The sequence below is a fragment of the Macrobrachium rosenbergii genome, unplaced genomic scaffold (genome assembly GCF_040412425.1).
Source record: "Macrobrachium rosenbergii isolate ZJJX-2024 unplaced genomic scaffold, ASM4041242v1 13865, whole genome shotgun sequence".
Classification (NCBI taxonomy): Eukaryota; Metazoa; Arthropoda; class Malacostraca; order Decapoda; family Palaemonidae; genus Macrobrachium; species Macrobrachium rosenbergii.
Genome location: NW_027100716.1, coordinates 926,957 through 999,045, shown reverse-complemented (window position 1 = coordinate 999,045; position 72,089 = coordinate 926,957).

The following is a 72,089-nucleotide window of genomic DNA, read 5'->3' as shown; positions in this document are numbered from 1 at the left end:
AAGAAATACTTAAGCATTGTTTTCCTCAAATTAGTTTCCGGTTTGTTTTCAATAATCCTTTTACTGTAAGATCATTTTTGAAGGAGAAACCTACTCTGCCTGTGGACCTTAATTCCTGTGTCGTTTAGTTGTTCACTTGTTCGCAGTGTGGTCTGCGATACGTGGGATCCAGTTCCCGCTGGCTCAGACACAGAATTTTGGAACTCGGAGGTCTTTCTATTAGAACTAGGATTCCTCTTTCCAAAACAACCTTTTCTGCCATTAGGGAACACAGTCTAGCACAGGACCATCCTACCACTGACCTGGATTTTCGGGTACTGTCTTTTTGTTCAAACAGACTGGACCTTTTGATTTCAGAGTCGCTGTTTATTAAAAAGATGAAACCCGAATTGAACAACAGCTCGTCTGGTATTCAACTAGCTATCGTGTAATTTCATAATAGGTACATAATTTGGTCGTTAAATATTTTAGTTTGTGATTGGTAGTTTGTTTACATTTCACCTTATATTTTTTTATATTTTTATGTTTGTGTTCGTTTTTAATTTTTTTTTTTTTTTGCGTCTCATCCTTTTTAGTTGGTAATTACTGTTCGTTTTATATATTTGGTTAGTATTTTTGCTGAAGATTTATTATGACAATTTATTTTATTGTAATTTCATTGATTCTAATTTTGTCGGTTTTTCAGCCTGATGATGAGGTTTTATACCTCGAAAGCTTGTGTAATAAAGAATGTTCTTCCTGGTCTTGGCAATATTATTCATCATTTTAATATATATATATATATATATATATATATATATATATATATATATATATATATATATATATATATATATATATATATATATATATATATATATATATATATATATATATATATATATATATATATATATTTTTTATTTACATCTATTGTTTAGTTTCATTTTATTTTTATTAATATTTATATTTTTGTTTTTATTTACATCTATTTTATTATTTCTATTTTTCTTTATATCTATATTTTATTGTCATTTCTATATATAACTATATACTGTATATATATATGCATATATGTGTATATATATATATATACGTATATAATATAAACAGAAATAGAAATATACTTATAAGTAAAAACAATTAAATACAGATATAAAGAAAAATTAAAATAATAAAATAAGATTAAAAATAATAAATAAAAATAAATAAATAAAGATGAAAGTGAATGAAAAATATATATACACAAACACATATATATGTACATATATATATATATATATATATATATATATATATATATATATATATATACATATATATACATATATATATATATATATATATATATATATACATATATATATATATATATATATATATATATATATATATATATATATATATATATATATATATATATATACATATATATATATATATATATAATATATATATGGTCATTTACTAACAAACTGGATGGTCATTTTTCCCAACAGTGTTTATAACTGCCGACGTCTGACTATAATGCTTTGTGTTCTGCAAGTGTTGTTTTTTTTTCTCTTTACCCTTGCAGAAAATAAGGCATTATAATCAGACGTCGGCAGCTGCCAAACACGGTACATAAAATAGACTGGGAAAATATGAGTGTTCTGTATAGGAACACCAACAAAACGGCTGGTTGTAGAGAACGCCTTCCTAACATGCGGTAACAACACAATGGCAAGGAACACCGGAAACGGCTTTGAAGTCAGGATATCATGAAAAATTCCTACACTCAACAGTACCAAGGAAACGAAGGAAAACGCAAGAGAACGCACGGGAAACGAACACCTACATGAAGATGCGCGTAGAAAAAGGTCAAGGTCACGAGGGGTGGGGGTCACACAAGAGGAGTAAGGCAACTATAGGATTAAAGTACTCAGCACGCAGATATAAATACAGCTGAACTACACGTCTGGTCATTGTACTTGATAATGAGGACTGTTTGTCCAAGAAAGCTTGTAACTTTTTATGAGTAAATACTCCATTAGATACCATCCTGTTTGAATGCGGTCCTGTTAGTAATTCTACTAATGCACAGAACAATTGTGAATGGGACAAAGTTAATATATATAATATATATATATATATATATATATATATATATATATATATATATATATATATATATATATATATATATATATATATATATATATATATATATATATATATATATATATTTTATTTATATATTTATTTATGACAGGCAGAAGTTCAGTAGTACCAAGCACTTTCACGTTTATTGACGCATCGTCATTTACGAATGAGACAAAAATATGAAGAAAGGTTACAAAGTAAACAAAAAAGAACAAGAATACCAGATGGTCAGATGTCAAAGGGTAATAAACAGAAAGTTAATCCAGGATAACCCCGGATCGAATTTCACAAACTGAACCTAAGACCACACAAAAAGAAATACTAAATTTTAGGCTTACAAAATCCAAATACATGTATAACCTTGAATACCAGATGGTTAATTGCCAGGGTTAAACAGAAAAAGGTTAATCCACGGTAAAAAACAGGATCACGCGGTCAAAAACTAATCCAAATATATACTTAACCATAAGGCAAATTTTTTTATTTACACATTCAAATTGCAGAAACATGTATATTAATTTTGCTTATATTTATCAACAACTTTTTAATTATTAAACCATCAAATTTAAATAAAGCAAGACTGAAATTTAGAACACTTTCATTATTTGACTTAATAAAACAAGATTCGATGATATTCCTTGTTTTATTAAGTCAAATAATGAAAGTGTTCTAAATTTCAGTCTTGGATTATTTAAATTTGATGGTTTAATAATTAAAAAAGTTGTTGATAAATATAAGCAAAATTAATGTACATGTTTCTGCAATTTGAATGTGTAAGAAGCCGTTTGCCTTATGGTTAAGTATATATTTGGATTAGTTTTTGACCGCGTGATCCCGTTTTTACCGTGGATTAACCTTTTCTGTTAAACCCCTGGCAATTAACCGTCTGGTATGCAAGGTTATACATGTTTTTGGATATTGTAAGTCTAAACTTTAGTATTTCTTTTTGTGTGGTCCTAGGTTCAGTTTGTGAGAGCTCGATCCGGGATTATCCTGGATTAACTTTCTGTTTATTACCCTTTGACATCTGACCATCTGGTATTCTTGTTCTTTTTTGTTTACTTTGTAACCTTCTTCATATTTTTGTCTCATTCGTACCTCGACGATGCGTCAATAAACGTGAAAGCGCTTGGTACTACTGAACTTCTGCCTGTCTTTTTCCCGTGGATTCGCTTATACACTGAAGTCACGTGCATCTACTGTGATTTTTTAATATATATATATATATATATATATATATATATATATATATATATATATATATATATATATATATATATATATATATATATATATACACATATTTTTTTATTTATTACTAGTTTTATTTTTATTGATATATATATTTTTATTTTTATTTTCATATTTATTATTATCTATATTTTTCTTTATATCTATATTATTATTTATATTTATATTATTTTTTTATTATATCTATATTTTTATTTTTATTTATATCTTTATTTTATATATATCTATATTTTTATTTATATCTATATTTTTAAATTTTTATTTATATCTATGCTTTTGTTTTCATATTTATTTATTTCTATGTTTTTATTTTTTTTATTTGTGTCTTTTTATTTTTTATTTTATTTTTATATTATTTTTCATTTTTATATTTTGTTTTATTTTTATTCTTATTCTTATTCTCATATCCATTTTTTTTTTATTTGTTTTATTTTGATTTTTATTTATATATATTTTTTAAATCCTTACTTTTACTTACATTTTTATTTTTATCTTTATTTTTATCTACATTATTATTTACATCTATATTTTATTTCTATTTTTATCTTGATTTATATCTATATTTTTATTCTTATCTTTATTTTTATTTATAATTATATTTTTATTTATATCTATATTATTTTCTTATTTTTATTTTCATTTATATCTATATTATTTTCTTATATTTATTTTCATTTATATCTATACTTTTAATTTTTTATTTATATCTATGTTTTTATTTTTAAAATTTTTATTTATATTTTTATTTTTATCTTTATTTTTAGTTATATATATTCTTTTTATTTATATCTACTGTATATATTTATTTTTATGTTTATTCTATCTACATTTTTATTCATTTTTATATTTTTATTTTTTATATCTTTATTTTTTATTTTTATTTTATTTTTATTTATATCTATATTTTTTTATTTCTATATTTTTTATTTATATCTATAATTTTTATCTTTATTTATATTTTTAGTTATCTATATATTTTTTTATTTATACCTATTTTTTATATCTACTGTGTATTTTTATTTTTATTTTTATTCATGTCTACATTTTTATTTATATCTATATTTTTTTTATTTTTTATATCTTTATTTTTATTTTTATTTTATTTTTATTTATATCTATATTTTTATTTATACTTTTATTTATTTCTATATTTTTAAATTTATATCTATAATTTTTATCTTTATTTATATTATAATTATCTATATTTTTATTTTATTTTTGTTTTATTTATACCTATTTTTTATTTTTATTACTCTATTAATTCAAATCAGTATTTTTATTTTTACTTATATCATTATTCTTATTATTTTTTATTTATATCTATATTCATATTTATATTTTTGTTTACATCTACATTATTATTTTTATTCATACCTGTATTTTTATTTCTATGTACTTCTATATTTCATTTTTATTTTTATTTTAAATAATATCTATATTTTAAATTTTATTTTCATTTATATCTATATTTTTTATTTGTCCTTCATGCTTCTGACCACTTGATTCCCTTTATCAGTTGGAACATTATTTGTTCATCCTTAGTATCTACCTGAAAACTACAACTACTGGCCTCTACCTTTAACCTGCAAACATAGTCTTCAACTGATTCTGACTCACCTTGAGACAACAATGCCAGTTCTAACCTCATCACCCATTTATTCTGTGTGCCTACCAGATGATCAGCAAACTTCCTAAAAATAACATCTGGGTCTTTCTTTTGAGTATCAGTCAACTGCCAAGAATCGCACAACTGCTTTCCTTGTGACCCAGGGGAAGGCTTTATATAGTGCATTGATTTTCTGCTTCAACTTTATTGGTAAATAAGTAACTTTCAAGGAAATCCTTCCATTCATTAAAAGCACAGACTTGGTCCACCTGCGACCAGTCTAATTTAGGTATTTCCACACTGGTAGTCATAATTGCTTAGGCACCCTTATTCACAAGTATTGTAAAGACAGAAAAATTTGCTTTTATCTAAGGTACTTTTCCCTGAAAAATATTATAGAAAATTATCATAATCTCGAAATTATACCCTATTCTCCAGAAGGACTTAGTTCATTATTCTGCAACTCCTCACCCTGAGCAGAGATACATAATACTGTATAACAAAAAAAAACATGATATTTCTATCATACATACATTGATATTGACACAATAAAAAAAATATTTTGTTGTAGGCATCAACACAATCAAGAAAATAAATGTTCAAAGAATACCAGCAATAAGGGCAATACCAGCTTACATGCTTTATCTTCAAGATCAAAAAGCAGACTGAATAGCAGCAGAATCTCCAAACTTGTTAGGCTATACTGTAATGCTATTCAGTATCATTCAAAGAATCCTAAAAAAACATCAATCACATTATACCTCTCTAATTATTACATATCAGCATAAATTATCAATCAATAAATACAGTAACTGTCAGAGAGTACAGGTGGCTATCTATTAATTGCAAGGGCTACACAAAAAAACCTCATCCTGGCAGTATCAGCAATGCTATCATACATCCGTAGTCATCGTACTTCTGCTACTCATCATTCGTCGTGGGTAATCATCGTGCATCGGCAACTCAAAACACTGGCGGAGTCTTTGATACTCTGGCGGCTGCTTAGGATACTTGTAATACCTATAATCGCTGCACAAAAGTTGCCAACTGGACCTGGATCAAGGTTATATCCTCTTGATAATCAAAATGCTTCACACTCATATGTTGAAAGTGTTGATCATCAGAAGGTCTCGACCAGTCAAAACAACTTGGAGACTCGATGCATAGAGTCAGGCTCAATACAACAATCTTAGCCACTTATCTTCAAAATTTGGTGCCTATTCTTTCTGTATACATTCTTGAAAACATCCCACCGCTGCCACCGTGTTGTGTTCCTTAATGATACACCCTATACAATAACATTCCTTTTTTGGTTAACACACTTGCTGAGGCAAACACGAGTCAGCCTTTGATGTATACAACACGTGAATCGAAATAATGGATTTGTACGTCTAAATAAAAGTCACCATATTGAAACACATTTTAGATGGGTTCTGAAATTATGAATGAAGTAATAAGAAAAAATGTTAAAATCACATACCTGTCGTGTGCTGAAATATTCATAGGAATTATAGTTGACGCATTTTAAGAGTATCGCTCAGCCACTCCCACACCCTCCCTACCCCATCCCACCACCCCTGCCTAACCCCTCCCCTCTTTCACGATATTACTCATATGGCTGGCAGCGCCGTCCTTATCGTGAGCCGACTTGGAAGATCATGCAAGATTCAGAGACGCTCATCCATTGAAAGGGAGAGGATTGCACCCAGTACTACCCCTACCCCCGAGAGAATTACTATTTGTCATGAAAAGGAAACTTTCAGAACTATGTTGATAGAACAGTTGTACAAAAATAAGTACCAATTTACAGGTTCTAGTGCCTCCATTAGTTATTGAATGAACGGCCTTTCAATGTTATCAGTGTCATAGCCAAGCAGTAACTGATATCGTCCTAGAGTGCAGTACGATAATGTCATGCATCACCTACCTACAGTGCCAGGGGAAGGGGGCGTGGCCAAGTGAGATTCTTCGGCAGCCCATTCACTATCAAATATGTATGCCCATCATGATTGATCATACACTGCCACACACTGCAATTGATTAATATCAAACATCAGCATGCATCAGAGAACCATTCAGTCGATATGAGCTAAAGAGATGCTTGCATTGCCATTCTTCTCGCAGTTGGGAGTGAAAAAACAAAGAAAAGGAAAAAGATGTGGACGAAGGAATGGTTTAAGTAATGTCAAAATTTTCTGACGATTCTCTATTGAATGAGCTTGTAGTGCCATCTCCTGAAGACTGCAACAGTTTCCTTCAAATGGATCATGATACATTTGCTACACTGTTGATGATGGTAAAGCCCCTCATAGAGTAAGAGAGCACTAAACTTAGAGATGCCATACCTGCAAGTCAAAGATTCTCAAGCACACTTTGGTTTCTGGCAACAGGGGCCTCTTTTGAAGATTTAAAGTTTACAACTACTATTTCTCCACAGAGGCTTGGTCACATAACAATGGAGACATATGATGCAATAGTGACAGTGTTGAGAAACTTTATTAAGGTAAGTGGAATTTTTATTAACGTAACTTTATACTTATAATTCAAGTATAGGCCTATCCATTATGTAAAAGTCATTGCATAAAAATATATGTAATATATCTTATAGATTATACTTATAATGCAAGTGCAGGCCTATCAGTTGAGTAGGCTAAACGTCATGTCAAGAATTTTGTCGACAGCAACTCCGTGAATCTGGCTCTTGCCCGATGCTCTGGGCCTGATACAAAGTCTAACAAGGACACCGACATTGAACCAGCACAAACAGTTGGTGGCTATATTAAACACAAGGGCAATTTCAAGATTTATTACAAAAATAAACTATGGCAATACAAAAATATACCCGAGCTATTCACATTTACGTTAATTACCAAAGATATAATCAATTTGATTGAACATTAATTTAACACCGGCTAAAGCTGCGCTAACAAACACCGATGGCCAGGTGGTCATCGAGAGAAAAACGAAGCAAAGTCACAGAAAAAGGAATTGCACCGAGGTATTCAGCACTTTATTCTAAATCTAACAATGTAGGCTCCGCTACCAATAACAATTTTTTAAAGTCATTCCAAACACAAAGAATGAATCCTGGACTGCATGTGGATCGCTTGCTAAGACACTAAAAATTGTCTAAAATCTAACAAACTTACTTGTATTAGGGCTTAAACAAGTGAGCACATACAGCTCTATCACTGGACACGATAGGCTACATGTCCACGCAAAATACAGTAGAGGATGGCTTCGATTAGGACTTATGAAAATGACGGTGCAGAACTTACAGTAGATGTTGTATTGAGAGTTCCTCGTTGGGAGAGTGGGTTCCGCTCTCAGCTAGCACTCCGCTGGCCGCGAGTTTGAATCTCCGACCGGCCAATGAAGAACAAGAAGAATCTATTTCTGGTGACAGAAATTCATTTCTCGCTATAATGTTGTTCGGATTCCACAAGAAGCTGTAGGTCCCATTGTTAGGTAACCAATTGGTTCTTAGCCACGTAAAATAAGTCTAATCCTTCGGGCCAGCCCTAGGAGAGCAAACTAAGATATACTTAACTTTATTGGGCCATCAACCGACTTTCTGGTTCAAAGCCCATCTGAGGAGCCTCTGGCTTGCTTAGTCGCTAGGATTTACAAGGACCTTTCCACAACTAAGTTCTCAGGTGCAAACTCCTGTTAATTGAAAGTGCAACCTATTGTACACTTTCTAGAAATAAAGAACACGTTATAGACGAAACCACTGTAGCACTTTATAACTCAAAACCATCACGTAATTCCACGTCAGTCCGACTTGACAAGTAGTCAGCACGTACGGTTGCAATTTCAACTGATATATCAAAATGACTAAATAAGAGTTTTATGTTGGCAAATCCCTGCAAAAGATTTTGTCGACATGTCATTGTATAAAAATATATGTGATACACCCTAGAGAGAGAGAGAGAGAGAGAGAGAGAGAGAGAGAGAGAGAGAGAGAGAGAGAGAGAGAGAGAGAGAAGAATTTAGTGGATTTAAATAGACATTTCGAACTATTAGTCCTTTCCAGAAAAAATAAAAATTTCACTTTGAAAAAAAAATCAATATCCAAACATAGGTCTTATAATTATGTAAGAAAATAAACAATACAATATATACAGGAAATTATGCCTGGAAGCAGATGCAAATGATATTCTTCTCCTCCGTGGGGATTCGAGCCTGAGTTATACTCCAGTAACTCAGGTTCAATTTTCCAAGGATGACTAGGAAGTTATTAGCAAAATAAGCTATATCTTAAAGAATAAATTCTAAAAATCATGAAGGAAATAATCTAGGCCTATATTGTGATAAATGAAATATATATATATATATATATATATATATATATATATATATATATATATATATATATATATATATATATATATATATATATATATATATATATATATATATATATATATATATATATATATATATATATATATATAATATATATATTATAATATATATAAATATATATATATATATAAATATATATAAAATATATAAATATATATATATATATAAAATATATATATATATATATATATATATATATATATATATATATATATATATATATATATATATGTTGACACTATATGTAATGATTCTGTCAAGCATCAAATTGTTCTAAAAAAAGCGAGAAAAAATTATTAAGAGAACTCGGGGTCATTAAAAAGTTCTGCAATAGTCCTATGTTCCCTTGTTACAGGGATGTTGCAAACAGTGAAAGTATTGTTTGGTTGGTTTCAAAGGTTTAACCAGAGCCTATATATGTGAGACGCATCACTTCCAGGCTTCCCATAGGATTCTAAGAGGACGCCATGTTTGTTTACATTTAAGGCAAGGTGCACAGCGCTCCTTTAAACGACCATGGGGCATAACTATTAGCTTAGAGCAAAGCCAATATATACAGGCTCTGCTTAGAGCACTGTGGACAGCAGATTCAAATTGATATACATACTTTCGCTGTTATGTTGGGTGTAAAGGGCAGACAGACAGACAGACAGACATTACTTGACTGTGCTTTAGTGTGGAACAGACAATATTTGAATGCATGAAAGGGCCAGTCTGACAGCCTCAGCCTCACCATCACTCATACTGCATTTTCCTGGCCTAAAGAGCATTCACAGTCAAAATACTCTTGCTCTTTCAATACACACTGCAATATTAACGAAAATATGCACGTGTTATAGAGGGATGAATGAATTTGTTTTTTAATTAGCATTTCCCAACGTTCTGTGTGTGTGTGTGAGAGAGAGAGAGAGAGAGAGAGAGAGAGAGAGAGAGAGAGAGAGAGAGAGAGAGAGAGCGAGTGTAATTGTCGTTAGTGAGTGCTTCGGTTGTTGGAAGAGGGATGAGGTCGTTAGTTTGTTTACGGCGCTGTCTGTCTGTGGAATATGTGAAGGATTTTTCGGTTTTTGAGTGAGTCTTGAGTCAGAGCTAGTGCCGGTCAGTCGTTTGGTCTTGGACAGTTTTTTGTGTGCTTTTTGAGAGTTGTTGGTTTTTCTTGTTAGTGTGCTGTTCTTGTTGTGTATATAGTTCTATCTTCTTTTTTTATGTTTCCTTGTTTTGTTTGTGTGGTTTTGTGTGCTGTGTTGGCGACCGTGGACGCCTTACTCCAGCTTCCAGCAACCGAGGATCAGGGTGAGTGTTGTGTACTGTTTTTTGTGGTTTTGAATTCCGCCACAGTGTGCAACATCAGTGCCATTTATTTAAACAGCTACGTAGGCCGTTCATATGACATCATGTTATGGCAGTCAGCCTCCTCAGCTGGCGGCTAACGCCTGTCAAAATTATGGCTACAGATGGGTCAAACCTTCAACCCTTACATATCATTACTTTCTGAGATAAATTCAGCATTCTTGGCTTTTTTAACTATTATTAAAAAACTGCAATATTTCATTAAAATCATTTATAATATATATACAATAATGTAGAACACTGTACACTTATTTACACCACATCCAACATTGTTAAATGTAATTATGTACGATAGTTATTCTTTCGCCATTTTTTTTACAATCACAGTCATATACAATTATATAGAAAATAATACAATAACTGCCCCAGTAGATATAAATATTTTAACAATAAAGCTCTACTGCAAGGCGGATGCACTGTGGCATTTTTTATCTACTATAACACAGACATTGATGACGACATGTACTTAATATAATAATATGTAGGACATACTATGAATCATAGGCTATATATTAGATTGGCCTGTTGAAATATACACCTGAATGCTACCTGGAGATTGTTCTAACACGATGTAAAAAGATCCGACTCTGTAGAGTACTGACTGGGCCAATAAATTTATTATTTAGGCTATGTATACATCCACTGTTGACTGAAATTATGATCATACATAAATAACAGTGGTAACCGAAAAAAATACATTATGTACAATATAAACAATCACAAGTACTGTACATGGGCACACTATAAATGCTGAAGTATCTGCTTTTCTGTTCTTTCTGTTGCTTTGAGTCAGCATTTTTCTGGTCTCGAATTTGAAATAGTAGTAGAGCCTGCAGCGAAGATAGAGCCGGATGATGGAATTCAGGAGACTTCCGTCTTGATGAGCTGGGCAGAACACAACCCGTCAGGAAGGTATCTGCTTCTCAACCTTGCCCAGCCGTTGAGACACGATGTTGCTGCTGACAAGCAGACTGGGGATCTGCTTTTGAAACACCTTGTTGTTATAGCCATAGGCTGAGCTATTCAAGAAGCTGGCAATTGCCAAGCAAGTTGCATTAATTTGGGAAAATGAAGCTGTGTCAAAGCCTACCATCACCAAAAAGTATTTATAGGCTTTGTCATCACCCACCAAGCTCATAGTTACGCCCCAAGGCCGTTTGGAGCGCTCTGCACATTGTTACCCTAAATATAAACAAACGTGGCGTCCTGGAAGTGACGTGGCTTATATATATATATATTGGCTTTGGCTTGACGGGGGTACGCAAAGCCAATATATACAGTAGGCTCTGGGGTGCGTTAGCATCAGGGATAGGTGTTGATGTTCTGCTCGAAGGCCCAGATTCTGGTTCGTTTATTTTATTTTCACTGAATTCCTATGAAGAGTTCCGAGGCGACCTTCCAAATTAATGTCATTTATTGCTTTCTTTGCAAAAATGTGCTGGTTCTCACTTAATTTCCTGAATTCTTCTGCCCACGCTTTCTCCAATGCATCATGGGCATCTTCACTTTTTTTGAGGTGATCGCATGCTAATTGTAGTAGCTCATTTCTTTGGGCTTCCAGACTAAATTTCGCTTTTTTCTTGGTTACTAGTAACTCTTCTTCAAATTTACTTGGCACGTGAATAGGAGAGAAAACAATTTGTAAAATGTCATACTAAAAAAACAGCGGATTTTGTTTAAGTTTTTGTAGCAAATCTCTATTGGTCTTGGCTTAATCATATATATATATATATATATATATATATATATATATATATATATATATATATATATATATATATATATATATATATATATATATATATATATATATATATATATATATATATATATATATATATATATATATATATATGTGTGTGTGTGTGTGTGTGTGTGTGTGTGTGTGTTAAATAAACAGGTGATAATGGTTATAATATACGAACGATTTCTATGTTCAGCGATCCTGCAAGCGTCTCTAATGATTATTCAGCGCCTTGAGTTCAGTCACTGTTGGGATTCAGCATTCGTTCGTCCAGTTGGAAACTATCTCGATTCTACCCTTATGAGACCGGAAATCAACTCAGCGTTTGGGTGGCCAATGACTCAAACATGTTTCATTCATAGGGCGCCTAGATGCAGGATCACACGGCAATGATGGAAAAGTCCATGGAATCTTTTAGTCTGGTTATAATCAGATATTATGGCGTGAAACGGAAATGTACGTGCATACGTTTGTTACAGAATCACTAAGGTGTGAGAGTTCTGGTGGAAAGTTTTTGATTCCTTGGTGAAAATTGCTATCGCTTGGATGTGTGTGGAAACATGTGGGGAATTAGAATTCCCTCTGCGGAATGTAAGTGTTGAACTTGAAACTTACTAACTTTTACAAGTGTTACCATTATTATTTCGTGATTGCTGGTTTTGACATTATTTAACATTTTTTTCTCATGTGTCCTAATGTGTCTATAAGCTAGAGCCTAATAGGGATGGTTCTGCTCTTTCCCAGGAATGTTTCAAATGGACTCATGATTGGGGGGAGATATGCTCCCGCGTAATGAGCCTTTAAAATGGCGAATGTGGGAAGTGGTCATGTAAACAGAACATAAGACCGAAATGACTGATAATTATGTGTAAGAAACAGACTTTGGAGAAAGAAATGAGGGTCGGATTGAGACTCGATGGGGGACAGAATTTAATTCCTTCATGCCATGTTTGCTATTCAATTAATTACTTATTTCGGGGTAAGGCTTAATGAAACTCAGTATCTATTTTCCATAATATCATTTAGCATGGTTTGTTATCAAGTTTATTTAATAAATATTATTTTTGTAGTTAGGATTTGATTTACATACCTTTAGACAGATTAGGTAATAGAGAGAGAGAAAGAACTTCGCAATTGCTGATCTATGGGATGCCAACCGGACTTCAGGTAAGACCCCATACCACCCTGGAAGGGTTAACATACACACATATATGTAGTATATATATATATATATATATATATATATATATATATATATATATATATATATATATATATATATATATATATATATATATATATATATATATGTGTGTGTGTGTGTGTGTGTGTGTGTGTGTGTGTGTGTGTGTGTGTGTAATTGCTCGCGAAGGTGACCTTTGAAAAGTTGGGTCAGCTATTCGCAGGGTCCATTTTGACTATACACAGCAGATTGGAAAATGCTGAACCATTCGCATACCACAGGAAGTCGAAAAGGCTCCTTGGTGACAAGACACGGGCGCACAAAATGCGGTTTCAGCTTGAAAACGTCCATCAGCTGAACCGGTTATAAAATCCGGTTTTGAAGGAAGCATTCAGTAATGTGTGTGTGTGTGTACGTGTACTTCGTGACGCCTTGAAGTAGAGGGGCGTGTCTTGCCGAACTTTGACCTCGAATGATGTCACGAAGGAGTATGTTCATGTGTGCATTGCCTAAGGAATAAAATGGGGGGCGTGAACAATGTAGGATTGGGCATTTGTGATCCGTTAATTGTATAACTGAAACATGTGATTTGTGTAGTTCACATGAAGACTGTCCCAGAGGATTTTGTGAAGTGAGTACAACTCATGAACATTTTAGACTTTACTTTCAGAACTATGAACACAGACGTTACCCCTGTGGCAGTGAAATTTTGTTTCTGCAGTTTTTACATTTTCTGGTTTTTATTATAACGTTTGTTCTTTCACAGGTATTCCATTCCATTCCATTCCTCCCTCCTTCAAAGAAGGGAGTGGTATGACATTTTGAGATGACCTGATTTTAATAATTGACCTGTTTATGATTTGACAGATGAGTTATTTTCTGTGTTTCCCTTAAGTAATTGGGTGTTTATGGTTTTGGACTTTATTTCCTTAGAAGAACTTTTTGATAGTTATGATGAATCATTGGAATTCATTCTTCGTAATTTTTAAGAAGTTATTTTCGTTGTTTTTTGTCAATAAAGGTTTAGTTTTGTACTTAGTATCTCATTCCAGTAGTCCTTAGAATTTAGTTAGGGAAAGGTATAACTTTTGATGTCGGCTCACGCTACACGCTATCAGGCAAATATCTTGGGATAAGCGAGATACAAACCTCTGTTCATAAAACAGAGACTTAAATAAAGTATAGGCTTCAGAATAGGCCTTTACATATATATATATATATATATATATATATATATATATATATATATATATATATATATATATATATATATATATATATATATATATATATATATAAGGGCCAGAGCTCAGGCTCAAAGTACGCATCATGAGGTGAGGGAGGAAGTAATAGGGAAAGGCATCCATCCTCATCCTTTAACAGTTTAGTTTCAATGCCGACGTTTCGCGATGAATTCCAGGTCTCATTTTCAAGGTTATAAAATATAATTTGTGAACATTAATAACTCAAATTAATTTATGGTGATATGCAAACAGTAGCTCTTTATGAAGTAAAAACAATTAAAACTAAACAACACACTCAAAGATAAACCCACTATAAGTAAAAGGAGTTCACTAAAATCTTCAAACAGCCTACCAAGGGATTCAGAGCCGATGAAACACGGCTTTTCGGCAACACCTTTTTATCAAATCATCGGATAAAGGTGAAAGTTGGCAAATGTGTATTTTATAACCCTACCTAATTTTTGCAAGTATTATTTAGTACCAAAGTTCGATAGTTTTGATATTTATAGACTAAAATGAAGTCGCCGATGCCAGAACTGAGAAAATCACAGATAAGGATCCTAAGACCATTCGTGATGTAGTAAACATAATATGACATCATAAGGTTCCCCCCATCCAACAGGTAGGCAGTAAGTCATTAACGCTTACACAGTCTAGGCTTCAACATATTCGATAATGGCCAGCAGGATATGAAATTGGTTGCAAGGCTGCATTTGTGCTACGGCTTGCCACTTTGTATACAAGCGAGAAGACCCGTGGCAAGATTTACTATAGCGTGAATAGGTAGCTATTTCTATAGTGGGTAATAGTTACTTTGCCACCCCAGAAGTGTTGTAGGTGGGAGCTGTTAGACCAGTGGTTCTTGACCCTTTTATTACAACGCCCCCTCTAAGAGCTGGGCCTTCCCTCCACGTCCCCCCGCCCCCGCCCTTGTATCTATGAGTAAGATTCACTCCCAGATTTAAAGGCAAATGAAAAAAAAAAAATGGGGCTTTATTCTTTAGGGAATGAATTAGTGAGATACTTGACACTGCTTCATAGCGACTCTTGTTAAGAGAATAACGAATATGATTAGAGAATTTCTAATTTTTCCCTAGGGCTTGTGCCCTCCCTGGAAATTGATGACTTCGCCCTAGGGGGGCGCGACCCCCAGATTGAAACCACTGTGTTAGACAATCCCGACCTCTTCCTTGAGAGTGACGATGAAAACATTTTTTAAATAAATTTTGCATAGTATTAGACGCTTTATTTGTACATCTAACACATGTTTATTAAAACACAATGATTATAACAATATGTTCTTCATTCAAGCTGATTTCAATATATTTTCCTTTCCATGCATATCAGTATAAATCATGTTACATTTGATTGATATTAAGTAGATAAATAATGGATTACATTAACTGAAATAAACAATGGCGTTGACCTTTACACCTCTAACAGTTGAGGGGAATGAGGTATCATTGCTTTTCATTTGAATTCTGCGTCTAGTGACCGCTCCCAACTTGCTGCAAATAGAAGGCTATATATAGTGTAGTGTCGAAACCTGAGGTAAAACAAAACGGACTGTCTCTGTGTAATCAGGCCCTGAACAGATGTAGATCCAACAAATGAGCTATAGACTGGTTCATTATATGGATGAATTACATACACTGAATTATTTGTACAGTAGAAACAATAACAATATCAAGAAAATGGAAGAATTCCAAGCTAACAACTTAGTCCCAACAACTGCTGTGGAAGTTGTGATGAAATCTCCACAAAATAATAATAATAATAATAATAATAATAATAATAATAATAATAATAATAATAATAATGATAATAATAATAATAAAATTATTGAGAATGATAATGCAATCAAGAGGACGATGACGAATCCTGCTTGCCATCATTGATATCGCTGAAGCCTAAGATGGGTACTAATGTCCAACTACAAGAGAAAGAAAAGTTCTGCTCACTACTCCCCAAATCCCCCATGCAGGCGGAGCTTTGTCTACCTCCTTATTGCATCAGCAGGTGAATTGCCATAATAAATGAGTACCTCTAAGATACAGCATCGCCTACTTGGTTACCACCAGATGGAAGGCGACTCCACCCAACTGGGTAGACCTTGTCTCTCTTAGCCTTGGGTACTTATATCAGTTAGTGAATGTGTCATCAGCAAGCGGCCAAAGCTACAGTGAAGAGACGTTTTTCCCATGTGCAAACTCTCTTCACTGTGGGTGGAGCCTCATAACGTCATAGGTTAACGTCATCATTGTATTCAAAACCCTTACCTGCGATTTTGATGGCTCTGGCAAAGGAAACGCACTTTTACTTTCATTGGTACCAGAACTATTGAACTAAATAATACTTGCAAAAATTAGGTAGGGTTATAAAATATACACTTCCCAACTTTCATCTCTATCCGATGCTTTGCTAAAAAGGTGTTGCCGAAAAACATGTTTCATCGGCTATGAATCACTTAGTACCTGTATGAAAGAAAGATCAAGACTAACATAAATACATAAAAACAGAGTGAGGAAAACCAGTTGCCCAAGCTAGGCTATAAACAATTTTACAGAAGACAACTGAGTATTTAACAACGGTACAGTCTTTTTGATAATTATGGATTCTGGCCAGTCGCATATTATTATTTTACATCTTATTGATGAATGAGGTCGGTTCACGTACACTTCAAACTTTTTCAATGCTGTAATTAATGCTAATGTTTCTTTTTCGATTGTTGAGTAAGTTTTCTGGTGCTTTTTCAACTTTGAAGATATGAAACATACTGGATGGAAGATTCTGTTGTCATCTTCTTGAAGTAGAACAGCTCCAATTCCACAGTCAGATGCATCAACTTTTATCACAAACTTTTTACTGAAGTCTTGAGCTTGAAGCACTGGTCTTGAAGTTAATATGGCTTTAACCTTCTCAAATGATTCTTGACATTCTGGAGTCCAAACAAACTTTCTTTTAGGACTGGTTAAGTCAGTTAAGGGAGCTACTACGGCTGAGAAATTTGGACAGAATTGGCGATAAAATCCAGCCATGCCCAAAAATTTTTGTAGCTATTTCCTTGTAGCAGGAGGGGTAGCCTTACAGATATCTTCTACATTAGCGTCAATAGGAGCGAGAAGGCCTTTTCCAACTTCAAATCCTAGATACTGTTCAGTTGCCTTTCCAAACTCAGTTTTTTGTAAGTTGATTGTTAGTCCTGCTTCCCGTAGTTTCTTAAACACTTTCCTTAATATCTTCATATGTTCTTCCCATGTATTAGAATAAATCACAATGTCATCAAGGTAGGCCTATACACCCACTCCTTCTATTGACCCTAGTAGTTGATCTATCACTCGCTGGAATGTTGCAGGTGCATTCATCAGACCAAACGGCAAAACAGTGTATTGATACAGTCCAAAAGGAGTAATGAAACCTGACAGCAACTTAGCATTCTCATCTAAGGGAATTTGATAATATCCTTTCAACAAGTCTATCTTGGAAACAAATTTGGCTTGCCCAATATTATCAAGTAATTGATCAATAAGAGGCAAGGGATAATTGTCAGCCACACTGATGGAATTCAGTTTCCTATAATCAGTACACATCCTAAACGAGCCATCTGGTTTCTTCACTAACACACAAGGAGAACTATAATGACTTGAACTGGGTTCTGCTAATCCATGCTGCAACAAATATTCAACTTCTTTCTTCAAAACATCTCGATGAAAAGGTGATAAGCGATAAGCTCTCAGTTTAAAAGGTTTTCCATCTTCTCTGATCTTTATCTCATGCTTTGTCAGATTGGTACGCCTAGGTACATCTGCAAAAATTTCAGGGAAACTTTGAATCACTTCACTTAATTCACTACTTTGCTCAACACTCAGATGTTTTAGTTTATCTTCCAAATTTTCTAATATTGAAGAATTGTTCATCTTGTTTTCAGCTCCCAATTCGTAGCCATCATCGTCCTCTGTAGACGAAGCTGTCTGTGTTATTGACACTGTTTCAGTTTTAGTCTCTGAGAAGTAAGGTTTCAAAAGATTCACATGTATCTTCCTCTGTCATTTCCTTCTTCCTGGTGTTTAAATCACATAAGTTCGATCACTTAACTTCTCTATTATCCTATAAGGACCTTGAAATTTATTGGTAAGGGGAAATTTCTTCACTGGTAAGAACACTAGAACTTGCTGTCCAATACTAAAATTTCTTAGCTTAGTTTTAGCATCATATTTTCTTTTCATTTTTTCTTCACTTATTTTCAAATTTTCTAAAGAGAATTTTCTAATTTCTCTTAATCTTTTCCTCAAGTTCTTCACATATTCTCCTTGGATTTCCTCTTGATTTTCTTCCCAATTCTCTGCAAGAATCTTCAATGGACCTCTAATGTCTCGACCAAAATTCATTTCATTTGGTGAACATCCCATACTTTCTTGATAAGCATTCCTAACTTCAAATAACATTAAAGGTAAACCAGCATCCCATTCTCTTCCTGATTCATTACAATACTTAGTTAACATACTTTTCAATGTCTGGTGGAACCTTTCCAAGGCTCCTTGAGTCTCTGGATGATAAGCAGTTGATAACTGTTGTTTTACTCCTAACAAGTTCATCACACCCTGGAATAATTTTGAAGTAAAGTTCGTTCCTCTATCACTTTGCACAATTTCTGGTATTCCAAACTTGGAGAAAAACTCCACCAACTTCTCAGCAATTACCTTTGCACTTATACTTCTTACAAGAATCGCCTCAGGATACCTAGTCACTGGACACATTAATGTTAACAGATATTCATTTCCTGTCTTTGTTTTCGGAAGTGGCCCAACCACATCTATAATTAACTTGCTAAAGGGCTCTCCTCTAACTTCTATGGGTTGTAGGGGGGCTTTCTGAATGGTTTCATTCGGTCTTCCAGCTATCTGGCATGTGTGACACACTCTGCAAAATCTGCTAACATCCTTGTGAAGTCCAGGCCAGAAAAAAAATACTTCATAATCTTCTCAACAGTCTTCCTGATTCCCATATGTCCAGACTCATGCGCTACTGCTACAACTTGTTTCCTCAATGGATATGGAATCAAAATTTGATGATATTCACCCCATTCAGCATTTCCTGGTATATCTGCAGGTCGATGCTTCCTCATTAGCAATCCTTCCTTTAGATAATAACAAGTGGAGGTTTGTTGCATCTCTTCTTGATCAACAACTCTGAAGAACAGATCAGCCAACGTTGTATCCCTCTTCTGCAGTTTCATTAGCTTCTCTCTAGTCACTTGACCAACTTCAAGGGCTGAACTCTCCATATCTGCTTACTCTGCTTCTGTAGTTTCATTACTATCTTCAGGAACACTTTGACTACTTGGAGTCTCTTCAGTAACAACAGGATCCTCTTCTTCTTGGGAAATCTCTTCATTACTAACACTAGGGGAAACTTCACTTTCCTGGAACAGCTCTTTTTAGCTTAGAGATCCTTCACTTGATTCTTCTGGTGCAGGTAAATCCTCAGTATCTTCACTTACAAACATAGTTCTCTTCATACTCCTGGTACTTACACAACTTGGAAACAGGTGGGGGTTTTTCTTCTCTAAATCTGCTGTAGGACTAACCCTTGATGGTTTGTCTGTCACTATAGGACAAGGAACAAATGGTACACCACCAACTTCATTACCAAGTAAAACATGTACACCTTCAACAGCTAGTGAGTCCTTTACAGCAAAATCAACATTTCCTGCCACCAATTCACAGGACAAGTGCAAGCGGCAAATAGCAGTTACCTCTTCTCCTCCTATACCCTTCAAAATAACTGAATCTCCGGTGAGATTCTTCTCCAACTGTGGGTGAGCACTACGAACTACCACAATATGGTTACTCCCCGTATCACGTAATACTTTGACTGCTACCTGCACACTTCCTCGAGTTGTCAACGTACCTTCATAGTTATATGGCTTAAAAGCCTCCAAGCTGCTCAGCCACTCACTGCTTGAAGTTACATTTCCACTGGTTGCTAAACACTCTGCTTGTTTAGTCTCAGTCTTCCCCACAGTGATCTTCGTAGTTTGCTTCACCTGGTTACCTTTAACCATTTGACCAACTGGTTTGGTCTGCTGTTGTGTCTGATAACAATCTCGACTGTAGTGTCCTACTCTTCCTCACTTGTAGCAGACAACATTAGTCTTCTGTATCTGTCTTGAGAACAGACTGGATGATGAGGATTTAACATTCAAATGCTGAGGGGTGTTACCTGGCTTAGTATTGGCATAGCCACTAGAAGGATTTCCAGTTGTAATGTTCCCGAAATTTGGATGAGACCTGAAACCTGTGCGTTGTTGGTTCTGGTACTTGACATTATAATTTCTTTTGCTACTAATTATTTTAAAGTCTTCACTCAATGTAGCAGCTTTGTCAAGTTTCTTAACCTCTCTCTCTCTTAAATAGGCTCTTATGTGTTCAGGAATTCCTCTAAGATATTGTTCTAGGACTACTAACTCCTCAAGTTCGTCCATAGATTTAACTTTAGCAGCCTCCAACCATCGTTTAAAACATCTTCTTACTTTGTAAGCATAATTCAAGAAAGTTATCTAGTCATCCTTTCTCAAAGATCTGAATCTTTCATTATAATATTCAGGGGTCATCTGCTAAACTTGTAGCACATTGTGTTTGAGTACCTTGTACTCTTTACACTGATCAGCTGATAAGGCTAAATAGGCACTTCCTTTACCAATGAGAACACTCTGTAACAAGACCGACCATTTATCCTCTGGCCATCCCATACCTGAAGCCACTTTTTCAAAGTGATCAAAAAATTCATCTGGAGCCTCTTCTGTAAACTTTGGAATTAACTTCTGCACTCTAACTACATCAAATACAGGGTCTGAATTACCTTGAGTACCGTTAGACAGTGTTACAGGTAATGTGGATCGAGCTTTTATTAACTCCATCTCCCTTTCATGTCTTGCTCTTTCTCTTTCCTCTTTTGCTCTTTCTCTTTCTTCTTCTGCTGCTTTTTCTTCTTCTCTTTCTTTTCTTTCTCTTTTCTCTCTGTCTTCTCTTTCTCTTTCTGCCTGCATTTTCTCTCTTTCAGCCTGTATCTTCAGCTTAATCAAATTTTCTTCTGCTTCCATACGTCTAAGTTCTGCTTCTGCATCACTTTTCTCTTTCTTTTGCTCATGTTTATCTGTAAATTCTGCCCCGGCTGCATTCAACAACTCTTGCACTTCTCCTAACTCTTCATCTATTTTACCAGAGTCCATCAATGCTTGGATTGCAATATATTTGATTTGTGCCTTAATCATACCACTAGACACATTACCCCAACATGCCACTGCGAAAGCAATCCACTGTGCCTTAGTCAGGTTGGATTCATATAACTCTTGGATGGAAGGAGTTGCTAAAAACTTCTGAACATTGAACAGAGCCATTTTCTCTAAGTTACTCAACTAAATAATTCATAATACAAAGCAAAAAATAACTGTGGTCACTCTCCTATCAAAATATATCCCTAACACCACCAGTATAAACCATAAACCAGAGTGATATTTTGTTTTGTTCCCAGGTCTCTGGGCACCAAATAATATATATATATATATATATATATATATATATATATATATATATATATATATATATATATATATATATATATATATATATATATATATATATATATATATATATATATATATATATATATATATATATATATATATATATATATATATATATATATATATATATATATATATATATATATATATATTTATATATATATATATATATATATATATATATATATATATATATATATATATATATATATATATGTTACAATGAACAGATCAACACTTTTTTGGAAGTGTACGTAACGTGATCTTAGCGATCTAACTTCAGGAAAAAAACGTAAAAAGGTTCAACCCTAATCTCACTCGCATTTTCCCCCTCTCTCTCTCTCTCAGCCCAAATCCCTCTCTCATTCTCTCAAAGCAATTAAATGGACTATTTAAAGAAACACAATCGTTCCTACAAAAATAGGTTTATTATTCAAATAACCCAACAAGAAAAGAATAAAACAAAGCAAAGATTAAAATGCATAATAAATGAATTATCGAGTCAGATAACTAAACTCTAAACTGCAAAGCACTTCTGACTAAAGAAGTCTCATTGTGGCTAATAGCCTGGAAATACCCAAAATCTCACATACTCACAAATCAATAACTAAAAGTCATGTCAAAAAACAGTCTACCACATAAAGAGATTGACATTGCAAATGACTTGCATGTGTCCCCCATATTATTGCAACGAGTCCACAGACATCTGTCGAAAGAATTAAACATGATAGAAAACTCCCAAAAATATATGAAATACAAAACACAATAATGGAAAGTGTAAAATGCATAACCAAGATATGGCAAACGTAACATAACAAAATAATAATATAAAAGAGGTATGAATATTCATATTAAATTTCCCACACCAGTTCATAAGTTCATAATGATTAGAAAGTCATGGTAAAAATCACAAGTTCAAACAGAGATTTGAGACTCTACCTTATCTGCCGATTTTCAAAGCCTGGAACCACTCCAAAGTTATGACGGGACAACTGCAGTTCTATCACGTTAATGAACGATCAAACTCACTTTTAGGGCAGTCTTAAGAGAGCGAGTTTCATAGGTGGGTCGTGATTACGTGTGTAATACGGGGAATCTTTTTTTTTTTTTTCCATCTCTATTCGAGTATTGGGAGTGGGGAGCATTCAATTTACTTACGTTCTTCCTTCTACGTTTTCTACCATACTCTATCAAAACAAATTGGTTGATTCTCATGCAACAACCAGAATATTTGAACCTCTTTGTTGTGTCCTCAAATATACGTAAAAATTTACTGAGATCTTCCCTTCTCGGCTGTAAAACTTGGGCAAAGGGGGCAACAGACAATCAACAAACTCCTAGCTGCATCAACACTACTTGGCTCATCATTTTCTCCAACAAAGCAATACATTCATGAATATTGTCAAAATATTTATCAGCAGTCTCTATCTCATTTAACAAGTCTTAGTTTCAACGTCTTGAAGTTGAATTGATTTATTCAAACTTTGTAATTCGGTAAAAAGGAACTGCAGTTTATTCTTCATTACAGACTTTTCAACCGACGTTAGGCAAAAGAAATTATCCTTGTCATTATAAATCTTAGTCACCTGACCACGCCTTTGGCTCGTAGCTAACCAACTGCGTCATTTGACATCATGAAATTTCAAAGTTTTAGCTTAGGGAAATTTTCCAAGGCAGATTTAATAATCTCAAAAAGTCTATGCAAACCAGTAACATTCAAATGTACCCCATCTGCCTTATACAAACTTTTATCACTTAAACGGTTAGGTCTAATATACAAATTAGACTATCAATCAATTTGCACTTCTTCAAAAACTTATTAAAATAACCAGAAACTTTCTTAAATGTCTCAATATCCAGACTATCAAACCTACTTTATTGATCTATAAAACCGCAGTTCAATGACTGGTTGCAAAAATTCTTGCCCGAAGGCAATTTCTCCTATAGTAATTTGTAAAAAAGTTTGCAATTATCACAAATATCTGAAAGAGGCACACTAGAAGAGAAATCATTTCCCCTAAAATAATAACTATGTAGTTTTGGCCTATAGGCGATTAAATTTAACAACAGATAAGGGTTATCTAAAAATGTGGAAAATCGGGCCCCAGAAAAACCAAAGTGGGAAACCTCTAATTGTAACCCTGAATCAAATTTCAATTTCTGAAACGTTTAGGGTTGAAAGATCCTTAACATACGAATGGCCAAAAACGCCAATTTATTATAACTCAAGAAAATAATTCTAAACATACAAAAATATGCCTTCGGAACCACGCACAAATACGACACCCAGAGCAGCAGCCAGCATAACAAATTCCTCGCATCCCGCTGAGGATGCCATGTGTTGAAATTTATAGGGAAGACTTAAAATTTTAAATAACCATTAGAGATTAAATAAAAATCAGAGTTTATCTGATAAACTATTTACAATAAAACTTGCCCCACCATTAAAATTTAAGAGTAAAGAGAATAGCACTTATGAATTACACAAATGGCAATTTATGATGGCTGCTGTCGATAGATTCTGACGACTTGCAAACGAGCAACTTCCAGAGACCTATTGGCCTATCAGGAAGTAGGATGTAATCCCATTTGCTAATCTTCCCAATTTAACACCTCAATGCGCCTATAATCAAAAGGTAAACAGTTGTTAACGACTTAACTATGAGGTTAGAAAAAATAGAAGTAGGCTCTTACTCTTACTCAAAAGAAAAACAAAAAAGAGAACCATTGAACAACATAGTTTTGTCATTAAGAATAATAAAATGAAATTATTTCTAGACAATGCAAAGGATTTATTATTTTAACGGGTAGCGAGAAGACCTATTTTCGTGAAGGAAAATAATGGGAAGCTACATGGGCGTGAGACGTTACACCAACAAAACCGACCCACCTGGTAACTTTTCCCATCTGGCATAGACGAAATGCTGTCTTGGTGAAAGATGACAAATTCACGATCCTGCTACTCCAAGATGGTAGAGAGGCATGATTCCATCCGGCAAACCTTTTAAAGGTTCATTTCTTGAGGAGTCTTCATCTATCCAACAATAAAGTAATCCGTTTGGCAAGAATTGCCAAAGTTCCGCTGAAATACACTTTGTTCACGTTGAAAATTTTGAGAATACTGCTCCTCTGTCGAGAGCTCAGTGAAGAAGACTGGCTCTCTGTTGAGCTTGAAGACTCTCACGGTTGAGTATTGGAAGAAGACTCGAAGAATACTACTTTTAGTAAGAACGTTGATGAACAGTTCAACTTCTGAAACGAGTGTTCAAGGAGTATTCACTTGTTCTGGGAGGAAGTCGAAACTTGGGAATATGGAAACAATTTTAGGTCATTTTGCTTTTGTAAGTATATAAGGAAAACAAATAAAGGTTTAAAATCTGAAATGTTTCTAATTTACACAGACATTTTATTGATCTTAATAACAAAACCATAAAAACAAATTTTACCACATAAAAAGGTCCATATAAGCAAATTACGACTTAAAAATGTACAATACATGTTATGTACTTATTACATAAAATGGAAAAAGATTTCCCAAAGGAAATATTTTTCCATATAAGAGAAAAAAACCAATTCCTTTCCACAGGTTAATGGTGATTAATAAATTTATTAATGAATCTTGGTTAGCAAACATTTCATTAGTATTTAATTTTGCAGTTGATCGGATTTGGATAACAGTGAGACCATTTTGCCTTCGATGAAAAAAATGCTCTAGACAGTCTACATTTAATGTCTGAGTTAAATCAATATAGTCTTTACTGAACACTGAAAAGATCTGTCGCTAACGTAGACGAAATTATGACTCCTCTCTGAAATTGATAGACTCCTGGTCTTTGGAGAATTAAATTCAGATGGGGAATTTATGTGTTAATTTATTCCAATTTCAAACCAGCACATGTATTATGTAACCATTCTTATGGTCGGAGATTATTACATCCCATAAGGGACAGGGGATGGGGAACATGAAATCTGATTCGATTTCTGTTTACTCTTTAACTTCATCAGTATAAGAATTTAAAAGTGACTGCAGTGAAATGTAAATTTATATTTTTTTTTTTACTGCTCGCTGACACATAAATTGATTTAATTGATTTCATATGAATATCAATATTTTGATTTACTGGTGTTGATCACTTCCCGAAGACCTGAATCAGAATTGTGGTATTTATTTATATATAGAACAATCTAGATCCAAGTAGGGTATTTGTTGGGTATTTGTTATTTCACCTGTGATGGTGAGTCTGACCAAGTTTAGCACATCCTGAAAGAAAAAGGATGCGTACATACCAAGGTACATACAGTAAACATGAAAAAAAACATTACACACATTATACTTATATACTTGCATATCTGTACAGATAACTATGCAGTAAAAATTATGTACATATAAAATATTGATATAAAAATAGAAAAGGACATATTATCTTAAATGAAATATATATAGGTGAATATACGTTATGATAATATAAAAATAATAAGTTATATGCAGGTAGTGTCAATGCACGAAATATCAAAATATAGTAAAATACATTGCGATTTAAAGATATAATAATAATAAATTTTGTTCATTAACTAGAATATTTATAAATTTATATATATTATACGCACACTCACAAACAGTATATATATATATTTCAGAAAATATGGCCGCCTTAACATTAAAAGGTACAGAGTGTGATGGAAGAATTTTTGGTTGCGAGATGGTACTGTTGAAGCCGTCAGTTGCGGAATCGTCGTATTCAGCAAATAGTTGATCATCTCAGCAGTTAATGTGATGAACACGCGATATTGGCCGAATCATATGACCAAGTTGCTATGCGCGTACAAGAGTTCGTGTGTTATAGAATCTCGATTTTGTGTCTAATTCTGCCCAAAAATTAGTTCGGTCGTTCATTAGCAGACCTAGAACGAGATCGTGAAGACATTATCTTTGAGTGTGGCGAGCTCTTAGAATTGGCAGAATAAGGTACAGTCCAGACTCTTCGTTTTTCTATGTGAATTGTGGATTTATGGTCTTTTACCATATTTCAAGACATTTTTGAATTTATGTTTTTTTTTACCATATTTCAAGACATTTTTGATCTTGTGTGGGAAGTGGATGTAGCATTTTACCATTTCAATATTCTATTTTATTGTGTTCTATATTTTACCAGTATGCTATTTACTCATGCATTTTAGACTTTTCATTATTATGTTTTTGCACTTATATATTTTTGGGAGTATTATTTTGTGTTTAATTTTTTCGACAGATGTCATGGTTGTGGTTGTGGTGATGACTTTGTGGGCAATAACATGATGTTATCATGTTGGTGTGATCATAGAGAAAGACAGACGCAAACCTTTGCAATGTCTAGTATTTTATGTGGGAGACTTGAGACTAGACTTTACAAAGTCTATAATGGAATATGTGAGAATTTTTGAATTTGCAGGCTATTAGCCATAATCAGATTTTTAGTTGGACTGAGACTAAATCTTGAGTTAGATGTTTTCTTAATTGACAATTTCATTTATGATGCATTTTAATCTTTGCTTTGTTTATTCATTGCTTGTTGGGTTGCTTTAAATAATAAATCTATTTTTGGTAGGAAAGATTGAGTTTTCCTTATATGACCCATTTCATTTCTTTAATGTGGAATGAGAGAGAGAGAAATCCATGTGAGAAGAAAGAGATCTTTGTGACATTAGCGAGAGAGAGAGAGAGAGAGAGAAGAGAAAAGACTCGAGAAAGAGAGAGAGGAAAAAGGCTGAACCCCACCGCCTCCTGAAGATAGACCAATCGGTATGTTACGTAATGTTCCTACCCGGAATATTCTTATCTGTTTCCAAACAGTTGTAACAGATAGAATTGGTGGCTAGCGGTTAAGTAGAAATACTGTCAGTGTGTAAGTGGAAATAATAGCAGCGTGAGAGTTTTAGTCGATTTTTTTAAAATAGACTAATTGGTAACGTTGATGCCCAAGGCACAGGACAGCCTGGGGCGACTGACTCGGACTGAGCGTGATGAATGATCACCAGTTTTGAAAGAGCGAGTGTCATAAGTGGGTCGTGATTACGTGTTTAATACGGGGAATCTTTTTTTTTCTGTTTCTATTCGAGTATTGGGAGTGGGGAATTGTGAAATAGATCTGGGTGATCTCTAGAGCAATTTTGGGGTTAAGGAAATACCCAAATAAGTGTGATTAGTGGCGATTGTGAGTTAATTAAAGGGATGGTGATTCAACAAAAATCACTCCTATTTTTTTTTCTGCTTCGTCTTCGAGATGGTGACGTCACAGGTTGCACAGAGCTCCGTTTTCTGTTGGCAGACTGAGTGTTGAGTAACCCCATTTTCAGTTTTTCTTTTTAGAGAGGGCTTAACTTTTGTTGTTCTCCCGTTTTCTTTCTTTCTTTTTTTTTTTGTTTTTTATGTTGTTACGTTCGGGTCGCCGAATTTTGCGAAAAATGGAAGACTCAGACGCAAGGCCGTCCCAGTCGGTCGTGACCCATAAGTTAACAAATTTTAATGCAGGCATTACAAATTTTAAGGGACTAGTTGATGGGAAATTAACACAGAATGTAGAAACATTTATTGAATCAGTTGATAATTATTTGAATTCTAGGAAGATTACGGGTGGCGCTGATGCTTTGAGAGAAGCAAAGGCTTTTTTAGATCTAGACAAAGGAGACATTGGAGAACGAGCACGAGGTTTCGGGTTCAGAAAGTGTAAAACTTGGAAAGAACTTCAGGAATTCTTACGCAGGTCGTATGGCGGAGTTGACCGCGAGTGCATTGTTCGGAACTTACGTGCCCTTATTAGAACTAGGAAGGGTAATGATTCATTAATAGCGTACAGTGCTCGCTTATTTGATGCAGTAGGTGAGATAAAGAAATCTATGATAAACTCTACATGGGTAAATGGAAATAATATTTCTTTAGATAATTTTGAAAAACTGCTACACTTTGCTTGCCTTTTAACGTCAGTCCCAGATATAATTACAGATAGTTTTGATAAAAGAATTGATCAGGACACAGATGAATCCTTTTTGTTTGCACAGGTTAACAAAAATCTATCAAAATGCCCGACGCTAGACAGTAGTTTTGTGAAGGGAGGTGCTAAGATTTCAGCTACAGTGTCAAAACCGCAGAATAATGCGAACTCCTCAAATCTAGGAAATGATGCAGGAGCGAAATCATGTGCACGGGTGGAATTGAGGAAAACCTCAGAGAGATCAGTAACAACAATTCGTTGTTTTAATTGTGATAAAATAGGACATAGTAAATCAAATTGCAGAGTGAGATATTGTTCAGTTTGCAAATCTTCAGACCATGGATGGAGATTTTGCCCAGCCACAAAGAATAGAGAATATTCAAGGAAAACACGGGGTAGTTTTAATAGATATGACAGGAGAATTCCACATGATGCAAGTTCTAGGTACACAAACGAACATCAGAATTTTCACAAGATAAGTTCGAAGACGGACACAGGATAATGAGCAATCAGGTCTTAGAATCACCAGAACCTAGGCCGATTGTACGTGGATTTTCTAATGGCAGTGAAATTTCTATTTTCATTGATTCTGGTAGCTCAGTTAACTTAGTAAATGCTGACCTTTTTCACTCGAAGTTTCCAGAGTGTAAATTAGTCCCTACTAGTGAGACAGTGTGTGACGTACAAGCGAGGAAACTGAATATTTTAGGTTCGTCATTTCTTACGCTTTGTATCGGCGGAAAGACAATAGTAGAATCATTTTTGGTCATAGAAGGATTAGCCTTAGGTGAAATGGTTTTGCTAGGACACCCTTCTTGCATGCGACATAACATCAACATTCTTACGGGAATTCAGGGGATTACAATAGGTGAGCCAGGTTGTTTTGTTCCATATATACACAGGAAAAAAAACTTGTGAGAAACCTAAGACGCAGTCTGAGACATGTGTAACACAGTCATTAGAGAGTGAAGATATTCCGCAAAAGTCTTTCAAAGGATTTTTGTTGGAAGATATTGAATTGCAACCGCGAGTTCCTACATTGGTTAAAGTGTCGATGAAAGAGAAAAAGTTTCCTTCTCAAGTATGCGTTGTTGAGGGAACCGAGAAATTCAAAGACGTTGTGAGTACGGTGTCAGTAAATGAAGTTTCAGTCGCAGGCGTAACTACAGTAGAATTAGTTAGCTATCAAGACTCAGTGAAAAAATATCACAAGGGTACTTATGTAATTGATTTTGAAGAGTTTAAGGAAGAACATAAGATAGTGAGTTTTTGTGGAGACAGTAACACGTTTCCCAGGAGGAGCAACAGTTCCGAAGTCAAGTTCTTCACGAACATTTGGCTAAAGCTGATTATCCCGAGTATTCAGATAAAGTAGAGAAAGTGTTGAAAGAATATTTAGATATCATTGCTTTGAAGGGAGATAAATTAGGAGTTACAGATGTTTTAGAACATTCAATTCGCCTAGAGAAAGGTACAAATCCCATATATATTCCAGCATATCGAATTCCCTTTAAGATCAGAGAAGAAGTAGAAAAGGAAGTTCAGAGATGGGAGTCGGAGGGAATTATTAGGCAAAGCTCTTCACCCTATAACTTTCCTTTATTAGCGGTTCCAAAGAAAGACGGTAGTATCAGAGTTTGTGTAGATTTTCGTAAATTGAATGAAAAAACATGCCCAGATAGATATCCTGTAGCTTGTTTGCCTGATTTGTTTGTTGAGATCGGTGGCAAGAATATATATTCATCTATAGATCTTATGCAAGGGTTTTTACAGGTTCCGCTTTGTGAGAGTAGCCGTAAATATACAGCATTTTCGGTACCAAAGGGACATTACGAGTTTAATAGGATGCCTTTTGGATTACAAGGGTCCCCAATAACATTTACTAGACTGGTTAACACAGTACTTCATGGTTTGTTAGGAAAGTCGGTGTTTGTGTACATGGATGACATTCTCATATGCACAGATACAATTGAAGAACATCTAAAGGTGTTAAAGAAGTCCTCAAGCGATTACGGTTCGCTGGATTAAAGGTCAAATTGGCCAAATGTGAGTTTCTGAAGAGAAAAATTGTCTATTTAGGTCATGTTATCTCTAAAGAGGAGTCAGAGTGAATGATGAGAAAGTTAAAGCCATTGTGAGTTTTCCAGTTCCCAAAACCAGGAAACAGATTCGTTCGTTCCTAGGTATGTCGGGTTTCTTTCGCCGTTTTGTGCGGAATTTTTCTACAATAGCGTCTCCATTGACAGATTTGTTACAAGAAGACGTTAAGTTTGTTTGGGGTGATAGTCAGCAATTAGCTTTTGAGAAGCTTAAGAACGCTTTGGTGAACCCACCTGTTTTGAAGTTTCCAGATTTTAGTCAACCGTTCACCTTAGTGACTGACGCGAGTCAGGAAGGTATAGGTGCGTGTTTGATGCAGAAATTTGAGGGGAAATTACACCCAATTGCTTTTATAGCAGAAAGTTCAAAAACGCGGTAGTAACGAAAGGCTGATGTCAGTTGTGGACAAGGAGGCTTTCGCAGTCGTCTCTAGCCTTGTTCATTTTAAGATGTTGTTGTTGGGAAATAAAGTTGAGATTTTTACAGATCATCAACCGTTGTTAGAGCTTTTTAATAAGCCAAATTTGTCGCCCAAGAGAGCGCGTTGGTTTTTGACATTGAGAGATTTTGATGCAAACCTCAAATACATTGAAGGTAAGCATAATGTGGTTGCAGATGCATTGAGCAGATATTTTCCAGTCGAGGATGAGGGAGTGCATTCCGAATCCTGTGTGAGAGAAGAGAGTAAACATTTGGTGTCTAATGTCTCTGATACTAGTAGTTCTGAGATATCGCATGTAGAGGACATACACGTTTCTACAGTGCATACTTCGGGGAGAAATAGTGAGTCGGCAGTCTCGGGAGAGATTGTTGTTTGTGATATTGAGGGTAACGCTGTGTGTTATATTACGGGTGAAAATGTCACTTGGGACATAGGCTTGCTCGAACAAAAGCAAGATGAAGATAAATTGTTGTCAGATGCTAAGGCATTTCTTAGGGGAGTTTCACCGAAGAAAGGGTATAAGTTGCCTTTTTCTGGTCTAGAGTTGGAGAATAATTTATTGGTGAGGAAAGTTAAGTATAACTTGCGAAGTACTCGAAGCATGGGTGAAATTACACAAATCATCGTGCCAGAGAGTCTAGTACCACAAGTTCTAGACATTGTACATTGTAAATTTGGTTCTCCTCATTTAGGTGTGGACAAGACGTATGAAAACGTCAGGTCAAAGTTCTTTTGGAAAAATATGTTTTCCGCAGTGGAGGCCTTTGTAAAGAGTTGCGCTGTTTGCAATGCGAATAAGCCGGCGACGACGGTGTCGTGTCGTTTGGGTTCATATCCCGTACCACATAGGCCGTTTCAGAGAGTGCATATGGATATTCTGGGTAACTTCTCAGAGTCCGCTTATGGTTATAGACATTTATTAGTAGTTGTTGACGAGTTAACTCGTTTTGTCGAGATTTTTCCACTGAAGTACAAATCAGCTGAGGAAGTTGCTATAGCGTTCTTTAAGGGGATAATTTGTAGATATGGTGTTCCTGAATGTCTGATCACAGACAATGGTAGGGAGTTTATTAATAAGACTTTAGAGGGTCTTGCCAATTTGTTGGGGATAAAGAAAGTATCTATAATCCCGTATAGACCTGAAGCGAATGGGTTATGTGAGAGGGCGAATCGGAAAGTAATCGAAGCTTTACGCATGACAGTGGGTGGTTCCGATACACATTGGGACAGATCTTTGGATGAAGTGCGATATAGTATCAATACTATGACGAATGACACAATTAAGATATCTCCAGCAGAAGCTTTGTATGGGTACAAGTTGAAAGGACCTTTTGATTTGTTACCAGAGCGAGTTCAGGGTGATGTTACGGTCACTTCGTTGATAAATACAGCGAGAGAAAGATTTGCACGTATCAGTAAAGAACTTGAACTTAGTTCGCGCGCAATGGTAGAGAAAAGTAACGCGAAATCGAGGGAGTAGCTTTTTCGATGGGTGATAGAGTGTTTGTTAAAGTGAATGTTCGGAATGATCTGAATTATAAATTAAGTCCGAAGTTCCACGGACCTTTTGAGATTGTAGAGATCAAAAGAGGGAATAGATTTGTAGTAAAAGATGTAAATACCGGTGTGACGAAATTAACTCATATTTCAAAGTTAAAGAAAGTTGGGATGTAATGGAACATTTGTATATAGTTAGAGGGATAAATGGGTTGATATTTGTATATATTGTATATATGATATTTATTTTTTTTTGTTTTTTTGTTCTAGATGCTGAAGTTTTTTTAGTGAAGCTCGTTTAGACCAGGTGTAGTTTTTAGACCAAGTGAATTTAGAATTTGACAAGATAGGGTCAGCCAGATTGTAATTCCAAGAATATTTGCAACAAATGAGAATTAGATGCAGCAGAGAATTTTTTTTACCAGTTCTTTAACTAGATTATTTGTAAGTTAGATGTTTAAAGGGATAGATAAAACATTAGAATGACGTTAGAGAATAGGAGAAGTAAAGAGCAGCACCTTTAGTTCTTGTAGGTGTTGGCGTGATTGCTGCGATTGGAGCGATGTCCATTGGGAGTTTAGTCAAAGTAGCAGAAGTTCAAGAAGACTTAATAGCTCAAGGGAAACAGTTAAATCAGTTGCAAGAAAGTAATAAGAAATTGAGTAATAGTTTTGAAACAATGAGACGTTCTTTGAATGATTTGTCAGTTTCAGTAGAAGGTTTGAAAGAAGATCTTGATGTGACAATTACTGTACATTCCTTACGATCCAACATACCGTTCTTAATGTTGAGAAAGAAACTGATTCTCTAAGGACAGAAGTGCAAATGCAAGTTAAAGCAATTATTGCTGCAGCAGATGGTCGTGTGTATGGTGACATGTTACCTTTGGGATACTTAGAAAATGTTCTAAGGAATTCCGCTTATCTACATGGAGCGAAAGTATTGTTCATGGGAGGAGATTTGTATTTATATTATAATGTTTTGAGGGTGAGATTGTCTGATCGGGGATTGATAGTATACGTTCCTGTCAGTACGATGAAGCCTTTTGTTAGTTTTGTTATTAGACCTTTTCCGAGTGCTTTTGGAGACTTAGTAGTGATATGGAAGGGATTAGAGATCATGTTCATTTTGGGAGATCAATATCAGGGTTTGGGAGTTGATTATAAGACAGGTTGTACCTTGGTTAGGGAGAAGTATGTGTGTGACAGTAATGTTTTCCAGTTGCAAGTTGTATCTGTGGGTGGTTGTGAATTGTCTTTAGTTCATAGACAGACTCCGACTGAATGTGACTTTATACAGTTTCCACGTGAATACCACATGATCACCACCAGAACTCTAACTGCCTTGTATTGCAAAGAGTGCCCCATCACGACGATGTGCCAGAATAACCAGACGACGACGTTCGTGCTTCGAGGGTCCAAGCTGTTCGACTCATCCTGCAGAATCCTGTCTACGGACTTTCTCGTACTTAGCCGTGCTGTGTTCAACAGTTCCGAGAAGATAATCATGCGTCATATGCATAACAATCACGATATAGTTCCAGTGCCTTCGACAGAGATACCGATGACTGTCCCGCCGATGGAAGAGATCGAGGATACGTTCATGGTCGAGTACCGTGAATATTTGTTGCCAGCTGTCTTAATGATTTTAGTGGTTATTTTTCTGATAGTTCTTATTATGGGAGTAGTAAAGCTCATTTGTGCTTGTAAGACTTCACGCAAGTGCTCTAAGACAATACCCCCAGTAGATGTGCAAGTACGTCATGAGGGCTGTAGTTCAGTAGACATTGCTAATTGAGCACAAGCCCTATCTGTTATGTTTTATACATATGCTTTTGTTTTAGTTTGCCGTTAAGGAGAGCGAGACGCTCTTATGGGGTGGCCGAGCACTATTTCAGAAAATATGGCCGCCTTAACATTAAAAGGTACAGAGTGTGATGGAAGAATTTTTGGTTGCGAGATGGTACTGTTGAAGCCGTCAGTTGCGGAATCATCGTATTCAGCAAATAGCTGATCATCTCAGCAGTTAATGTGATGTACACGCGATATTGGCCGAATCATATGACCAAGTTGCTATGCGCGTACAAGAGTTCGTGTGTTATAGAATCTCGATTTTGTGTCTAATTCTGCCCAAAAATTAGTTCGGTCGTTCATTAGCAGACCTAGAACGAGATCGTGAAGACATTATCTTTGAGTGTGGCGAGCTCTTAGAATTGGCAGAATAAGGTACAGTCCAGACTCTTCGTTTTTCTTTGTGAATTGTGGATTTATGGTCTTTTACCATATTTCAAGACATTTTTGAATTTATGTTTTTTTACCATATTTCAAGACATTTTTGATCTTGTGTGGGAAGTGGATGTAGCATTTTACCATTTCAATATTCTATTTTATTGTGTTCTATATTTTACCAGTATGCTATTTACTCATGCATTTTAGACTTTTCATTATTATGTTTTTGCACTTATATATTTTTGGGAGTATTATTTTGTGCTTAATTTTTTCCGACAGATGTCATGGTTGTGGTTGTGGTGATGACTTTGTGGGCAATAACATGATGTTATCATGTTGGTGTGATCATAGAGAAAGACAGACGCAAACCTTTGCAATGTCTAGTATTTTATGTGGGAGACTTGAGACTAGACTTTACAAAGTCTATAATGGAATATGTGAGAATTTTTGAATTTGCAGGCTATTAGCCATAATCAGATTTTTAGTTGGACTGAGACTAAATCTTGAGTTAGATGTTTTCTTAGTTGACAATTTCATTTATGATGCATTTTAATCTTTGCTTTGTTTATTCATTACTTGTTGGGTTGCTTTAAATAATAAATCTATTTTTGGTAGGAAAGATTGAGTTTTCCTTATACGACCCATTTCATTTCTTTAATGAATGAGAATGAGAGAGAGAGAAATCCATGCGAGAACGAAAGAGATCTTTGTGACATTAGCGAGAGAGAAAGAGAGAGAAAGAGAGAGAAGAGAGACTCGCTGAGAGAGAGAGAAAAAAAGGCTGAACCCCCCACCGCCTCTGAAGATAGACCAATCGGTATGTTACGTAATGTTCCTACCCGGAATATTCTTATCTGTTTCCAACAGTTGTAACATATATATATATATATATATTTATATATATATGTAGAATCTACTGGTCACTTTTACCAGACACATATGTAATTCTAATAGCCACAATGCCCTCTTAACTTCTCGAATTCTTCGCTTTTTGGATAATGCTTGTAACTACGAAGCCGTGACATCCAAACACAAGAAACTGAAGAGACTTGTGATTTGCCGGTCATGGGAGACGAACCAGGTCACCTTAACACAAGGAGGTCACGTTGCCGACCTGGCCACGAGAAATATATATATATATATATATATATATATATATATATATATATATATATATATATATATATATATATATATATATACTACTGAATATAACTTGGATATATTTGCACTCGTTCAAAATAAATAAAGAATAAATACTGCACAAAGGTTTTCATATAGAGTCAGGGGTGTTACCATAAGCCGGTGTTGTTAGGGTGAAAGGAGGTGTGGCAGGAAAAGATGCTCGCGTCCTATTGGTGTGCCCAAGGGCCTCCCTGAGTCATAGCGCGTTTAGCCAATCAGAGCACTCTGTGAGATTCTCTCACCCGTCTGCCAAAGCATGAACCCTGCACTCAAAAAATATATTCAACATGCAAATTTATCTAGTATTATTGCTTAAAATTTACTCATTCATCGTGCAGTGGCATTCTTGAATAGGATGCTTTTCGAGAAAGGAATCTATTTCCTTTACCGAAGCATCTTTGTAAAGATGAGCGAAAGAAAAGTGTGAAATGAGATTTGGCAGAACCCGACTGACCATTGGTCTGGGGAATAAGGACATTTCAATTTGACCCCACCTATCCCTGTGCCCTGCTGGTATAAATAGACCCAATATGGGTTAAGATACTCAGTTACAACTTTCCAGGAATTGCTGTAAGACGTGACTTTTTCGGTGCAAGAGCCAAGAGTCCTTTTATATCGAAGACCTTACTTTCCGTTGCTGTCAACGAGACACAGACAAGATTTACTTCAGTTGAAATTCTATCTACTATACAATACGCCGAGATGTATAGGATGAAGGATTCTTTTGTGTGTGTCACAAAGGTAAGCAAAGTTACACTATTTGTATTCCTATTCGTATTTGTGAAGCTAAATATGTTGTGAAGAACAAGTTAGACTCATAGATCTGTTGTTACAAGTCATTTGTGAAGCTAAATATGTTGCGAAGAAGTATTTAGACTCAGATCTGTTGTTACAAGTCATTTGTGAAGTTATATATGTTGCGAAGAACTATTTAGACTCATAGGTGTGTTGTTATAAGTTATTAGTGAAGCTACATATGTTGGGATTCTGCAGGGCAAATAAGGACTAGGATATGAACAAGATTTTTAGTGTTAATTTACAGCAAGGATATTTTCACAATTTTTTTTTTACATCTTCAGTGCAATCATGGCTAAAGTTACAAATAATGATACGGATTTTCAGTTAAATAAAAAAAAAATATGTACTTTCTATGGGCTACTTAGTTGATGCTGTTTATTAATTCATCTTACCTAGGTTTGTGTTTATCGTAGGCCTGTGGTTATTTCATTCCCTACAAAGCTTACTATTTTCATGCTTCAATTAGTTGTGAATATGGAAACTAGAAAATGCACCATTGCCTGAATGCACCAGACCGAATGCACCACTAGCCTGATCTAAATGCACCAACCACTTAGTCTGAATGAACCATTTTGTAAATAGTCTGAATGTACCACACTGCATAAAAATGCGCTTGTTGTCTGGTTGGTTCCGGTATCATCAAATTTTTGTCATTCTCACTAGAAACTGGTTAAATCTCAAAGTTTTTAGCTTGTTAAAGGTAGTTATTAAGTAATTTAAAGAATAGAGTCTTATTTCTTTACTGAAGCTAAATTTTATATCATTCATCCTTTTCTCATATTTGATATCAATATTTATTTTGTTTTATATACTCCAGCTTAGTCCATAAGATATGAATTTTTCTGGCAGAAGTCTTCAAGGCTCTCGTTGGTTTTGTAATATTCCATTTTTATTCAGAAACAGTCAGGCTTGTAGTTTAAATTAAGAGGTAACTACCTAGCTACAGTAGGTAATGAAGTTTTAAACTTCTCCTTCATAGCATAACGTGTTTGTTGGTTTTGTAATATTCTATTTTTATTCAGACCTTTTAAAATGATTTACTTTATCAAAGAAAATAATCCTGCAAAGTGAATATATATAATTATCTATATAGTCACCCAAAGAACAGGTATTAAGTGAATTAAGTCGGTGCACTGAGACCATAAGGAATAATGCATTTTAATTGGTTAGTTTTAATCTTCTTCTCATATCACAATGTATTTGTTGGTTTTTAATATTCTTACTGTATTTAGACTTTGTAAATGATTCACTATATCAAGGAAAATAATCCTAAAGAGTGAATATAGACACCTATATAGTTCCCCAAAGAGCAAGTGTTATGTGAATTAAGTTAGTGCATTGGGACCACAAGGAAAGATGCACTTTAATTAGGAAGTGGTGCATTGGGACCAGATACTTGGTGTATTCGGACCATGATACATGGTGCATTCAAACTATTATTGGTGCACTGAGGCAATGGTGCATTTAGTCCATAAACCGTGAATGTTGTATGACGATGATGTAAATTCTTTGCTGGGGAAAATAGTAAAAGTTTAGGAATAATTATTTGAACAAACCTTTATTCGTTTGATTCAAATGTTGAGTTAAGGGAGTTATTACATTATCCGAAGATGGTTTTTCAGTTACAGTTTTTTGTTGTTTGAAGAGTTTTTGTTGGAAATTTTCTTTATATTATAGAGTTCCCACTGATGTAAATTTATGCCGAAGCAGTCGATTTTTGCTAATATAAAGGGTCACAATAACCCTACTTCTAGAATTTTTCACCAGATACTTTTTACTGTCACTTTTGACTTATTCTACTTATGACCAGGTCTTGACGTGGGTTTGCTTAGGATATTTTTCCCTCATCTCTCCTTAAGTTTAAAGTCCTACTATGGATATTTTTTTTTTATTTCATCAATTAATGAATCAATTAGCCTCTATTCCAGTGGTTCACAAACTGGGGGTAATTACCCCAGTGAGGGTAATGAAGCCGTTTCTGGGGGGTAACGAGGCACTTTCTTTGGAGTAAAACACATAAAAAGGTACAATGTTTTTATTTAAATTTTTTGTCAAATTCATAATGTCTAAATTCTAAATTCTTTATTTCTGAAGACTTGAGTAAAAGTAAAATTAATTTCTTACATTTAAAATGCTTTAGAAATTAAGCATTCCGATATTTTTCTTTACTATATATTATAACTTCACAGAACTGAAGAGGAATGGGGTAGGGGTAATGGTGAACTATCACACCACTGGCGGTGGGGGGGGGAGCGGAGGAGGGTTAACAATACCAAAAAATTTGAGAACCATTGCCTATTCCGATGCTGAACGCCGTTTGATCTACTGATGGTTATCTATATGGGACTAATGTTTCCATTTTCTTGTCTTTATCATAAACAGTCGTTTTATATATGTTCGCTTTATGAGCATAACTCCTACTCTAAACCAGTTTTCTTTCCCATTATTTCATTCATTTTTTTATTTTCGTCTTTGATGCCGTTGCTAATGTAAGTGTTATAGTGAGAACGTATGTGTTGTATTATCTATCACAATTTCTCGTATATCTGTCCGTTTCCTCATAATTTCAAGTAGCCAACAGAAGATACTTGAAGTCTTTGCTTAACGAATATTCTCAGTTTTTAAAAAATGTTCATTCCTGCAGGTTTGGCTTTGTACTCAGGTAGCAAACTGCCTTGACAAAGTGCCTTTGTCTTCTTCAATTTCCAGCATTTCAGCCTGTGGTCTTTCCCACTCTTTGGTTATGCGACCTCTACTGTCTTTTTTTATTGCTTGTCTCAGCTTCTAGAATGTAAATAATGTTTTAAAATCGTCGCAATTCTCTAAAAATAAAGCATTTACAGTGTTGTGACTAATTTGTTTTTTATAAAAATTCCCTCTATATCAGCAAATTGTATTAATGACAAAAGTTCAAATCTGACAGCAAAGACTTTCGAACATCTGAACGGTGTTCATCATCAGTGTTCAGACAATGAATGATGAGGAGCACCGTTCAGGTGTTCGAAAGTCTTGGTTTTCATTTTTTAACTTGCGTCAATAATACAATTTGCTGATATAACTGGATTTTTTTAAATGAACAATAATTATAGTGGCTGATGTTGACAAAACACCTCTAACTTATCACAATGAGTATCTCTGTTCCTTATCCCTGGTATGCATTTTATGACGTAATAGTATTTCTCTTTAGTTTAAGTCATATATTTTTCACCTTTTAATTCATTATGTTACTTGTACGCAACTTTTAATCTCGATAAAATAATGATTTCCTTTGGTTCAAGAGATTTTGTTATAGTCGATTTTAAATTTATTTTTTGCCATTTTTTAATTCTAGTTTGTCTGCGTTGAAAGATCCTCTAATTTTCTATATTGATTGTTCATGGCTTCCATTATTCATTTGTCCTAATAGTCTTCCTAGTGAACATTTCCATTACTCTGATTTCGACCACCATCTTCGGGAGACAAATCATTCTAAAGCCAGCAGCGACATAAGACTCTTTTTCCTACATTTATCACAACTAGAAATGATCTATAGTTGCCTTCTTATTTTACATAAAATTTCTTCTGACCTACCCCAGCTGTTGGTTACACACCTCACACGTAAAATTCAGTTTATATACCCTGTTCTGCCAAACTTATAAACAATTCCATTCACAGTTCCCATTCATAGTATCACATGACTGCTTTTTGTGTATACGCTATAATGAAGATTTAGGTGTGATGATATGGTATTGAGTCTGAGACGAATTAATATTCATTTTGCAAAGTAAAAAATTTTCGTGGCATTTTGATAGTACTGAATCCTACAAAAAAGACATGAAATAAGTATTTTAAACATAACTCATATTTCCTGGCGTCAAGTTCCCATGTTTAATGGAAATATATGAAACTAAGCCGAATGTCTCTATTTTCAGAATCATAGGTAGAAACTAACCAATTAAATTTTGTCTGTGTCTCATTGACAGCGGCGGAAAGTAAGGTCTTCGATATAAAAGGACTCTTGGCTCTTGCACCGAAAAAGTCACGTCTTACAGCAATTCCTGGAAAGTTGTAACTGAGTATCTTAACCCATATTGGGTCTATTTATACCAGCAGGGCACAGGGATAGGTGGGGTCAAATTGAAATGTCCTTAATCCCCAGACCAATGGTCACTCGGGTTCTGCCAAATCTCATTTCACACTTTTCTTTAGCTCATCTTTACAAAGATGCTTCGGTAAAGGAAATAGATTCCTTTCTCGAAAAGCATCCTATTCAAGAATGCCACTGCACGATGAATGAGTAAATTTTAAGCAATAATACTAGATAAATTTGCATGTTGAATACATTTTTTGAGTGCGGGGTTCATGCTTTGGCAGACGAGTGAGAGAATCTCACAGAGTGCTCTGATTGGCTAAACGCTATGACTCAGGAGGCCCTTGGGCACACCAATAGGACACTAGCATCTTTTCCTGCCACACCTCCTTTCACCCTAACAACACCAGCTTATGGTAACACCCTGACTCTATATGAAAACCTTTGTGCAGTATTTATTCTTCATTTATTTTGAACGAGTGCAAATATATCCAAGTTATAGTTATATATAATATATATATATATATATATATATATATATATATATATATATATATATATATATATATATATATATATATATATATATATATATATATATATATATATATATATATATATCCTTCTCGTGGCCAGGTCGGCAACGTGACCTCCTTGTGGTTAAGGTGACCCGGGTTCGTCTCCCGCGACCGGCAATTCACAAGTCTCTTCAGTTTCTTGTGTTTGGATGTCACGGCTTCGTAGTTACAAGCATATCCAAAAAAGCGCGAAGAATTCGAGAAGTTAAGAGGGCACTGCGGCTATTAGAATTACATATGGGTCTGGTAAAAGTGACCAGTAGATTCTACATATATATATATATATATATATATATATATATATATATATATATATATATATATATATATATATATATATATATATATATATATATTCTTATGCTGTGGTTTTCATAATGCAGTAATCTCCCCGTGTATGTGTGAGTTGTTGTATAACTATGATTTTGTGTTCAGATACGTGTATACCGTAAAAGAGTTAGCGTAAGTAAAATGATTGCACTCTGTGTAGTTTGTGAGAAGGGACGGTGTGCGTAGCGCTGAGAGGGACAGAGGCTGATTGTTCGTTGTATAGGGATGCGTTTGTTAGTCCATTTTCAAAACTTGCTGAGACTATCACCTTCTCCATTACCGTACAAGGCACTATGGGCCGCGATCAAAAACATTGTGGGGTGGAAGATTCCATTACAAAAGTTGCCTAATGTCGTTCAGGAATGTTATTAGAAGCGATGTTTTCCATTCTTATTATAATAACTAGAGATTCTCTTGTTCTGAAACTATGTAATGATAAATATTAGTGTTAACTGTAATTCCACTTTGTCTCTAATTATCATTTTAATGAGTTTTAAAATAAAAACATCGTCTGGGACCTGTCTTTCCACCCATAGACTGTGCCCTCTGCATCTAAAAGGGGCACACACTGAGAGACCAAAAAGCGTTGTGGAAAGGAGCTGCGTTTTTCCGCTCCGCGTCTCTCTCTCTCTCTCTTGCTCGCTCGCTCACTCTCGGGATTTTACGAATGTCCTGTTTTAACGTAATTGATATTTAGATAGACGATGGTCACTCATATCCTTTAACTGTTTAATTCCTTAGTAAATGTGTCTGAGTTATCTGAACAGTGTATTTTATTAAGTGTGTGTGTAACGGCGCCTGATTAAAAACACGAAGCAATTTGGTACCAAGGTATTGTAAACATAATTGTGGGTTTCTAGTGCACTAAGAAAAATATTTAGAGTGGTTATATGTAAAGATACCTTTTCACTTTTTTAGTATTTTTTCGTGTTATATGTTTTATGCTTTATCTTTTGAAGAATTTTTCTTTTATGTGATGTATTTGCTATTGCCTTAATTTTTGCTTTACATTTTTTGATATTTAATCTTTTGCAGAGTATATTTCTGTGTCTTTTGTATCCACATTTTTACATGATTGATTTATTTGCCTTATTTTATTTAACACTTGGGAACTGAAATCTTGTTAATAATTTAAATTCTTCTTTAATAATTTTTGATTAATTGATAAATTAATTTCTGATTTAATTTTGACAGATGATTAATTCAGATTTAATCCAATTTTTCAAGTAATAATAAATTTCCCTGAGACTGTTAATGTCATGTATAATCTTTGAATTTAGAAATAAATTTTTGTATTTAAAATATTATATCAGAGTTTCATTCATTGACCCACCAGTAATTTTGATTTGAATTAGAGATAGAGTGGTAAGTGAGATGTTTTCCTTCAAGTAATTGAAGTGAGTTCGAACCAGGGAAATGAAATAAATAGAAATACTTGAACTTTTATAATGTTAATGGAGTGACGCCCTTAGATTTTACCTCACACCTGTTTAACGAACTTAATCTGCTTTCTTTCATGATTGATAAGTTTATAAGGGATCACTGTTGCCTTTAGAGAAATCAGTCGTGTTGTATGTGTGATGAGGGTTCAGGTGTCGCTTTTGTGAGGTAACTATAATTATTGAATAAATGGTAAGTTTGGTAATCAAATATCAAGCACTTAGATACCAGGTTTGATTTAAAGAACAGACACTGGACACTCCGGGGTCACCATATATAAATGGTGCACTAAACTCCGGGACAAGCACTTAGATATCAGGTTTGATTTTAAGAACAGACACTGGACACAATATATTATCATATATACATATATATATATATATATATATATATATATATATATATATATATATATATATATATATACATATATATACATATATATATATATATATATATATATATATATATATATATATATATATATATATATATATATATATATATATATATGTATATACATATTTTTGAACGAGTGCAAATATATCCAAGTTATATACTGTATATATATATATATATATATATATATATATATATATATATATATATATATATATATATATATATATATATATATATATATATATATATATATATATATATATATATATATATATATATATATATATATATATATATATATATATATATATATATATATATATATTGAATGTGAGTGTGCGTGGTAAGCGTAAATTTATAAATATTCTAGTTAATGAACAAAATTTATTATTATTATATCTTTAAATCGCAATGTGTAGCTTTTTTACTCCGATATTTTGATATTTCGTGCATTGACACTTACCTGCATATAACTTCTTATTTTTTATATTATCATAACGTTTCCACACTTTTCACCTATATCGGTTTCATTTAAGATAATATGTCCTTTTCTATTTTTTATATCAATATTTTATATGTACATAATTTTTACTGCATAGTTATCTGTACAGATATGCAAGTATATAAGTATAATGTGTGTAATGTTTTTTTTCATGTTTACTGGATGTACCTTGGTATGTACGCATCCTTTTTCTTTCAGGATGTGCTAAACTTGGCCAGACTCACCATCACAGGTGAAATAACAAATACCCAACAAATACCCTACTTGGATCTAGATTGTTCTATATGAAATAAATACCACAATTCTGATTCAGGTCTTCGGGAAGTGATCAACACCAGTAAATCAAAATATTGATATTCATATGAAATCAATTAAATCAATTTATGTGTCAGCGAGCAGTAAAAAAAAAAAGCGTCAAGTCGGCACTGCAGTCACTTTTAAATTCTTATACTGATGAAGTTAGGTAAACAGAAATCGAATCAGATTTCATGTTCCCCATCCCCTGTCCCTTATGGGATGTAATAATCTCCGACCATAAGAATGGTTACATAATACATGTAAATTTGAAATTGGAATAAATTAACACATAAATTCCCCATCTGAATTTAATTCTCCAAAGACCAGGAGTCTATCAATTTCAGAGAGGAGTCATAATTTCGTCTACGTTAGCGACAGATCTTTTCAGTATTCAGTAAAGACTATATTGATTTAACTCAGACATTAAATGTAGACTGTCTAGAGCATTTTTTTGGCTGCATAAGGCAAAATGGTCTCACTGTTATCCAAATCCGATCAACTGCAAAATTAAATACTAATGAAATGTTTGCTAACCAAGATTCATTAATAAATTTATTAATCACCATTAACCTGTGGAAAGGAATTGGTTTTTGAATTCTGCTTATATGGAAAAATTTCCCTTTGGGAAATCTTTTCCATTTTATGTAATAAGTACATAACATGTATTGTACATTTTTAAGTCGTAATTTGCTTATATGGACCTTTTTTTGTGGTAAAATTTGTTTTATGGTTTTTGTTATTAAGATCAATAAAATGTGGCGTGTAAATTAGAACATTTCAGATTTTAAACCTTTATTTGTTTTCCTTATACGTTACAAAAGCAAAATGACCTAAAAATTGTTTCCATATTCCCAAGTTTCGACTTCCTCCCAGAACAAGTGAATACTCCTTGAACACTCGTTTCAGAAGTTGAACTGTTCATCAACGTTCTTGGGAAAAGTAGTATTCTTCGAGTCTTCTTCCAATACTCAACCGTGAGAGTCTTCAAGCTCTCAACAGAGAGCCAGTCTTCTTCACTGAGCTCTCGACAGAGGAGCAGTATTCTCAAAATTTTCAACGTGAACAAAGTGTATTTCAGCGGAACTTTGGCAATTCTTGCCAAGCTTACTTTTATTGTTGGATAGATGAAGACTCCTCAAGAAATGAACCTTTAAAAGGTTTGCCGGATGGAATCATGCCTCTCTTACCATCTTGGAGTAGCAGGATCGTGAATTTGTCATCTTTCACCAAGACAGCATTTCGTCTATGCCAGATGGGAAAAGTTACCAGGTGGGTCGGTTTTGTTGGTGTAACGTCTCACGCCCATGTAGCTTCCCATTATTTTCCTTCACGAAAATAGGTCTTCTCGCTACCCGTTAAAATAATAAATCCTTTGCATTGTCTAGAAATAATTTCATTTTATTATTCTTAATGACAAAACTATGTTGTTCAATGGTTCTCTCTTTTTTGTTTTTCTTTTTGAGTAAGAGTAAGAGCCTACTTCTATTTTTCTAACCTCATAGTTAAGTCGTTAACAACTGTTTACCTTTTGATTATAGGCGCATTGGAGGTGTTAAATTGGGAAGATTAGCAAATGGGATTACATCCTACTTCCTGATAGGCCAATAGGTCTCTGGAAGTTGCTCGTTTGCAAGTCGTCAGAATCTATCGACAGCAGCCATCATAAATTGCCATTTGTGTAATTCGTAAAGTGCTATTCTCTTTACTCTTAAATTTTAATGGTGGGGCAAGTTTTATTGTAAATAAATTATCAGATAAACTCTGATTTTTATTTAATCTCTAATGGTTATTTAAAATTTTAAGTCTTCCCTATAAATTTCAACACATGGCATCCTCAGCGGGATGCGAGGAATTTGTTATGCTGGCTGCTGCTCTGGGTGGTATTTGTGTGCGTGGTTCCGGAAGGCACATTTTTGTATGTTTAGAATTATTTTCTTCTTGAGTTATAATGAAATTGGCGTTTTTTGGCCATTCGTATGTTAAGGATCTTTCAACCCTAAACGTTTCGAATTTGAAATTTGATTCCGGGTTACAATTAGAGGTTTCCTACTTTGGTTTTTCTGGGGCCCGATTTTCCACATTTTTAGATAACCCTGATCTGTTGTTAAATTTAATCGCCTATAGGCCAAACTACATAGTTATTATTTTAGGGGGGAATGATTTCTCTTCTAGTGTGCCTCTTTCAGATATTTGTGATAATTGCAAACTTTTTTACAAATTACTAAGGGAGAAATTGCCACGGGCAAGAATTTTTGCAACCGCAGATTGAACTGCGGTTTTATAGATCCTTAAGTAGGTTTGATAGTCTGGATATTGAGACATTTAAGAAAGTTTCTGGTTATTTTAATAAGTTTTTGAAGAAGTGCAAATTGATTGATAGTCTAATTTGTATATTAGGACCTAACCGTTTAAGTGATAAAAGTTTGTATAAGGCAGATGGGGTACATTTGAATGTTACTGGTTTGCATAGACTTTTTGAGATTATTAAATCTGCCTTGGAAAATTTCCTAAGCTAAAACTTTGAAATTTCATGATGTCAAATGCGCAGTTGGTTAGGCTACGAGCCGCAAGGCGTGGTCAGGTGACTAAGATTTATAATGACAAGGATAATTTCTTTTGCCTAACGTCGGTTGAAAAGTCTGTAATGAAGAATAAACTGCAGTCCCTTTTTACCGAATTACAAAGTTTGAATAAATCAATTCAACTTCAAGACGTTGAAACTAAGACTTGTTAAATGAGATAGAGACTGCTGATAAATATTTTGACAATATTCATGAATGTATTGCTTTGTTGGAGGAAAATGATGAGCCAAGTAGTGTTGATGCAGCTAGGAGTTTGTTGACAAGCCCTGTTGCCCCTTTGCCCAAGTTTTACAGCCGAGAAGGGGAAGATCTCAGTAAATTTTTACGTATATTTGAGGACACAACAAAGAGGTTCAAATATTCTGAATATGACAAATTTCTTCTTTTGAAACAACAGGTTACAGGTAGGGCATTGAAGCTAATTGAATCCTTAGAAACAGATAAGCAGTCTTACGCTCATGCAAAAGCATTGTTAATTTCGGCTTTGGCTTCACCAATTACTATGAAGTTTAACACTTTGAAACAGCTTAGTGAAATGAAAATGCCTTATGGTAGTGACCCATATGAGTACATAAGCAAGATGAAAACACTGACTGAATCTTTCAAAACTTTGAAAATTGATATTGATATGGTACTTCAGTATTTTTTCTGGGTGGGTATGAATGAATCTTTTCAAAAACAGCTCATTAACATAACAAATGAAACCAAGCCCTCTCTGAAAGAAATGAACAGCAAGTTTTTTGATGCTACAGAGCGTTATTTGACCGTAGTTAAGATTAGTTCCAAGAGTAAACGACAGAGTGAAGTTGGTGATGTTCCATTGGGTTTTAAGGAAACTTCAACTATGGCTGTTCATTTGAATATAAAGCCACAGAAATTTAAAGATTGTTGTCTTTGTTTTGAGGATGATGGTGCTGATACAAATCACCCTATTTATAGATGTCCTGTATACACTGATTCAAAAGCAAAAGTTGACAAGTTAAGGTCTTTGAATGCATGCCTCAAATGTGCTTCTGTTGATCATGTTACAAATCGTTGTAAGTTTAGGTTCAAGCACAGATGTTCTTGTAAGAAGTGGCATTTTACTTATTTATGTTTAGAATCTGTGCCTGATATTAAGGAAAAGCCTCTTAGTAGCATGAATAAGCCTAGTTCTAAAGCATCTATTCAGCCATCATCTAAAGATTTGCTTAAAAAGAATGTGAAGAGCAATGAGACCACTAGCAGTTCAAATCTTGTATTGGATGCGTTACCCAATATTTCTGACGATAATGCTATATTGCCCACCTTCTCTTGTTTTATTAATGGTAATTACCAAATTAGAGCACTTAAAGATCTTGGGTGCCAAAGTAATTTCATTAAAGAAAGTGTTGCTATTTCACAGAATTTAAGGGTCATTAACGATAACGTTAAGCTTAGAGTGAAAGGCTTTAATTCTGATGCAGATTATAACACAAAGATAGTAGAATTTGACATTACAATTGGTACAAACACTTATTTGATATCTGCTATTTGTGTGCCAGAGATTAGAATAAATATTTCCTTGCCTGACTTACCATTCATATCATCAACTTTTACTGAAAAAGGTTACAAATTGGCTGACAGTTTATTGGATGGTATTCAGTCTATATCTAATTTAGATTTTGTATTAGGTACAAGGTCTGCCTATTGTATTAAGCATTCAGAAGTACCTTTTGGCCCTAAGGCTAAGTCTACTTATGCTGACACTGAAATTGGAATTATGTTATTAGGTGATGTTAGTATTATGCTTGAAGATTTGGCTCTTTTACCTGATCTTGTGAGTAATGTTGAGAATTGTGGTAATGTTAGTGTACCCTTGGATTGCAAGGTTGACACTAGCTATTTGAGAGCCATGAGTGGTGTGGAAAGTACATTCAACTTTCTAACTATGGCTTCTGATTCCTTGGAAGACCTTTCAAGGGTTAATGCTTACCATGGGGTTATTGTTGAGGATATGTTGAATGAAAGTGAGTTGGACAAAGCAACGGTGGAGGCCTTGGAATCTGAGAGTCGATTTTTCACGAATTATGATTGTCATCAGTATGAAGACGTATCTGTTGAACTTTACCATTCATTGGTTGAAGATGCACTTGGTAACACCAGAAGGGATAAAACTGGACGATTAATTATGCCACTGCTTTGGAACCCAAAAATTTGTCATTTATTAAGTAGAAATAAAGAACTTGCTATTGCAGTATTGAAATCTAATTTCAAAAGGTTGTCCAAGAACGAGCAATATCTTAAATTGATGGATGCTTCTTTCAAGGAGCAGGAGAAACTTGGAATAATTGAACGTATAGACAATCTAGATGAATTTCTAACTAGGCATCCTGACCATTCATTCTTGCCACATATGGGAGTTTTTAACCTGAGTAGAGAGACTACAAAATGTCGAGTTGTCTATCTTTCTAATCTTTACCAGGAAGATAAGAATGCTAAGAAAATCTCTCACAATATGGCTATCCATAGTGGTCCTAATCTGAATCAAAAGTTATCTTCAGCTTTAATTCATCTTAGATTTGATAAGTTTTTGCTTGTGTATGATTTAAGTAAAGCGTTCAATCAAATTGCTCTTAATGAGGTTGATTCAAATAGGCTGCTATGCCTTTGGTTTCGTAATGTGGAAAGAAATGATTATTCTTTTGTTGGTTTCAAGAATGTTCGACTTCCATTTGGTTTGCGATGTGCTCCAACTTTGTTACTATTAGCACTTTACAAGATATTAGTAGTAGATGCTCAGGAAGATGAGGCATACCTTCAAAATTTAAAAGCTTTGCTTTATCAAAATTTGTATATGGATAATGGTGCTGTATCTATGGATACCCATGATGAATTGGTTAAAGCATATTTATTGTTGGATTCCATTTTTAATCCCTACCAGTTTCATCTTCAGCAATTGGCATCTAATGATGAAGTGTTGCAGAGGGAAATAGATGCCAACCAGGGTTCTAAAACTCAAGGAAAGGTTAAACTTTTGGGTTCTGTATGGGATCGGTTAGATGATACCTTGTCCACTAAACCTATTTGTCTTGATGAATCTGCGAATACAAAGAGGACAATCCTGAGATCAATAGCCTCTCAGTATGATTTATATAACTTTAATGGACCAATTCTTAATAGAAGTTGTATGTTCATGCATGGTCTTCAATGTCGTAAAGACATGGGTTGGGATGATTTGTTGCCTGAGAAACTTCAGCGAGAATGGAAGAATATAGTGAAACAGGGCAAATAATTTCATTAAAGAAAGTGTTGCTATTTCACAGAATTTTAGTATTAACGATAAGTTGGTTAGAGTGAAAGGCTTTAATTCTGATGCAGATTATAACACAAAGATAGTTGGAAGCCGTAATAGTCGGTTTAAACTAATTGCTTGTTGCGATGCCAGTAAATCCCTTTTTGGAGTTGTTGTTTATATTCAAGATTTAGTGACGAATTACTTGTCTTTTGTGTGTGCAAAGAACAGGATTGTTAATGTTCAACTTGAATCGAAGTCTATACCCTCCTTAGAAGTTCATGCAATTGATTTGGCTACTCAAGTGGTCACAGAAATTTATTTGGATCTTACTGGACCATCTTGTTTGAAGCCCATTAATATTGAAGAGTTGGAAGTTTTCTCAGATAGTTTAGTTGCATTGTCATGGGTTAGTGCGTATAATGTAAAGTTTGACAAAATGCAAAAACGCACTCCATTTGTACTTAACAGAGTTGCCCATATTGCCAAGCTCTGTGAAATTCACCCTGTAAAGTTCTCTTTTGTAAGTGGTTCATCTAATCCAGCTGATTTCATAACCCGTTGTGTTTCTTCAAGACAATTGGTAAAAACAAATTACATAACTGGTCCTGATTTGAATACTGACAATAGTGAGAGGAGTTCGGATTTCTTGTCCTTTATGGTGCCTAGTCCACATTCTGCATCAGGTGTTGATGTTGAGGAGTGTGTTGCTGCAAGCCTTGGTAGTGCCAGTAGTGAAATATCTGGACATTTAATCCATGAGGATAAGTGTTCCAGTTTCAACGGCATGAAAAATATATGTGCCAAGGTTTTACAATACATTCATAATTTAAAATTAAAGGTCAAAAAGAAACATCCAAGTCTCTTTCCTAGTTTAATGCAAGATAAGAATTTTCAAACCCTGGACAAACAAAACAACAAACAACACTCACCCTGATCTTCGGTTGCTGGAGATGGATACTTTCGGTCTAAAAAAACCACAAGATATCCCAAACAACCACAAACACAACAAGAAAACAATTTATAAAGACACACACAAATAAACAGCACACCAACAAGAAAACCAACAATAAAAAAAGAAGGACAAAAACTTCCTACACAAGAACCACTGACCAGTAGAATTACGGAGCTCTGACTAAAGACTCAAAAGACTCCCTCTAAAACCATGTAAAAATCCTTTATTCCGTCATGAAGACAGATGCGTAAACAGGTTTAACGACCTCATCCTCTTTCAACAGTCAAAGCACTTTTAAAAAAATGTGTGAATTCTCTCTCTCTCTCTCTCTCTCTCTCTCAAAATCAACAAAACGTTCATAAATGCTAAATAAAAACAAATTTATTCATGAAAATTCTATATTTTCCCCCTGTAGTTTTTTGGATTTTGGGTCACCTTTAATGTTTCCTTCAAATGATAATAAGAAATCTACGGATGCTTGCAGGTTCTAGATCGCTTGCATGTGGTCTCGGGCTGCAATCATGAATTCAGAATCATTTTGTTCTGCAACATTCAAACTAATGAGTTCCTCCATTTCTCTCTCAGATTGCTATACTTCTTCACTATTGGAGTTCTCAATTTCATCCACAATCTCATCTAGGAACACAAATTGTTCCCAGGAAATAAATTCAATTCTTCATTTTTAACCCATCCCATTCGCTCATTGATTTTCCAATTCTTGCAATGATTCATTCATGCTTTCAATCATTTTATATATCAAACTGAACTTGGTCTCTTAGTTTACAGTTTTTAAAAATCAGTCCAAGAGGTTAACCCCTACACGTTCAGTCAATTCAGTTATATCAAACCTGATATGATTTTGAGTTTCTATCCATACCATCCCATTCATTATTAACGCTTTATCACTCATTTCCACTTTTAAAGAAGAACTTAGAACATCCATTGGTGAAGACCATTCACAACCTATTCTTCCCTTTCTTACGTTTTTTAAAGGGGTATCAAAACAAATTGCTGATATCCATACACAAGCTTCAGGCATAGATGGTTGACCTGACTGGTTTCAACCATTTATCCATCACGTGTTATATTGGATATTCCGGAAACATCCTTCCATCTGAGAGACTGAAACAATTGGTTGAAATGAATTTCTGATTTCTCTCACACAACAAATAAACATACTTCAACCCTAAAACATAATTTTAAAGAACTGGGACCAACTTGTCAACACTTCATACGGACCCTCAAATTTTTCAATGGGCACTTTATTTACATTCAAAAGTGGTTTCTGGAGCAACTTCGTTTGAACAGGTTGTTCTCGGAACCTTGTAACTTTCAAACATTTGAATCTCATTCTTCCATAAGTCCTATCATTCTTCAGATAGTCTGAATCTCGGTCTCACTATCAATTTCAAAATTTAGGACACATATTTACACGGAGTTAGGTCTGAAAGACCCTTATCTGCACAGTGGCGTTATATAGGATTACAACGACTTAATTTTACATCCCAATCTTTATCATATTTTTGAAACTCATCATAGGTTTTTTCTGTCAACGTTCTTTGAGATTTATTATTTTTGCAATCCATTCGCACTTTGTTGGTGGTGGAGTGCTTTGTTTATATGCCCCATTTACGCATGATTTGCTCAAATTCCCATCCAACAAATTCAGGCCCATTGTCACTCAACATTATGGAAAAATTGCACACACCATTGGCAACATCATCTTGACCCACCATTCTAATTCAAATTTAAACTCTTTTTGTTTGAATCCGCTACCAGCATATGGAAAATTTACATTGGAAAATGATTTACCATTTTACAACCATTCATAACATGTCCTCTAGCAGTTTTAAGGCAATTTGACTTACAATCAATCACAACCATCTCAAAAACTCTTGGTTTGCAATAATTAAGATCAGGTGGATTAAAATGCACACTTTGATATTAGAACATTTCAGATTTTAAACCTTTATTTGTTTTCCTTATCCGTTACAAAAAACAAAATCCAGGCACAAAAATTGTTTCCATATTCCCATAATTTACTTTTTCCCAGAACAAACCTAATGTACCAATAAACACATACCCAGGTTGAACTGTTCATCAAAATACTGGAAAATACACTTCCCCATCCCATATTCCTTCCTGATGCAAAAATAAACTATACCTTTAAATACAACAAATCTCTTAGCACCAGTCTTCTTATACACTTCTAACTCAGAAGCCAATTCTCAAAATTACACCAACTAACATACACTCTCTTAACGGAATTTATTTTCTTGCACTGATTTTGCATCTTTAATTTCCTCTTCACTCAACAAATGAATTTTAAAAGGTTTGCAATGGAATCTACCATACTTACAAAACTAGTTTTAGACACATCCTGAATTTGTCATCTTTCGTTATTTCAGCATTTCGTCTTTCCTAAAATGACAAACACTTATATCATGCATTCTCATAAAATCAATTCCTAATAAAAAACATGTTGGCATATCATTCTCATCCATGACTAAAAATTATGTATTATTTCAAAATAATAACTGAATTTGCATTGTCTCCTCCCATACTTTTATTATTCTTGTGACAAAACCATGTTGTTCAATGGTACACTCTTTTTGATTTTTTTTTATGATCCCAATAAGACCTTTCCAATTTTTCTAACTACTAGTTAAGTCGTTAACAACTTGTTTCCCGTTTGATTATAAACTACATTATTTATTCTGATCCACCATTACAAATGTTACTAATTTACCCTACTTCATGCATACACGCTCTCTGGACATTCACCTCGTTTAGCTTCCTCACAACCATCCTCACAGCATTCATCATAAATTGCCATTCCTCAACCCTACCCCTTATTCCCTCATTTTCCCCTTAATCACCTTTTTTAACCAGCCAGCTACAAGTATCCTTTCCACAGTGAACATTTAAAATCATTTTTATTTAATCTCTAATGGTTATTTCATTCAGTCTTCCTTTATATTCCAACGGCCTATTCCATCAAAGAACAATCGAGGAATGTGTTTTAAACATTTCAGCCTACCAACAACACTTTGTGCTAACTGGTTCCTCCTCATCTTTCCCTTCCTTGTTTAGAATTATTTTCCTTCTTGCATCTATTCATCACCTTTTGGCGTTTTTGGCCATTTGCAGGTGTTCCTCAATCAACCCATTTGTTTCCAATTTACTGATTCAGGTTAAATTAGAGGTTTCCACTTTGATTTCCCCTACATACTGATTTTTACCACAATTTTTAGATAACCCTGATCTGTTGTTAGTCGCTCCTAACCCTATCATCTCAAACTCAGTCCAGTTATTATTAGCATCTGCAACAATGATTTTCTGTCTACCTTTCAGATACTCTACCTTGAAAACTAAACTCATTACAAATTACTATCGGGGAGAAATTCTAGCATTCAACACTCTTTTAACCATATTGAACTGCGGTTTTATAGATCCGTAAGTATCACAAAAGTCTATATTGAGACAAAAATAGTTTCTGCTTTTATTTTAAAAGTTTATTGCAGCCAATTCCTTTTCAATCATAGAATAATTTCAATATTGCCTTTCCAAACGTTTTGCTGATAAAAGTTTTATCTCAATGGGGTCCCCATTCGCCTTCTGTTACTGGTTTGCATCCTCCCATACTATATTTACTTGCATCCGTAAACAGTTCTAGTTAAAATTTGAAATTCTCACTATAGTCCGGGAAAGCCAACGCCACGCAGTGCAGGTTTCAATCTCTCGAACGCTTTGATCATCAGCTGATCCTAAGATTTTTCAATCAAGGATAATTTCTCTTCCTAACGTCCATTTGAAAAGTGGTTTAATCCCTGAACAATCTTTTATAAGTCCCTTCCAAACTCAATTAAAGTTTGAAAAATCCTTTCAACTCAAGACGTTGAAACTAAGAAAATGCAGACTTGTTAAATGAGATAGAGACTTATAAATATTTTGACAATCTTCCATCACCATATGCCCTGTTCAATTCCACCTCCCAGCCAACCAGTGTTGATGCACTTTTCAAGTTTTGTTTTTATTCCTACTTCTTCCAAGTTTCTAACAGCTCGTTCAAGGGGAAGTTCCATATTCTCTTTACGTATATTTCAGGACAATCAAAATATCATCTATAAAAACAGTTACTTCTTTTGAAACAACAGGTCAAACCCAGCCAGAACCACATTCATTGCCCTTTGGAAACAGCAGGCAGTCTTAGCCAGTGCAAAAGCATTGTTAATCTCCGGAACTGGTAGTGGCAGGAACTACTAGAAAAGGCCGTAAGTATAACACTTTGAAACAGCTTAGTTCCTGAAAAGGCATCTGGTAATAGACCCATATGAATACAAATCTAATTTTGAAAACACTTTCATTCCATTCATCTTTCAAAATCAGACAACATTGATATTGATATGCTCTTTCAGTAGTTTTTCATTCACCTTCCGATAATCCACACATCATTTTCAAACTTCCATCTCATTAACATAACAAATGAAACTATTCCAGGCCCTCTCTTCAAGAAATCCCACCCTCTCAAGTTTTTTGATGCACTGAGCCTTATTTCACCGATTGATTAGACAAGAGAAAAACGACAGAGGGACGTTGATTTGATGTTCCATTCGTCTTCCAGAACTATTTTAAATTGGCTGATCCCCAAAATTTCAATATAATGCCCCTGAAATCCCACAACATTCTTCAATCTTTCTTTTTAGGATTATCACTTACATTTTCATCTATTTATAGATTTCTTTCAACTCCTCATACGTCCAATCTTTAGCTCCTTTCAAATCACCTGTCATCACCTGTCAAATGTGCTTCTCATCATCCACATTCACAAATCGTTGTAAGTTTAAGTTCTCCCTCACATATTTCTTGGACTCGCTTCTTCCTGACATTTTCGGCATTTACGTTATAATATCTGGATCTCTGATGTTCAAAACCCCATCATATAGCATGACATTTGCCTGAGTTTTATTTAGCATCTATTCCCTCAACCACATACTCACAATCATTTTGGCTAAAAAGAAGGCTAAGGCCATGCCACTTTCACACTCACAAGTTCTCCAATCTTCATGTGGCACTTTTATATCTCTGTCGTAATTACAGGCATTCTCCCACAATTTTTTTCAATTACCATCCTTCCCCAAATACAAGCACTTAAACATCCCCTTTCCAAAGTAATTCAATTACATTCATACTAAGACGGACCACCATTTCACAGCATTTTTTCAAAAACTCACATCCCAATAAAATATCATATTTATCATTCTGATGCAGATCAATCACACAAAAATCAGTTTCATCCATCATTACACCCCAATTTCTAACACGTTATTTGATATCTTCCAACCACTGCTACCCCTAAATTTCCAATCCCTCTTACTTCCCCTGACTTTTCTAATCTCAACGTATTACTCAATTTCTCACATCCATTCTTAAATATGACATTTTATTACATGGTATTCACTAAGGCAATTCAATTTTGTATTAGGTACAACACCTGCACACTTGCACTTCAGTCTTTCCAGCAAAACCTCCCTCATGCAACAACCCCTCACGCATGCATTATGCTGACACTGAAATCCTGGAGGATCCACCCATTTGAACCCCTGTCACACTCATTTTCTTGAAGATTCGCTGCCACTTTCACCCTCTTTCTTGTACATACACTTGATACATGCCCTTCCATTCCACATTGTCACACTTGGCTCAAGTTCTGACACATAGCTTTTTGATAATGCCCATTGACCACAGTGTGGACATATTACATTCAACTTTCTAACAACCATTAGAATATGAAGACCTTTCTTGGGTTAATGCATTTAACCCCTATTTTGTTGAGGATTACCAAATGAAAGTTTGGACAAAACAACGGTAAAGCCCACCTACACTCATTCTTTGTATGTCCTTTTTCACATCTAAATTGTCATCAGTATGAACTTCCACTCAACTTTACCATTCATTTGTTGAACTATCCCTAACGTCCAAAGGGTTAAAACTGGACAAACCCATCATTCATCTGCTTTGGCACCTCCAAAATTTGTCATTTATCTATTAGAAATAAAGAATTCTCATTGCAACATTGAAATCCCTAAATTTCAAAACTTGTACCCCAAGAATCTAGCAATATCTTAAATTGATGGATGCTTCTTTTATAACCCTGAGAAGCTTCATAATTCTTAGACAATTTCCAAAATTTCTCCCCAAGTCAACCTGACCATTCATTCTTGTCCATCTTTTCTTCTCCCTGAGTTCAAGTTCACAAAATCTCTAACTCCATCTGGCTAATCTTTACCAGGAAGAACAAATACTAGAAAATCTCTTACATTCATCTATCCCATCATCCCCAAATCTTGAATGCCAACGTCTCCAGCCTCAGCTTTAATTCATCTTAGATTTGATAAGTTTTTGCTTGTCATTTTGATTTCAAATTCATTCTTCCTCAATTAAATTGCTTTAATACCCGCTTGCTCAACTAGTCTGGCTTTCACCTTGTTTACTCAACATGTGGAAAGAAATATTAATTCTTTTGTTGGTTTCAGCAAAAATGTTCACTTATTTCCTAATTCGATGTGCCCAACTTTGTTACTTTAGCACTTATCCTGACAAGACCTTTTAGTCCCTAATGAAATCAGGAAGATACTTCCATACTCATTATAATTTAAATGTTTACTTTTATCAAAAATTTGTATATGCCTTAATCACTTCTTTCTACTTTACTCATGATTTGGTTAAAGCACTTTTATTGTTGATTACCATCTTTTAATACAACCAGTTTCATCTTCAGCACTTACATTCATCTTAATGAGAACTCTTGTTGCAGAGGGAAATTTTATCCACTTTTAAAACTCTCCTCCATAAACTTTTCACTATCACTATGGGATCCCTTCTTTGATACCTTTCCACTAAACCTTTTGTCTTCCCTTTCCCTTCTTCCTTTTACAAAGAGGACAATCCTGACTTTCCCTCTGTTCCTTCCCTATGATTTATATAACTTTAATGGACCTGCCTCTTATTAGAAGTCGTATGTTCATGCATGGTCTTCAATGTCATTAAAGACATGGGTTGGGATGATTTGTTGCCTGAGAAACTTCAGAGAATGGAAGAATACAGTGAAACAGGCAAAAATGCTTCTTTGAACAATTAGTATACCAAGAATGGTTCTTAATAGTTGGTTTAAACTCCAACTTTTTATCCATGCCAGTAATTCTCTTTTGACTCTTTCATTGTTTATATTCAAGATTTTGCAATTACTTGTCCCCATCTCCTCCAACTGACTCCTCAATTGTTTGTTCAACTTGAATCAGTCTATTCTCCTCCTCCAGAAGTTCATGCAGTTGATTTGGCTACTCAAGTTGGTCACAGTTTCTTTATTTGGATCATCCTGACCATCTTGTTTGAAGCTCTATTAATACCACAAACAAGTCCTAAGTTTTTCAGATAGTTTAGTTGCATTGTCATGGGTTAGTGCGAATTCATAACCCACAAACAAAACATGCAAAAACAACACTCATTTGATCTAAACAGAGTTGCTGGAGATGGATATTGCAACAACCACTCTGTGAAAACAACCCAAAGTTCTCTTTTGTAAGTACAAAAATCTAATCCAGCTGATTTCACAAATAAACTGTGTTTCAACAAGAAAACAATTGGTAAAACAAACGACATAACTGGTCCTGATTTGAATAGAACCAATGAGTGAGAGGAGTTCTGATTTCTTGACTCAAAATGACTCCCTCTAAGTCCGAAATTCTGCATCAGGTGTTGATGTTGACAGTGTGTAAACTGCAAGACCTCATCCCTCTTCCAACAGTGAAATATCTGGACATTTAATCCATGAGGATAAGTGTTCCAGTTTCTCTCATGAAAAATATATGTCTCCAAGGTTTTACAATACATTCATAATTTAAAATTGGGAAATGCTAAAAAAGAAAAACAAATTTATCTTTCCCTAGTTTAATGCAAGATAAGAATTTTCTTGAAGAGGCTGGATTGCACATAATTAGAACAGAACAAGAATTGGCTTTTCCCGAATTGTTCCAGTACTTTCGGTCTAATAAAAAAATCCTCAAAGATATCCCAAATTTGATTAAACAGCTTAACATTTATAAAGATAAGAATGGTCTTCTAAGAGTAGTAAGCAAATTTGAAAGGTTTAATAAAAATGGAAGGACTTGTAATTTCCCTATTCTTTTGCCAAAGGACAGTAGAATTACGGAACTAATAATATCTGATATTCATGCCAAACATAACCATGTAGGTATTTATTCCGTCATGAATGAGATGCGGAAAAGGTTTTACATACCTAGTTATTTTTCAACAGTCAAAAGAATTTTGAAAAAAAAAATGTGTGAATTGTAGAAAGGTAAATGCTAGAACTATCAAAATCAACCAAAGTTCATATCGTGATATCCGTGTTAATCCAGTGAAAATTCCTTTTAGCTGTAGTTTTTTGGATTATATGGGTCCCTTTAATGTTTATCATGATAATAAGAAATCTAAGGTTTGGGTTCTAGTCATTACTTGCATGTGGTCTCGGGCTGTGAATTTAAAAGTTTGTTCTGACATGAGTACTAATGAGTTCCTGAGAGCTTTTCAGTTGCACTCCTTTGAGTATGGAGTTCCTCAATACTGTATATCAGATCAAGGAACACAAATTGTTGCTGCAGGAAATAAAATTCAATCATTTTTAAGTGATTTTGATACTCAGAGTTATTTTCAAGAGTCTGGTGTTAAGTCTTTGAAGTTTGAACAATTTTATAAAGGTCAAAGTGAACTTGGTTCATTAGTTGAAGTTTGTGTAAAAATGAGTAAGAGGTTAATATATGGAGCCATTAGAAATAATGTGTTAACTCTGAAGGATTTTGAGTTTCTCATTGCTCAAACCGTACACATTATTAATCGAAGACCAATTGCCTTTAAAGAAGAACTTAGAACATCCATTGGTGAAGCCCTTCCACAACCTATTACTCCAGAATTACTTTTAAAGGGGTATGATCTGAATTCTCTGAATATAATTCCAGAGTTACAGGAGGTAGATCCTGATCCTGACTGGTTTAAAGATGATCCATCACGTGTTATATTGGATAATTATGGGAAATTAAGAAGGATTCGTGAGAGACTGAAACAATTATATGAAAGTGAATTTCTGAGTACTCTCATTAAGCAGGCAACAAATAAAAAGAACAGATTCCAACCTGTAAAACATACAATTTTAAAGAAAGGAGATATTGTCATGATTAAAGAGCCTATGTCTAAGCCACAATATTATCCAATGGGCATAGTTAAAGATGTTCAAATTAATGAAAGTGGTGAAGTTACTGGAGCAACCGTGATGAAAGGTTGTTCTAGGGAAGTAACTAAAAGGCATGCTTCGAATCTCATTCCAATTTTAAGTCCTATACTTTCAGAGGAGTCTGAATCTCCTCACAACAATTTTCAAAGTAAGGATGATATTCCTATAGTTAGGTCTCAAAGACCGCTACTCTGGAGAGTCGTAAAAGGACTACAGACTTAATTTCTCAGGATCTTGTTTGATATTTTTTGAAACTGCATAGGTTTTTGTTTTTTTAGATTTTGAGATTATTATCTTTGCTGTAGTTCCTAGTTTGTTGGTGGTGGTGTGCTTTGTTTATATTTCATTTATTTATGATCTTCAAATTTAAATAAAATTTGAATCCCCTCCTGCCAGTATGGAAAAATTTCCCTTTGGAAAATCTTTTCCATTTTATGAAAATGGAAAATCTTTTTCCATTTTACATAACACGTATTGTACATTTTTAAGTCGTAATTTGCTTATATGGACCTTTTTTTGTGGTAAAATTTTTTTTATGGTTTTTGTTATTAAGATCAATAAAATGTGGCGTGTAAATTAGAACATTTCAGATTTTAAACCTTTATTTGTTTTCCTTATACGTTACAAAAGCAAAATGACCTAAAAATTGTTTCCATATTCCCAAGTTTCGACTTCCTCCCAGAACAAGTGAATACTCCTTGAACACTCGTTTCAGAAGTTGAACTGTTCATCAACGTTCTTGGGAAAAGTAGTATTCTTCGAGTCTTCTTCCAGTCTTCTTCCAACACTCAACCGTGAAAGTCTTCAAGCTCTCAACAGAGAGCCAGTCTTCTTCACTGAGCTCTCGACAGAGGAGCAGTATTCTCAAAATTTTCAACGTGAACAAAGTGTATTTCAGCGGAACTTTGGCAATTCTTGCCAAGCTTACTTTTATTGTTGGATAGATGAAGACTCCTCAAGAAATGAACCTTTAAAAGGTTTGCCGGATGGAATCATGCCTCTCTTACCATCTTGGAGTAGCAGGATCGTGAATTTGTCATCTTTCACCAAGACAGCATTTCGTCTATGCCAGATGGGAAAAGTTACCAGGTGGGTCGGTTTTGTTGGTGTAACGTCTCACGCCCATGTAGCTTCCCATTATTTTCCTTCACGAAAATAGGTCTTCTCGCTACCCGTTAAAATAATAAATCCTTTGCATTGTCTAGAAATAATTTCATTTTATTATTCTTAATGACAAAACTATGTTGTTCAATGGTTCTCTCTTTTTTGTTTTTCTTTTTGAGTAAGAGTAAGAGCCTACTTCTATTTTTCTAACCTCATAGTTAAGTCGTTAACAACTGTTTACCTTTTGATTATAGGCGCATTGGAGGTGTTAAATTGGGAAGATTAGCAAATGGGATTACATCCTACTTCCTGATAGGCCAATAGGTCTCTGGAAGTTGCTCGTTTGCAAGTCGTCAGAATCTATCGACAGCAGCCATCATAAATTGCCATTTGTGTAATTCGTAAAGTGCTATTCTCTTTACTCTTAAATTTTAATGGTGGGGCAAGTTTTATTGTAAATAAATTATTAGATAAACTCTGATTTTTATTTAATCTCTAATGGTTATTTAAAATTTTAAGTCTTCCTATAAATTTCACACTTAACAGTCATTGCATAAGAAAAGATGATGCTGATATTAAAACAAAAAGTCATGATAACAGAACAGCGGGTAACCTAGAAATTTAATATGGGTTATATTATTAAAGGATTACCATGAAGTACTGCAATTATTTTAACCAGTGAAGGGACAAAAATTACAACTGCAGATAATTCTTGGAATGACACGGTGAACAGGGCAGAGTTAAGTGATCCTCTGGATTCTTGTGTCAGTTAACTGTGCTACGAGAAACATTTTACCATTTTAACAAGAATGTTGGAAGACACAGTGTGGCCACGTTTCTCTCTCTCTCTCTCTCTCTCTCTCTCTCTCTCTCTCTCTCTCTCTCTCTCTCTCTCTCTCTCTCTATATATATATATATATATATATATATATATATATATATATATATATATATATATATATATATATATATATATATATATATATATATATATATATATATATATATATATATATATATATATATATATATATATATATATATATATATATATATATATATATATGTAATATATATATATATATATATATATATATATATATAATATATATATATATATATATATATACTGTATAATAGGCCTATATGAGAGAGAGAGATAGAATGAACAACCAAACCAATGAATATTCTACATAACTTGAGACTCAAACGACAAAGTATCGTGGAACTGAAAGCCATAGACCTACAGTAGTTCTAGGGGTGAAGGATTAGTATCGCCTCCAGGAACGTTCTCCTAAGTGAAATCCGTCAGCTTTGTTTTAATCTGTTGTAGCTCCGCCCTGCAGCTCGAATTTGGTCCTATAACAATAGTAATGTTGTGGAACGGTCGCACACATTTTCCTTTTTGATTAAATTTAAAATTAGTCGCATTTCCGTTCATTATATCCTTACCTATCTAATTACAAGTCTTGATACATTACAGATGAAAGAATGTACTTAATTGTTCAGCTGCCTAAATGGCGTAGAAGCTCTTGTCATAACACTCGTGTATTCCATTTCCTTTGACTCGTTTTGGTCGCGTGTTGGGGTTGGGGGGGGGGTTTGGTTGAGGGGTAATCCCTGTATTGACCGATACTTGCTACTCCCTTGTTCTGTTTTGTACATTTGAATGTGATTCAGTACCTTTTATATTTTTTTTCAAGGTTTTTAACATTTATACATTAATTTCAATACTTTTTTATATATTAATTACCAGTGTTTCCTTAAATATAAGATAACGTATAATGTAATATGCCCCATTTTTATTCTTTCGTATACCCTAAAATATACTTGATTTTTTAATGTATATATCTCCGTGTCGAATGACATTTCCGTCCTATAATTTATACCAATTATACATACATACATACATTATATATATATATATATATATATATATATATATATATATATATATATATATATATATATGTATATCCAGATGTATATATATGTGTATAATTAATAAAATTTATGTATAGGAGAATCCTGTGAAAATAAAATGTACAGCAGGGTCCTTGTCTAAAGCTTTGATCTTTGTATTTTGTTTATGTGCTCATGGATGGAAGGAGGTTTTAGAGAATCCCACGGTCACTTCACTTCACTTAATCGTCCATACAAAAGGAAATGGCACTGGCGCTCAAAACAAATCCCATTTTCCATGACAAATATGTGGGCCTCAGCCTTCCGTAACCACAGTCTAGGCCTAGGGTGTAGGCAGCCACACCTATTTAGCCATTTAAATCTGTTCGTTAACGCTAATCCCTCGTTTCTGGTTTTGGCTTTCCCCATTATCCGATCACAATGGGAGCCTAGGAGCGATAGCCCTTTATAGAGATGGTTGGTTTAAGATTAAGCTTAAAGTGACCAATGACCTTCTAAATGCCCTGTGCCGACCATGTGTGTCATGAACCCAGATTTGGCAGCGCAGGTCAAAAAATTTGTAACATCTGTTTTTATATAAAAAAAGAATAGGTTTCCAACAAAAATATCTTAAGTCAAAAGTGTTTTTAAATGCATGGTTTTACTTTAGGAAACTTTCATTTGAGTAGGCCCATTTAAGTCCACAGGAATTCCTTATTCGCCCCACCCTAGTGACCTTAGAAATTATGGAGTACAGTCAGGGATCAGCCCGGTCACTTATGTTCAGATAAACAATCATTTCACTTTCGTTCCATTTTAGGACTTTTCATATTTTAATGCCTTATCACCATATCCATCTACGTACAGTTTCTAACAATTGCGTATTTGTTATCACTATTATAGCGATAACATAATTCCTGATGCACTCCAGATTCAAGCATGTATAGAACTGGCGAAGTGCAACGCGTCACAAGACACTTGTATTCATTTTCCCTTCTCTTCTTTTGGGGGTATGGGAGCCCTGGCAGGCCCAAAATGTATAGTCCTTTGTTTAGGCAAATTAATATTTACATCTATAGCATTTCTGACTATGTATGTATTTCTTACAACGTTTTCACATTTGCACCAATGTTTACCAAAGTATAATTTTCTTCTCTTATAATAAGTATGCACCACTTTATCGATTTCAATTCTTCGTATACCAGTGCCTGTGTACATAATGTTTACTCTGTGCATATCTGTGTCAAACGACACCCCCGTAGTATAAGGCACCTATGATAATTTGTATATATACAGTATATATATATATATATATATATATATATATATATATATATATATATATATATATATATATATATATGTATGTATGTATAACTGAATCACAAAAATATGGAACGCGATGAATATATAAAGATAAACTCCACGAAGGAAACGGAAACACTGGAGTGCTGCGAGGCCTTTCGACACTACGTCCTTTACTTAGCAGACTGAAGAAATATAAAAGTAAGTTTACAAAGAAAGCTCATATAAATGACAGATGGGGATTATAAAGGAAACATATGTACCTGGAATCCAACACAATTGAAGAATTAGTAGAACTGCCAAAACAGGGTTAAATATTTAAGAGGTTTTACAAAGGATTAGGCTCAACTGCTCAGAAGCAGGTTACTGGACAATTAAGAGATTATACAGGGTCGTGACTGACCACCTAAAAAATTTTATGACTTGATCAAGGGGATTTTTTGTTAGTTTTTTGTGTCGTACCATCAGCCAGTAGGGCTTGCATACATATGTAGTCAACTTTATCTAAAATTACAATACTATTCGATTTATCAGCTTTTGTGATGTGGATTGTATTATCTATAAGAAAAACTTGACCGACCTTAAAAAAGACAATACAATCCACATCACAAAAGCTGATAAATCGAATAGTATTGTAATTTTAGATAAAGTTGACTACATATCACGTATGCAAGCCCTACTGGATGATGATACGACACAAAAAAACTAACAAAAAATCCCCTTGATCAAGTCATAAAAAGTTTCAACAGCACAGTGAAAAAAATCCTTAAAGATAAAAATGAACTAATAGGTCAGTTGTCGGTAAAATTTCCCTCGTTACCTTTCGAAATATGTTACCAAGCTCTTGTCTTCGTTACTTGGAACTATCTCAGATTCTCACGTATATAATTGTCTAGATTTAGTTGATAAATTAAACAAAATCACTTTTTGTCCCACTGATAGATTCGTTAGTTTTGATGTTTGTTCTCTTTTTACTAAAGTCCCTATAGATTCTATTTTAGAGTATCTTAGTAAAGAATTAATCCATCACGAATTACCTCTACCTGTAAGTCATATAATTTCTCTCACTAGGTTGTGTATTTGTGATTGTAAGTTTATATTCAATGGTGCATTTTACCAACAAATATTTGGTATGGCAATGGCCAACCCTTTATCCCCACTCCTCTCAAACTTGTACATGGAATTCTTTGAAAAACAATATATGCCTAATATCATTTATACTCCTTTAAAGTGGTATAGGTATGTTGACGATATTTTAGCTGTTTTGCCTGCTGCTATTGATGTAAATGATTTACTCTCTAATTTGAATAACCAGGTACCATCCATTAAGTTTACGTTAGAATTAGAAAAAGACAATTGCCTCCCTTTCTTAGATGTTTTAATACATAGAGAACAATTTCAATGTAAATTCAGTATTTATAGGAAACCAACCAACAACTTAACTTATGTCCATTTTTATTCAGGCCATCACCTTAACACCAAAATATCAATTTTTTCCTCTGTGTTTTTACGAGGATTGCGCATTTTCAGTCCCCAGTATTTGGATCAAGAAATTGAATGCATAAGAAAAATAGGGACAGATTTATGTTATCCTTCACATATACTAGATATTTGTTATAACAAGGCCCACAAAAAGTTTTATAGTGAAAGTAACATGAAGAAAGAAACCCCTAAGAAGATTCTTAGCTTGCTTTATTTTAGTGGTTTTGAAAACATAAAATCATTGTTAAAACCTTTTAATGTAAACCTCGTTTTTCTTATAATAACACACTCAAAAGAATGTTGATAGAATATAGCCCTAAAGAAAGCAACACATAATATATAAAATTCCATGTTTGGACTGCCCCTCTTTTTATATTGGCCAATCTAACAAAGATTTAGATGTGCGTGTTAAGCAAGTTAAGTTTTCAGTCAAAACTGGACAAGCATCCAATGCTATATTCATTCATTTAAGTGAAAACTCTCACAGGATAAATTGGACTGAATGTTCAGTGATTGCCAGATCGAAAGATTTCTCTTCAAGAAATCTACTGGAGTCCGCTATTATCCAGCTTACTTTCAGTTGTAATTTTAATCTTAGCCCTGGCATATTAGAAAAATGTTCAAGAATGAACTAAAAGATAAAATCACTGACTTAATTACAAGTTAGTTACTTGATATATATTTTCTGTGTATCCGTATGTTTAATATAATTTTTTATTTGTAAAAATGTTCATCTTGCAAAAAGTTATTATTGTTTACAAAAAAGAGAATTATTTTGTTGTACTAAAATTTTTTAGGTGGTCAGTCACGACCCTGTATAATCTTTTAATTGTCCTGGCCCTGCTTCTGAACGGTTGATCCTAATCCTTGGCAAAACCTCTTAAATATTTAACCCTGTTTTGACAGTTCTACTAATTCTTCAATTGCGTTGGATTCCAGGTACATATGTTTCCTTTATAATCCCCATCTGTCATTTATGTGAGCTATCTTTGTAAACTTACATGCTATATTTCTTCAGTCTGCTAAGTAAAGGACTAGTGTCAGAAAGGCTCATAGCACTCCAGTGTTTCCGTTTCATTACAGTTTTATCTTTATTTATAAATATGTATATATATATATATATATATAATAACTATATATATATATATATCTATATATATATATATATATATATATATATATATATATATATATATATATAATATACTCTTTATATATATATGTGTATATATATATATATATATATATATATATATATATATATATATACTATATATATATATATAACAACATATATATATATATATATATATATATATATATATATATATATATATATATATATATATTAACATATATATATATATATATATATATATATATATATATATATATATATATATATATATATATATATATATATATATATATTTCTTTCTCTATATATATGTATATATATATATATATATATATATATATATATATATATATATATAACATATCTCCTACTCTATTATTTACGTGTGGTCTTGATTTGATCATGTATTATTCAATTTACGTAATTTTTGGCCCCTGCAAACCAAGATTACACGTAACCTGCCACTTAAACCAAAAGTTAACCTCAAAGACAGTCGTTAATTAGCCAAAGGTCACCAATTTAGGGTAATTAAGCCTTAACGGAAATATTTGAGGTAATTTGATTTTAAGCGCAACGGTTCTTCCAAACATTTCGGGCCGAGGCATACAAAAGCATCGAGATTTAACCTGATTTTGCTTTTCAATCCTAGGTATTTTACTGGAATAACGGGGGTTGAAGCTAACAATATAATGAAGTCAGGCAATCTAGACTTCGTAAGCTTACATATACAGTAAGTGGGGATGAAGAAGGAAACAAAAAGAAATGCGAAATACAGAAAAAAGATAAGAGAGAATGGCGAAGTTTTGAACAAAAAGCGACTTTTACCTTGGGAATGGCGTTGTCTTTCCAACACGCCGAGAGGGCCGCCAATTGCTTCTTCACTTCACTAATAGCATAATAGAAAAAGAGAAAGGGGACAGGGCCACTTCCAGACGATACTGCCGAGGCGGCGGCTAGTTTCTCTCTGTGGTTCCTGACCGGCCTAGGTCAGGACAGTCACACCTGATGTCACGTTCTTGTTCAAAACATTCGCCAGAGACAGGTAGAAAGGAAAAAGAGCCTTAGGACCACCTATTATTAAGGCTGATCTGGAATTCTCCTATGGGGAAAAATGGCTAAATACTACCTATCCTTTTCAACGGACGTTAAATAATGAACTGAAGGCGCTCTAGCGTGGGACAAAACAATTTCCCTGTCTTGATCAGGCTGATACTACTATCCTAAATGTTTAGAAAGTGAACAGCGTAGAAATGTTATAAAGCTCCCTTTTAAGAGGCCTTGCACTCCGCACTCGGGCGTGAAGGTCTATACTATAACAAGCTGTGTGCGCCTCGTAGGTTACTCTCCTTCCCCTGAGCAGATTAGTCCTGGTTAGCTATTATTTAGAACTACTAACCTAGATAGGATATGAGCTATAATCACTACTTAACCTAATTCTAATAGTACTAGAAAGGTGCTCACAGTTATTATAGGCTACACTCCTACAATCATGATGTGTTTAGACCTAGCCTAGTGGTATTCTATGATATTCCCTAGCTTAACTATCCTAACCCGACCGTAGCACCAACATAAGAGTTAATATTCTAACTAAATTACAACATGGTTTATGTTTAATACAATTAAAATTTACTAGTTAATTCATGAGGGTTGCCTCATATGATAAATGGGTGCCTCACTGAGGTCGTAGGCCATGCGTGTCCTGAGCATCGTGGCTCGTTTACCACAATAGTTAAGATTGCTGAAATTGGTTAGGCTACTTGCATGATTACTGCGGCTCGGTGGTAAGTGGAAAGAACAAGGCTACTAAATTGATGTACCAAACATAAGGCGGCTAGGCTAGGTACAGAATAAAGGAAGAGATCACCTGGCTACCTTCTCTGGGCAAGGGGCCAGGATCACTCTTAGATGTTAGAGGGCACTGTGCCAAGAGGGGGCACTAGTGCCGAGATGAGCTTTATAAGCCATAGCTTCCTGGGCTCTCTTCCGCCCCTTCTTCTTGGTTCCTCAGGCCTATCAGTAGCTGGCCTAGCAGGTGATGAAACACCGACTCGGGGATGACCAGAAGGGCTAGCGGGCGCGAAGTCAGGGGCAACTGCAAAAGCTGCGGGAGACTCCCTCTGTGCTGCGACAGCCGGGCGAGTGATCTCAACTTCTGCGTCCGAGGATGCCAGTTCCTGGTCTTCCAAGGAAGGAGTATTCGATTCTCCAAGGGTTCATCCTGGAGTCAAGCCCAAAGAAGAAGCTTCGGGTGCTGGAGGCTCCAGTCACCCAATGATCAGCCGCGAAGTCTAATCTCGGAGGGATTAAGCCTCATGATTTAGACCGGCATGGGAGAAGCGCGCTTTTCCGCACTGGTAGCTCAACGTCCGTGTGGGCCAGTCTGGCACTGCTCAGTGCTGCCAGTGGCACTGGCAGCAGTTGGTCGAGCATGCCTGACTGAGGTCGGAGGTGCAATACCTCTCCGGACGACTTGGGTTTGGCTCGCGACGAAGATTCCTGCCCAGCAGGGTAAGTAGCCTCTCTAAGTTTTGTTCGGGGCATCCGGCTGGGCGTTTGCGTGTTTGAGCAGCCCTCCCAATTTGTGAGTGGTGCACGCTTGCGTCCTGCTGGCGGTACTGCTCTCCTGAATTTCTAGCGGAGGAAGACACTCTTGGTGGGCCAGCCCTTCGCAGTGGAGGGCTAGGCCTGGAATAGTTTGGGTTGTGCCCCTTCCGCGGACCACTTTGGTGGGGCGGAAGGTGGAGGTTGTCACTGTGAGAGTGTTAGATGGGGCCTCGGAGGAGAGTAGCAGCGGCTGCAGTGGCGTTGGTGGCCGGGCTTCCGCGAAGATCACGACCCAGCAGAAAACCACCGGGCCGAATTCCACCTACCACGCCAAGGTGGTGGAATATTAACACCCCAAAGTGTCGTAACCTGGAGTTGGACATTAGAGCGGTGATGGTAGTGGCCTCTATACTTCATTTCCCACGCGTTTCTTCGTCAACCACAGCACCGGCTGGCATGGGCGCAGCCAGTCAGGCTAATGTCTGCGCAGTGTCTACTGTGACCGGAAGGGTCACTGAGCTAGTGCTCTGAAAGAGGGGCCACGAGATAGACACTGGTTTCAGTCCTCTGCCGGGTAAGGATCGGTGCGGACCAGCAGCAGAAAATGAAGTGCTGTTAGGTTGACAAATTTGGTGGTGGGGACGCCGATGTGGACGAGCCGGAGATCCAGCATTGTAGTGGCTAGCAGCCCCACAGGATCTGCACGGGCCTTTTGGATGAGCTCGGTGGCCTGCAGTAACTGATGACAGAGGGAGAGAGGCTGAAGCGGATGAATCGGGAGGCGGAGTTCTGGCTGAGTAGGGTTAGGCTGCTTATTAGTGCCGAGTTTGTATCGAGCATTCAGCTTCAGCATTAGCCCCCCTTCTTGCAATAGTTGCACAGAGGGTCTTGCTAGGCAGTCCATTCTTGGTGAGTGGAGTTTGAGAAAGTGACCGGAGGGATGATTCGCTTCTGAGAGGTGCTATGCGACTGATTGAAAGTTTCCCACGAATCAGCCATGTGACAACTTCCATAAGTGTGGCGGGCTGTTTATCGTTAAGATATACAGCAGGGGCCCTGGCACACGATGAAAAGGTCTTCTAGCATGGTCGATTGAAAAGATCCTCAAACGTCGTGCAGGCCCAGAGAGTCGAACAGCGCGTGCAGGACTGGGTTTTGTGACATGCCCATTCTGTCAAGACCAGCCCGACTTCCTTGGCAAGACCTCAGAACCGTTGTCTCTCCCATTTTTCTGGGGTTATCTCGTAGGC